The sequence below is a fragment of the Megalobrama amblycephala genome, linkage group LG6 (genome assembly GCF_018812025.1).
Source record: "Megalobrama amblycephala isolate DHTTF-2021 linkage group LG6, ASM1881202v1, whole genome shotgun sequence".
NCBI classification, from domain to species: Eukaryota; Metazoa; Chordata; class Actinopteri; order Cypriniformes; family Xenocyprididae; genus Megalobrama; species Megalobrama amblycephala.
Window position 1 is genome coordinate 30841422 of NC_063049.1, and position 60948 is coordinate 30902369.

At 37.9% G+C, this 60948-nt stretch overlaps 1 protein-coding gene across 4 annotated transcripts; it reads right to left on the bottom strand.

The window, feature by feature from the left end:
- Nucleotides 1-17279: 17279 nt before the first annotated feature.
- On the bottom strand, nucleotides 17280-60647 carry satb2 (SATB homeobox 2). 4 transcript variants are annotated; one of them, XM_048193892.1, is made up of 14 exons: nucleotides 60457-60647; nucleotides 58840-59027; nucleotides 49855-50070; nucleotides 46101-46283; nucleotides 37926-38052; nucleotides 36831-36954; nucleotides 36037-36139; nucleotides 34307-34348; nucleotides 33690-34195; nucleotides 32236-32448; nucleotides 31459-31545; nucleotides 30509-30661; nucleotides 26871-27065; nucleotides 17280-20573 (listed from the first exon to the last, which is right to left on the bottom strand). In XM_048193892.1, the coding sequence occupies exons 3-14, from the start codon at nucleotides 50024-50026 to the stop codon at nucleotides 19953-19955; spliced, it is 2526 nt and encodes an 841-aa protein (XP_048049849.1). In that variant the 5' UTR covers nucleotides 50027-50070; nucleotides 58840-59027; nucleotides 60457-60647; the 3' UTR covers nucleotides 17280-19952. The 4 variants fall into 4 exon arrangements, with proteins under 4 accessions (XP_048049849.1, XP_048049847.1, XP_048049848.1 ...); XM_048193890.1 differs by having other exon boundaries at nucleotides 33618-34195; nucleotides 60457-60645; XM_048193891.1 differs by lacking the exon at nucleotides 58840-59027 and having other exon boundaries at nucleotides 33618-34195; nucleotides 60457-60646.
- Nucleotides 60648-60948: the final 301 nt, after the last annotated feature.

The following is a 60948-nucleotide window of genomic DNA, read 5'->3' on the forward strand; positions in this document are numbered from 1 at the left end:
AGTTACATAGTGTCATGTTTCCAAAATGAAATGATTAACTTTTATTTGTCATTGTACTAAATCCAAAATAAATGATTGAAATATGTGTAAATTATTTACTTTGTGTCAAGTTAACACTATCCTTTTTTTCTTCCCAATATTAGAATATAAGATAAACATTTTCAATTCAGCTTGTTTGAACTTTTCACAATAAGAGTCATTTCAAAGCAGGTTTAGTGAAAACTACACCATTCAACTAGTGAATAAGTGATAGAAAAAACTGAAAATATGCAACACAAATACAAAAAAAATTGAATTAAACTTACAGTACGCATATGGAAGAACATATGCGTACTGTAAGTTTAATTCAATTCCTTAAAAATATGTTACTGTTAATTTTTTTTCAACTAGTAGGCAGTCCCTTGAGTTACCAGGGGGGTTAAAGGTGCTAAAGAGGATGTTTTGTTTTCAGCACATTTTTGCAATATTACTTGAAACTGTCTTTACTAACTGATAAACGACTTTATTAGGTGCACTGAAAGTAATAATATTAATATACATCATCTGTGCACGAGGTAGGGCCTTAAAAACATCAGCCAACGATTGGCCCTCTGGCTTGTCCAATCACTGCCATTACGTTCCTTGTGAGAGACATGCGCGGATTGGCCCTCTGGCTTGTCAATCACTGCCGTGACGTTCCTTGTGCGAGACGTGCGCAGCTGCGCGCTCCAGTAACTTTCCACACTCCACAGGCGCCGCATGCAATGTTTTTGTCAGGAGACAGGAGTAACAGCTGCAGATTATGAGTTACCTGCGGTGAGTCCGACATAATGAATCCACTAACACGACACAGCGAATGCCGGTGGTAAACGCTTGTGTTCCAATACTCATGCACGAGTTTTGGGAGGCGTTCCCTCGAAATGAGCTGTGAAGGAGCATGTGTAACAGTGGCCAGATAGTGAGACTTTTGCTGTTAAAACACTGCATACTGACGACCGCTAGAGAAGGAGATGTTTGGCGTCATTGTCAGTGCACTCGCCTCGCATGCCAGCAGCGATCGGGCTGGGGTTCGGATTGGAGTGTGAGTTTTGGAGGCGGAGCAATGAAGAGAGGGGTGGGTTTGTTTGGGTTGATTTCAAATATCAACAATATCCAACAGCATTGTTCAAAATCTACTTACTGCACCTTTAAGTGTCTTCCTCAAGTGCATGATGGTAATGGCTCATCGCTTACTTTTTGCAGTGCTCAAAGTAGTAACATTCCAGTTCCCAGCCTTGAGTTTTGTCCACTACATCACACCACCTAATATTTAAAGATGCCAAGTATAAGATATCAACCAGATGATGCAAAACCAGAAGTCAGTTGTGAGAGACAGTGGCGACCTTTGGCTGAATTTGTCACCTCTTCCCTGGTGAAAGTGTCCTTAATGAATAAACCAATGATTCATTCACAGATAATGATGTGTGTTGGGTGAGTGATGACTGTTTGAGTGGTCATCTATTAGGGAGAAGGTCGCAGCCCTTAAAACCCATACAGTGCCACTCAAGTGTGGAGACCGATTCATTATTAACATACACACTTGAGCTGCAAGTGAGAAGAATCATTACCCTTATGAACTGTTGACAATTCAAATTTTCTTTTTTCTTTTTGCCTTTTCACTACCAACAGAACTGAAAGAGCAGAAAATGGATTTAAACAAGTGTCACCCAAATGAGCACCATTGGTCAATGTATCTGAACACTAATTCTGACTACTATAGGGTTCAGTGCCACCAAACCTATTCATATTTAAAGACGCAATGAAACAGAAGTAGCTATATGTTTTCTTCCATTTTGTAATGTACATATAAATGTAACGGATTACTGAAAAAGAATGTATGACGAGGACTTGGTTCTATGCATTAGTTGTTGATTGGATTTTGAGATGATATGGGCATTGCAGTCAAAAGTAGAGGCAGATTAACGTGAGCTTACAGAGGCGGGTATAAGCAAACCTCTCTGATTGGTGGATCTCACATCGGGTCCCCGCGGATCATAATCACTGATCAATGGCTGTGATGCACGTGTAACCCCTCACCCAGGTCCTACTCGCCCTGCTCTGTGCGGGCCTCGAACCTGGGTCTCCGGCGTGGGATTCGGATGCTCTAACAAGGAGGCTAAAGGCTGCAACCTCTAGCGTCAGTCGCTAGAGCATCTCTTGAGATCAGAGGAGTGAGGTTTACTCGCACAGCCACTACTAGCTGGCCTCCGTTACACACGCAGTTCTACCATTATATTTAACATTAAAACATAGGCCTAACAACCTGACACAATAGCTTGTGCTTTCTGTTTTTTGCCTGATGATAAATTGCATGTTAAGTAATGTTTGATTGCTAATGTATTTGCAGTCCATGTGTTTCACTTACCGGCAGAAACATAAATCGCTCTAATTCAGTATCAAATTATGGTCCGAGTCCATAATATGTCTCAAATTGCAATCTTATAAAATTCCCAAGAACCAAAAAGCAACATACAAAACAATTTAAGTTTCACAGTGGATGAATTATACCCTTCAAAACTTTGGACAAGGCACAAACCATAAGTACTGGAAGCAAATCATGATCCTGGGATTTATAGGATTTATAGTGGATTACAAGAGGACTCTTCCCTGTCACTCTTGTTGATTAGCAAACGTTAGCTCCAGCTAGCACTGTTTTCATTGTGACCAATGTTTGCCTTTCCTCTATTGTGACTATTTATTGCAACCCTAACCTGTGTGACCTCTGCTTTGGACAGGTCATAGTAAGGCAGTGGGTGGCCGGTAACAGTTCGTGCCCTTACTTGCTTGTGCTTGGCATCGGGCCAGGAGATGTGCAGCAGATGAAAGTGTCCCGGTGCAGCTGTGAATGCTATCATACCAGCCATCTGCAGACAGAGCGCTGCATGCTGGAGCTGGAGAGGAGACAGCAGCTCAATGCTATCACCGGGGCCATCAGCCAATGGCAGCAAACAAGAGAGGCAGCCCTGCACGCGCTCAGTGGCGGCTAATTGAGTGTGACCGTGGGGACATGAGGCATTGTGCCGCACAGGTGAGCTAATACAGCCGCCCACACAGGGTAATGCAAAGACAATGACCACACGCACGATCGCACACACTCACACAGCATGTTAGCAAGACTCAAAATAGCGTACAGTTCAAAATATCTCACATCAAATCTTAGCATGAATATGAATAAATGAATGGACTGTGAGTAAGGTCTGTATCTTTTGGCCCTCTGTTCTAGTTATCATACTCTTTTTTTTTTTTTTTTTTCCACACTGGAAGATATCCATGATTCCTCTGGCCATCTTTATGTAACCTAGTCTGAAAGTGGAAAGTTAATACCAACTGCACTGACTGTCTTAATGACTGACATTTAGCCATTCACTACTGCAGGGTCAGAAATCAGCAAAGTTTCTCATACATACTGGCCTGGGAACTCATTAATCACTACTAAAGGGAGGAGAAAGAGATGAGGGCAGAGAGTGGTGTGAGAAAATGTTACATATTAATTCACATATGTTTTTTTGTACACAAAAAAAATGGTAATTAATAGAACTACTCACTTTTAAACTGAAAACAATTAATTATATGGTTGAAGCTTGCTTATATTTCACAAGTTTTGACAGTCAAGGGTAATCATGGAGAAACTTTTGAGATGTGCAAAAAGACTATTTCATATATATGCACATATAGTAACTAAATTCATACAAATGGTTTCTTTCCTCAAATAGAAACTTAATATGTTAAAGGTGCCCTAGAATTGAAAATTGAATTTTCCTCAGCATAGTTAAATAATTAGAGTTCTGTACATGGAAATGACATACAGTGAGTCTCAAACACCATTGTTTCCTCCTGCTTATGTAAATTAGATTTTTGCAAAAGACCTCTGAAGAACTGGCAAATCTCAACATAAGACTGACTGTGACGCAACAGTCGGGATCATTAATATGCACGCCCCCAACTTTTGCATATGCCAGCTCATGATCAAGGCATTAGACAAGCCAGTATTAATGTCTGGAGCTGCACAGCTGAATCAACAGACTTTATGCAGGTAAGCAAGCAAGGACAATAGCGAAAAATGGCAGATGGAGCAATAATAACTGACCTGATCCATGATAACATGATATTTTTAGTGATATTTTTAAATTGTCTTTCTAAATGTTTCATTAGCATGTTGCTAATGTACTGTTAAATGTGGTTAAAGTTGCCATTGTTTATTACTGTATTCACGGAGACCAGAACCATGTCGTTATTTTCATTATTAAACACTTGCAGTCTGTATAATTCATAAACACAACTTCATTCTTTATAAATCTCTCCAACAGTGTGTAATGTTAGCCCGTTAGCCACGGAGCACCATCAAACTCATTCAGAATCAAATGTAAACATCCAAATAAATACATGCCATACTTACATGATCTGATATGCTGCATGATGAACACTTTGTAAAGATCCGTTTTGAGGGTTATATTAGCTGTGTGAACTTTGTTTTTGCAATGTATTATAGAGTTGCGAGCTTGGGGGTGGGAGCGCGGGGATTTAAAGGGGACACGCACAGAATCGGCGCATTTCTAATTATGCCCCAAAATAGGCAGTTAAAAAATTTAATAATAAAAAATCTATGGGGTATTTTGAGCTGAAACTTCACAGACACATTCAGGGGACACCTTAGACTTATATTACATCTTGTGAAAAAGGGTTCTAGGGCACCTTTAAGGCTGGAGTTTTCAGTCTTTTCCAGACCAAAATGCCTTTGGAGGATAGACAGATAGAGCAGGACCACCTTTACATATTTTATTAAACTGAGCATTAAATTTTAAGCCTTGCCTATAATACATTGTGTATAATGTCATGTACTCTATTACATGCTTCATAATGTTTGCATAGTAAATCTATTGTTAATTTATCTATTTTCTAATCAAAGAATATTGTGGTTTGCTATAGAGTATTGTAGTTTTCTAAAAGTATTTGGTTTACTTACTATTCCTAAATGCTGAAAACGTTCAGGCACATTTCTGGAGAATACATGTCAATACAGCTTTTCTGTTATAATAATAATAATATACAGATTTTTTTGGTTCAGTTCCATTCACCCTCTTCCCAGCATGCAGTGGGACATGGGCCATTTATGTGGTTAGATTGTTTGACAATTTGCCAGTTTTATTTACAGAGTTATTTTTGATTTTGTAGTCACGCTTCAAGTAATGTTCTTCTACTGAAAATGGTAAGTTGGTAATGGTAAAGTTTACTTACCTTTGTTGTGTTTCTTGATTTCTGTAAGTGTTAATGTGATTGTGTCAGCATTTTAAGAAAACGGGCACATTGTTCTTTGTTACATGCACATTACTCATAGAAAACATTAGATAAAGTTCTTTATATTGATTACTTGAAAAGTATATACTTGAAGGCAGCAATTTGCATATATCCATTGTAAGCTGATACAATTTAATGCTTCAGTTGGCTATTATTACAATAATGGCAGATTTTATGTAATGGCAACTTGACATTTTAAGCCACTTACTTATAATTAAGTAAATGAATTCAACTCAGTAAAATCCATGAATTTTTCTATGAACATCATTTGAGTGCTTTGTATCAGGGAGGGCCGCTGTTCTCTCAGCTTACTGGACTCAGGCTATTCTGAGCCCTGTTTACGAGCTCTGTGTCTTTTGCTCGGCATTCAATGCTGACCTTTAATACCATGAAGAGGCACAATGAACACCAAGCCCATCATTATTTCCTATTTTTTACACAGACGTTCCTGACCAACAATCACTGAAGCCCACAGATTGTAAACGGCACCATCCGCCACAAGTGTCCACAGAATGTGGCCTCACGGGCGATGTTTGAGACGGCTATACATAGAGCCCCTCTAAAAAAACCTCCATTCCACAGTGGCTGGGTTAGCTGGAGGGGGAGATTAGAGACATGGCAGCTCTTGGGGTTGGTCTGCTCTGTCAGATGTTAACCAGCGTAGTGGTGATTGAGTTGGCGGAAGAAGTGTATTATGTGACAGCTTGCTGATGAATATTGAATAATGTGTGTAGCTACATTAGCGTGGGATTGTGTGGTAATGTGACAAGTGTATATGTGTGCACATATACAAAAGAGGGTTCAAATATTTTTTTTGTGTGTGGATGTAAGGCAAGTTTACCACATGGCCTGATGCTTAGGACGCTAATCTCAGACTATTCAATTTTATGCAATATACATTAGTAGTGGGGATTTTTCACCAAATCTTTCTGCAGGTTACATCTTCAAACCAATAGGTAGCAACAAGTGACTCAATTTATGAGTGAGTCATTGAATCATTGACTCAACCATTTTGTTCAAAACACTTATGCATTCAGGAATGAAACTAGTGACTGTAGTTATGAGTGGACGTTTGAATCATTCATTGAGCCGATTCGTCGAAAAACACTAATTCATTTATGAACTTACGGAGCCCCGGACATGACATGCAGGAAAAAAATAGTAGGCTCAATCGTGCGCACGATTTAATTTTTTTTCTTGCATGTCATGTGCGGGGCTCCGTATGAACTAAACAAGTGACTCGCTTTATGAGTGAATCATTCAAACAATTTACTCAACTGATCAATCCTGATTCATTCAGGATTGAAACAAGTGGCTGCATCCGAAATCGCATACTTCCCTAATATATAACAGTATGTGACGAAAGTAGTATGTCCGAATTCACAGTACTCATAAAATAGTAGGCAAAAAGTTCCCTGATGACCTTCTGGTGAGATTTTAAGGTGTGTATAAGAACACTTTACTGAAAGTGAACACTGAACACTTTACTATCCCATGAGGCCACGGGTGAGGATTTGTGAATGGCAGTGAAACAGCGTAATGCTGGTAGGTCAAATGATAATGACAACATGGCGAATGTAGTGCGTCCACATTACGTTCACACTACACACGTTCACACTATATGGAACATACTTTTTTAGTGTTCGCAAAGTAAGTACTCATTCAAAATAAGTACCTACTCAAGAGAGTATGCGATTCCGGATGTATGCATTGACTACATGAGTGAAGCATTCACTTGACCGATTTGTTCAAAAACACTTATTCATTCAGAAACGAAACAGGTGACTTTCTTTATGGGTGAAACATTCGCCAGCTGATTTGTTTTGAAATGATTCATTCAGGAACTCCACCATTACTGTTGCTCTGTTTGAACATTTTGCGTTAACAAAGTAACTGGCAATATTATGTATAAAATGTAAGTTAAGTAATATTAACTTGACAGTTGTATAAAAGCAATTTGCAATTTGCACGCTCATTATATTTTACTTATATTTGGTGCTTGGTGAGTTCAATTTTGTCCTTGATCATATTCCTTTACCACAAATGTATTCCCAATAAGGTTTTAATAGTAACCATTAACAGATTTCAAGCAACCCAAACGCTGCCCTAATTCGCACAGGGCGTCACACTTTAGTTCTTGGTATAAAGTTATTTTTGCATAGTAAATCTTTACAAGTATCTGCTTACTTGGTTAAAGGAACATATTAGGTTTAATATCAGGCTGATTGATAAAAGAATGACAGCCATCAGTCTGGCTTTAATAAGATAAACAATAAAGGGACAATCAGTGACGGGGAGATGGGCTGCTCAGTCACGTCTGGTACTGTGGTTAATGTCTGAAGCGAGTTCAGCACTTGCCAATGTCACGTCTGAATGGGTCAATCATTCATGGATGATGTGTCACTGCATAAGGAGGATATTAGAGGCAGTGTATGGAAATGCATTGAGAGAATAACATGTTAATGGACAGCCCATTGTTTTGATACTATGTCCATAGTGTAGCTTTGCTCATTAGGAACTAAGCCAAGCTGGGAGTACTGATATGTTGATCTTTCATGTTTTCTTGCACTGAACTGTGTTGGAGTTTATACTATTTGTACTGAGATACTAATTTGTTTTTCTTTCTATTAACATTTTCATTTTAGTAATTTTGTTGTGCATCTTTATTTCAGTACTTATTTGTCATTAACATAGATGTCTCAAGAAATGCCTATAAAGTACTATGTTTTGAACGGTGTTAAATTTTGCAGCTCTGTCCTCATAAGAGTGCCCGACTGTCAGAAAGCATCAGCTATAGAGAAGTGGAGACGCTTCACCCCGGGACCCCCTCGGGCAGGCCTGCTCCGCACACCTGTCATCATGCCCTGGCCGCCTATGGGCATGAGAGCGGAGGCTGTGATGGCATCTTAGAGCAATCCCATGAAATGCATTCCTTTATCAGAGCCATTCACATATAAAGGATTTTTTATCGATCTTTTTTCAATCTCATAAGCTAATACAGGAGATGTGCTTACATAAAAAGACAAAAATGTTTAACTAAAGAGTCATGTTTTCTGTGGGTCATGGGACTTTTCTCAAAGCTGAAGAATATAGGCCTAACTTGTGTGCATCAAACAGAATTGCAAAAATAAGTAGTGTTTTCCCAAACATTCATACCTTCTGCTGTCTAGACTATCTAGAATTTTAGTTAATATCTGAAGCCAGGCATACTCTCTTCTTTTTTCCCTGTACTCAGTTATAGTTTACTTACAGTAGCTACTGTATAAGGGTTATAGTTAGAATAGTAAAAAAAAAAAAAAACTCCAGAAGTTAGGTCAATTTAACAAAACCTTTTAGCTCAACCCCATTTACTTTTTGGACTGTAAACTAATCTAATTGAAATATTTGATATGTTTTGCAATGTTGTTTTGACAATATACTCCTTCTGAATTACAGGAAAACTGCAGATTCTGAAAAGTTGAAATATCCCATCATCTGTAATGTCGTAGATGAGGAATGGGCAGTGCTGGATAACTCTCAGATAGTGTAGGACCTTCTAATGTGTGAGCTGGTGTGTTTGTTCAGGTTTTTGATGGATGAAATCATTACATTTCCTCTCATGTTTTTTTCATGTTACAGAGGAGATTAGTTATTCTGGGATTTAGAGAAATGTGGCGCATTATACATTTTTAATTGCAGCAGCTGTTTGGCCTCTTATATTGAATATTGTGCTTGACGGGGATACTGATTGAATCAGACAAATCAAACTCACTGCAGCCCTTGTTGTTATTTTTTTTTATTTTTTATTTTTTTTTTTACCACAAATAGCTTTTATTCTTCTTTATTATTTTTTTTGCCACACTTATCTGACCCCTGCTAATGCATCTCCTGTGCGGACTCCATAAACCAACCAAATCTGAAAATCCCACTTAGTATACAAAGTATCCCACCAGGTCCTTGCTTTTGAGGCCAGATATCTAGCTTTGCGAAACACGGAATAAAAGTATTCCTGTGTTTGTCAGAAGCCATTTCTATTTTTGCTGTCAAGCTAATTAGGGGCACCAATCAAACGGAGACAGTTTTGATTTTCATGCTCGGTTGAGGTAATTGAATGTTTGTTCATGAGAGCTGATTGGGTTGTGCTCATGTGAATGTTGTTGTTTGGTGCATTAGTGTCGTCGTATGACACTCTGATACGGGCCAGTGACAGATGCCCTGCTTTAGCCCGTTCTCCCTTGGGACATCATCATGACAGCTCACATTTCCTCCCATCCTTAATCTCTCACTCAAATGATGAGCAGGAACTCCACTGAGCTTCTCTGGCACTTATTCTAGCATCAGAGATCTTTTTGTCCATCTTCATATTCGTGCTTAAAGGGATGGTTCACCCAAAAATGAAAATTCTGTCATTATTTCTTTCCAAACCTGGATGACATTTTTTGGGTAACACTTCATTTTAAGGTGACGTAGTTACACGCTACTAAATGTACTTTGCTATACTAATAACAGTAAATTATAGTAACTAACTCTAAACTCTAACCTTAACCATCTTTATAGCAAGTACATGTAGTTAATTAATATTACTCGGTACTTATTTGAGTAAGTACAATGTAACTACGTCACCTTAAAATAAAGTGTAGCCCCTTTTTTTTTTTTTATTCTGTGGAACACCAAAGAAGATATTTTGAAAAATGTATTTCTTATTTGACCCCCATTCACTTTTATCAAATATCTTCTTTTGTGCTCCACAGAACAAAGTGCTCCAAAAGTCATTTTGGTTTGGAACAACATGGGAGTGAGTAAATCACTGATATATTTTATTTATAGTTAAATTAGCTGTAATTTTAATTTTTAGGTTTAGTAATTTTAATATTTAAACTGAAATTTTAATTCAGTTAGCTGCAAGACAACATTTTTCATCTAATATTTATATTTTATGTTATTTCTGCATTATTTTAGTCAACAATTTTGAGTGTAGTTTTTTAGTTTTAGAGAACAATAACAAGACTGGGCAGAATTAAAATTTTGGGGTGAACCATTGATTTAAACATGGAAGTGAGCAAATTTGATATAGCTTATATTTGAAAAAACAATGCAGAATTATGTTTTGTGTATATTTAAAAATGTGAGCAAAAAAAAAAAAAATCAGTTTTAGAGACATAAAGTACACGGAGTAGAGAAGAGCCAAACAGTCTGAGAGGAAGCTCACTCTGGGTATTAGTGTGTTTATCAGTGTGTGTATTAATGTGCGGGAGTGAGATTAGGGGGGTGGGTAGCGAGCGTGCCAACGGGAGACCACAGGTGTGTGTTTGCGCTTCACCCCGCTGAATTCTGGGTAATAACAGGCATCGGTGCACCTGCGTCCTGTGCCGCCCCCTCTCTCTCACCTCTAATGGCCCCTAATCACGCTGCCATCAGGCCCTAATACCCCAGCAGCAGTGCCCTGGCAGCTGCCCCCTCTCCCCTGGCAGAGAGCTGTCAATCTCAGTTCATCTGTTCTCTGTCCATCACCCTCCATTCTGTGTCTAACCGCTCAGTTCTCATCTAAAAGACACACAACATCAAAACTCCATTAATCTCCTAGACTAGATGTGTATTTGATGTCATGCAATCCCGTAGTGTTGCAAACCATTGTTTTCCAGGATGTTTTTGTCACTTAATCAGGAAATACGAGTCCCTGGCACAATTTAAAAAGCATTAAAGAGGGCTGATACAACAAACAGAATCAAAGTATTTGTCAAAAAGGCCACACACAGACCTGCTCAGAGACACATTGATGTAAACACAAAGCAACACAGTGAAACCGCATACAGCCACGACCTCACAGCTCTCTGTCACATGGAGTGCGACATCTAAACCTTTCCCACAGAAACAATGATGGCTTTTATTGTGTCCGCTTAAATCCCTCGGCCACATGGGCCCCTTGAGTTTCCTCACACGCACTTTTCTGTGGTTTGATAATTACAAACAGACAGCACAGTTTTAGCAAGTTTGGATGGTGCTTTGGTGGGCCAGTATTTATTCAGGGATGTGTGCTTCGCTCATGCCCAAGTGATGCCCAGTTACCCAGAGGCCCTGACCTAATTATCATATTCACATGACAAACTGAAGAAGTTCCTATGATCGCTCCAAACAGTGTCCATATGAGCATACAGTAAGTTTTGTATGTATTTATTTCAGTGTTTTTCATTTGGTAAAGCCATTTCATTACTCATCAAAGTGTCGGATGTCGCAGACCTTCTGGCATTAAAGGTCCCGTTTTTCGTGGTTTTTTGAAGCTTTGATTGTGTTTATAGTGTGCAATATAACATGTGTTCATGTTTCGCGTGTAAAATAACACAGTATTTTTCACATAATTTATCTGTATACCGCTGTTTCCACTGTCATAAAAACGGGCTGATGACTTCCTTGTTCTATGAAGTCCCTCCTTCAGAAATACGTTACGAGTTCTGATTGTGCCAGCGGTTCCTGTGTTGTGATTCGACAGCAGCTTAGCGAACCTTGCCCGGAAAGGTCACGCCTCTTACCATAACGTGGAGATGCACGCGCTCAGTGTTATTGTAAACATGTCTTTAATTTTACCCTATCAATTTGAGCCGGAATCAGACCCGGTGATTGGACTGCGGGATGAAAATAGCAGCGTTTCGACGACATGGCGACAAACACACTCTACAAACGCAACTCTTGTGTATTCCTGTGGGCGGAGGTTAGTCAAAAAACTGTTTTAGTGACGTCATTAAAGAAGGAAGTAGAGGGATGTAGTCCAAACTGGCCGTTCGATGTAGGCGACTTCTGTTAAATAAAATATCTCGCTTGGCATTGAACTTTGAGCTTTAAAATTTTACAGATTTTATTCATACTCTAACAACAACATTACACACTAACTAAAGTTTGAAACATGGGATCACGAAGAACGGGACCTTTAACCATCATCACTAGTCCTGCAGCTTATTCTTTCCAAGAACCATCTACTTAGACAGGAGTATATGTCAGACCGACATGTAATACGACCAACCGCAGTTTTTTTTCTTCTTATTTTTATTTGTGTTGATTGTTTTTTAAATAAAAAACAAGACTAAATGCATAACTAAAACATGCATATGTACAAACATATGCATGTTTATAACATATAACATATAATAAGATTTCATTCTAGATAAAAGGCTGATATTGTCAAGCTGGGTTGTAGGAAGAACAGGAGGAAGAAGATCAGGATCAAAAGCTTTAATAATCCACACGAGCAAACAATACAAAAGGCGGGCGAGCAAACACAATACTTGCATTAACGTGACTGGACAAATGAGAGCAGAAAACAGAGCAACGTAAATACAAAGGCAAGCGAGGATAATAATGACAAACGCCTGTGATAATTAAATTAATCTCCATGACAACAATTAAGTGGCAGGAAATTAAACAAAGGAAACAGGAACTAATGACTACAAACTAAAAGTCCATGAAAACGAAAATAACAGAACATAACCGTGACAGATATATCTACATAACTAGAATTTTTACATACCAATCACAGCAAAAATTACAATCAGTATGATTAATGTATGATTTAATTTATTATATAACAGTAAACTGTGCCCATGTTTTATTTCATTTTTCAAAAATCTCTTTATTATTATTACTATTATTAATTTTATGGAATTGCGTGTACATATATGATATATTGTTTAAGTGGTTTGAGGGCTTTTTTTCAGGGCTTGATTCTCAGACTTGTCTTCCTTTTCCCTAGACTTTGGGTGGATAGAATTCTTGCCACTGCGTGATGTAGTGGTCACAATTTTTATTAGGTGTCCTTAGCTATGCACTTACATTAAAAAATAAGTGCTAAGTACTTCATATTGTATTGCAAAACACTTTTGCTGCTATTGAGGTAGGATGTGTGCAAGGTTAGGAATAAGTTTGGTGGTATGTGTAGGATTAAGTGTGTAAGGATAGTTAACCCAAAAATAAAAATTCTGTCATTAATTACTCACCACCCTCATGTCGTTCCAAACCTGTAAGACCTTCGTTCATCTTCGGAACACAAATTAAGATATTTTTTGATGAAATCTGAGAGCTCTCTGACTCCTCCATAGACAGCAATTTAATTTCTACATTCAAGGTCCAGAAAAGTAATAAAAACATAGTTAAAATAGTCCATGTGACTACAGTGATTGAACAAATTCATCTCTTCCCTGTCATTCTCCTACGCTGCATTCTGACGTAAAACCTGTAAGCGCTGAACATAAACAGAGTAGGAGAATGACAGGGAAGAGACAAATTTGTTGAATAAAGTCATTATTTCTGTTTTGCTTTTGTGCACAAAAAGTATTCTCGTCATTTCATAAAATTAAGGTTGACTCACTGTAGTCACATGGATTATTTTAATGATGTCTTTTCTACCTTTCTGGACCTTGAAAATGGTGGTTAAATTGCTGTCTATGGAGGAGTCACGGATTTTATCAAAAATATCTTAATTTGTGTTCCAAAGATGAACAAAGTACTTACAGGTGTGGAATGAGGGTGAGTAATTAATGGCAGAATTTTCATTTTTGGTGTGAACTAACCCTTTAAGGGGTAAGGGAAGTCTTAACAGTGTAATTATAAATGTAATTACAGAAATTAATTACAGATGTAATTACATGCAGGTATTTTTTAAAATATAAAAATAATATGTTATAACATGTATGTACACAATAAGTGCATTGTATCAAATGATTAATTTAAAGGGGCCATGAATTGAAAAATGTAAATGGTCATTGTACTATAAAAAAACATCCTGTAAGTTTCAGATCTCAAAACTTCCTTTTATTGAATCCAAGCTCAGAAAACACATTATGACGTATCAGTGTGAAAAAGCCTTTGGGAGATAAAAATAACATTACTTTCCAAAGGATCCTAATGCTAGGAAAGTGGTTATTTATTTTCAACCACGTGAATGTCTCAGTAGAGCATTATTTGTTTGTTCAGTACATTTCACTGTGGATTCACTGTGAATGCAGGCTTTGACAACAAATTTCTAAATTATGACCATTTTTGATGTAAAAATCATTCTACCATTATAAGTGCACATCAGGAAACGCATGAAAAAAAATGTAGTTCATAACCCCTTTAAATGTTAGTACATAGTAGTTAAAGACACTGATATTAAGCTGAAACTGTTTTGTTGTGTATTTTCTGAAGACTTAAATGACACTATCTAGGCTGCCCTTATATTCTTATCATTTGCCACTGGATAATATCCATAGAGTTATGGAATAACCCTGTCCTACTGATATGTGATAAAGAGCACCACACAGATGGCCATTAAAATGTTTACGTCAGAGAGGAAGAAACAGAGAATGAACGAGCAGAGAGAGAGTGAGAGAGAGAGAGAGATCCAGGTCGCAAAAGCTATCAGCTGGGACAAAAACTCATCAGCCAGAAAACAAACTGGGCCACACATCCCTCTCTGGGTGGTCTGGCTCCACTGCACTCATAGAATGAGTGCTGACTCTCTTCCAGCGGATGCAACAGCAAATCCTGCCAGGGACCACGGGTTTATAGCTACACCCCTCCAGCTCCTGACGCTCTCGCTGCGACCGAAAAATCTTCTGGCTAATGACATACAGGCCTGAACCTGGAGGGGGAGAAAGGGTTAAAGCAAGCCAATTGAGCGAATAATAAGTTCAATTTAGGAGATTGGAGGGCTGGTGTGGAATGAAAACCAGAGGACACCACTGCAAGCTGTTCTGGAGAGAAGGGAACCATGGTAAGGAGGGAAGCCTGGCAGGTGGCCAGAGACAGGATGCTGAGTTTGGGGGTGGCTTTAGTACTGCAGGGCTGCATGAGGTCAAGGGACTGATGGGGCTTCACATAATTAAACCAATTCTTATTATTGCACAAAATAATAAATAACAAATAATGTCATATATGCTGAGGCAATTCAGTGGAGTTAACGCCAGTGGAAGTTTATCACTTGTATGCAAATGTGCATTTCATAAGCCACAATAAGCCCAAGAGAGCACACAATGGAATGAATGCAAAGAAGCCTCCAGCAATCATGTTGTAAAATGCAATAAGGCGTGGAATTATTGATGCAGGAAACTTTTCCTCAGTGTAGTTCTTGTTTATTGTGTTGAAATGAAAGTCAGGTTTGTTTTCAGTTGGGACAAAATGGATATTTTGAATAATGTCCGATTCGAAGGAATTTACTTATGCAAGTGTGATTTATAGAGACACTTCAGATAGACATCGAAGCAATATGCTAGAATATTTTTCATTACTCACTAGATTGCAGTATCAAGTGATTTATTTATTCAAATTCTCCTAAATGGATAAGCACGAAACACTACATTGTCATTTCCAGTAACATTTTTCCTATTATGGTTTGTTTGATTGCTTTAATGTACAAGTGAAACTGTATTTTGTTTCTTTCCATTCATTTGTCTCCACTTCTAATCCCTCTGCTAAATACAGCATAGCATTGTGCATTAGTCACTGCTTTCTTTTGAATTATGTGACTGTAATGTGGACTAAGGATAAAGCAATTTGAGCCAACGACTTGTAGACCACCCAGTTCAGTCAAGAGTTTGCAGGTAGAACAAACCCACACTCAATAGTTCCTTGAATGCACTTTATTTAAACAACAGCATTTGAAAAACAAAATCAAAAAACAAAACATTGTCATACAAACAAAGAAGCCAAATGATGCACATAAGTTAATTATCACTTAGTGATAATGACAATGCATTCGATTGACAAGGAAAGTACCAATTCAGGAGTGGCAATCCTGATTCACATTGTAGGCGTTTATGAGTACAAAAACGATGAAAACAATGATGAACATTATGAGATCATCTAATTTTGTCATCTCCGAAGCAAAGTACTGGAGCATTGTGCTTAGTTCAGAGGCACTGTAAGATAAACGAAAGCATTAGCAAGATGACCGAGAGCATCCTTTCTCAAAAATCCATGGGGTGTTGAAAATGACTGATGCATTTCCTTCCTCTTTTGTATGTGACATTCTTGTGTACCTGTACATTTAATATCTAAGTGATACATTTTAAACACAAGGGAAGTCAAAGTTAGAAACTGCCCAGATCTAATTGTCTACATAATGTGTAAATATTAAAAAGTGGCCTTGGAGGCCTTCAGCTTTTCCACCCAAATCTTTGAAAGTCAACCTAATGTTATAGTGGCTTTGTGGATGAACATATGCCAAACAAGTGACTAAAGCCTTTGTCTTAACCGCAACCCTTCTCAGACATGCCACTCCAGGAGTCTGCTGCCTCTCAAGGAACTACCCTCTCCACAAGACATGATCACCTCCACTTAACCTCGACACCACAGCATGGGAGACAACGATTACTTTCCCGCCTGGTGAACGAGAAAATGAGGGAACAGAGAGATGGCACAGAGAACTGAAAAGACAGAATGAAAATGAAAGACATGGATAATTGGGCAGTGACCTTGACCTAGTGCTCATCAGGGACTCTTGGAATCTTCTTTGTTTTCTCTTCAGCGTCACTCTCAGCACTAACTCTGACAAAGATGGAGAGGAGGAGGTGATGGAGTAGAAGAAGTGCGTAGTTGTTCGCTCCCGCTGAGTGGTAAGCCACCCCCATGGTAGGTTAAACACCAGTCTAGGACACACAGACACATGCGTGCACACACTCTCATCATTTATGAGGGTAATTTGGGAGGTGTATATGGACGGACTCATCAGAAGTGCTTGTCTCCAGCTGATCTAATCTCAGCAGGGTGGCGGGATTTGGAGAAGATGCTTGGAGTGTAACGAAAGAGGCGGTGCTGGCCTCCAAAAGTGACTGATGATTGACAGGCTTAAGTAAGGTGTAGATCAAGCAGGCAATCACTACCGTGTTATTAAAGACCTTTTGCGAAACCTGCAGGTATCCAAGATCTCCCAGATTGTGTATCTTGTCATTCAATGCGACATCCAGCATTTGTTCCATTTAAAATACAGAAGACGACAAAGCATTTTTTGACCACTTAAATGTAACAAACTTTAAAAGTTTTTAATGACTGGAAATAGGGTGAAATAACCTAAGAGACTGCAGATTGTTTTCAGTGAACAAGAAGAAAAATCACATAATCAGATTTTTAAGGATGTTGATTTAAGAATTTATGATTTTAGGGGGATTGCGATCACTTACGATTGACCAGAAAGATCAGATTTGGGCAAATGCAGACCAGGGAAACTCAAGCAAACAGCAAGAGTGAAAAAGGTGACAATGTAGATGGGTGAATTGGGCAGAAAATGACTAGAAGAATTCGATCTCTCTGGAGAGGTGAGTAGTAGAGAACCACAACACACTCTTGGGCTGTCAAGGTGTCAACAGTTGCTAGGTAAGCACACCAGGCTCTTGTTCCACCAACACTTTCATATGAATTATTGTCACTCCCTGATCTTATTAGCTAGCTCTAGTCTTTGAGGCCTTACTCTGGTCTTCATTTGAATATAAGTGAAAAAATGTTGCATGTGAAATCATAACAAGGTACAAATGATCTACGCCCTGGAGAACGATTTCTCAGGGTTATATACTTAAAATACAACCCATACTTTCTGATAAAAATATGTTTATACCCATTTTTAATTAATGTTCTGCTGGAATGCATTACTCGTAGGCATGTGCAGGTGTGGACACTGCCTATGTGAAAGAGTCAGGATGCTCAAAGTAATTGCAAGAATCACATCAGCATTTTGCACATTAAAGATTCTAAATAAAACATTTCCATTTGCAATAGACAAAACATGGACATAGACCACAATTATCACTTGTTTAAAACAAAAATAGTTTAAGGGTTAGCATAAGGTTAACAACAATATTTTGTCTATTTTCTGTGAAAGAGCAAGTAGCAGCTGATTTTTTTAAAAACAAATCAGAACCCTGGATCCAAGTGTTGCCACGGTGTCACGGACGATTTGCAACAGGTGGCCATGTTGCCTCAAGTTACGCTGATCAAAGTTTCAATCAGAATGCAGAGTTCATGCTTGCTGAGTTCTGATTGGCTCAAGAGAAGGATTGTCATCATATGCACAAAAAGATAATAGAAATTCCAATGATTCCTCTTAATTCTATTGTTTTAATATTCAACACCTCATCTGCCAAGTGCTGTTCTCTTTGGAAAAGTACATAATGCTGATAGAATTGACAGTATATATCACATGATTCACTCAGTAACTGCTTCTAATTCTTTCCTCTCTGTTTTGGCAGTGTTTCTTTCTTTCACAATGTCTCTCATTACCAAAACAACTGCTGCAAGCCAAAAGCTGATATTAGACCATGAAAATAGAACTAAAAATAACAACAAGAACAACCATAATAACAATAATAACAATAACAACAATAATAATTGAGGGTGAAGATAGCAATAAATAGTGCTGTGGAGATGGGTGTGGCTAAGTGTGGTCAAATCAGGACATTGTGGGCAACAGTCAGTAAAAGAGAGAGCTGTGGGAGGTGACGGAAGAGAGAAGGACTACCGCACTTCCTCACAAGCGCAGTTGCTGAAAATGGTTCACTTTTCTCCACTAGGTCAGAAGCAGATGCAGTTAGACTACACCCTCAACATTGTCCTTCTGTCCATAGCAGTCAGTCATCCTGCCAATTATGTTTAACTCAACACGCTCTGCCTTTTAAGTGCTGAGAGAGCAAACCTGGAATGAAACCTACGGTCTAAACATATCTGTATAAAGCAAACCTTCAACCACTGGACAGAAGTGACGGATAGTGATGTTGTGCACAGTCTGTGTTGGGTGTGCATGGGTGGTGGGGGTAAAGGAGTGATTTCTTGAACCGTGTGGGACTGCTTGGAATGATCGTTGTGGCTGGTTGTGGGAGGGATGGCGCGGTCTTCAAAAGCGCCATTGGGCTAACTGTAGACCTTTCAGCACACCACATGTTTATAGTAGGGTTCCTGGGCTGGGCTGATGTGTACACCCAAGAGCTCATCTGTACCTCTAACCCAACCAACTGCTTTAGCAGTCAAGCACGGCCCTCCGTTGGCGACCGCCAGAATGCCCCATCATGGAGGGGAAGATGAGGACAGCCACAGCCGCCCACTAGACTCCCTGATTGGGCAGGAGTGAAGTTGTTAGTGTCCTATAGGAGATCCATGGCTCATCTAAAGCTCTGTCCCTGCCATTTTAACCCTGTAGAGGTGAAGAGGGGGCATTGATAGTGGTATCTTATAAGAGACCCTACGCTCTTTGAATAGAAATGAAATACTTGGTGAAAGACTGGCCGTCTTGACATTCTTAGCATGCAAGCTTGAATGCTTGTGACAACTTGGGGTTAAGGCAGCCATCTTGAAACCTGCCTTAATTTGATGATTTACATCTAGGAAATGAAAGCTTTCCAGCCAGCTAAATACTTTCCTTGCAGTACACTGTAGGGACTGCTTCTGTACCATCACATTCCTGTAAGTAACTAGTAAGGTATGAGGCCAGGAGTAGCTCACAACTCATTTTTCTACACCAACACTTTACATGCCTCAACCAAAATGCAGATCTGTTTTGATTTGACTTTTACAGGTCCTCAGAGGACACTGTGTCTTTGTCAGTAAATTTCTAAGCTGTCCTCAACACTCTCCTCTACTACAGAATAGTTGTATGTGCTCACTCCTTGCCTCTCCCCACCTACAGTATAGTCTTTGCGGAGGCTGTTTTATCTCTGATATTCTGCTTGATCTCGGGGACTTGAGGATGAACTGCATGGGGGCAGGGAGCTGGGTCTGGCTGACCCCAGAGGCAGGCCTTTGTCTTTATTCTCTTCTTGGCCAGAAGAAACAGCTGGAGTTGAGACAGAGTTGGCTCCTCCGGCCGGCACACTCTCATGCCCGCTGTAGATCTCCTCGTGTCCATCTTCACTGGACTCTGCATCCTCTGAACTGGAGAGCAGCTCCTCGTCACGGTATTCGGACACGTCTACACCGCCGCCCTCAGATCCGAGCTCCTTCAGTCGGCCATGATGCTTCACATGATAGCGCTGGTTCTGGAAAAACTTAACGATGGTGTGTTTGGGCAGATCCAGTTGGGCTGAAAGGGTGTGAATCGCTTCCTGGTCAGGGTAGAGGCCCACGTCTTGGATAAAGCTCTGCAAGATGCCTAGAGCCTCCAGAGAGATCTTGGTGCGGGAACGAGGTTTCTTGGTGACGTTGCTAACCCCACCGTTGTTGCCTGAACCTGCGTTACCCTGAGGGTTTTCTTCGACTCCAGAACTGGGAACAGGTTCTTCTCGGATCGGAGAGTGGTCCTTTAGCGGCTGCATGGGCTGTCTGTGAAGTGCCTAGTGAGAAAGATGAAAAGTTTTATTAGTAAACTTATAAACAAGAGTCAGCAGTATGGAATAATTGAAAACTGCTTAAAAGTTCAAAGTGTCCTTTCAATGAATGTCTCTTGGAGTTAATGTCCTCTCTGCACTTGAGTATGTGATCAACTCTGGTAAAAATCCAACCAGACTGCCCCAGGCTATGATTGTTTAACTATGTATATTGTACACATAATTCCACAAGATTGAATATTTTGTCATTGCATCATGTTTTGAGGGCATCAAGGCAACTAACAGCATCTGAGCTGACACATCAACCGCATGAAATTCAACAGAGGAAGAAGCTAAACAAATACTCACCAAAACCAAAATAAATTACATCAAAAGAATCTGTTATGAGGAAATGTGTTTAAAGCAACATTACATTTGATGTATAGTGACAAGTTGGTTTTCATCTCTCATTTTGACAGGGATACATCCCATCCCTGTTAGCATAGACAAGTTGACTGCTAAATTTAACAGAAAAAGTAATGCAAGCGCCAAAACACAGCCAGCCAGAAATGACACTTTTGACTTTGACATAAGATGTGAAATTGTTAGCATATGCTATTGTCTTGTACACAAACAGTGTAACTATTAACATTTTCCAACAAGTTAGCAGGCTAATAGAGCTACACTATTGTTTTAACAGAGGTTCTGAGACCCTCAATATGTTTCATATGTCAATAAATCTGCCATTTTCTTCTAGTGTGGGCGCTAAAATACGTAGGAATAGGGAGAGGCACAGAAGGGGGACTGGGGGAATAGAGTGCAAAACAGTGGTAAAACAGGATAAAGAGTAAATAGCATACTGTATATTTAGTACAGTGAAGAAAGAGGTAGGCTATCTGGTGAGCTCTGATACAAGGGAAGGTGCAGTGTGTCACAGCTGAGCTATCGAAGTCTGTGGCGCTGTCCTGCTGAGTTTATGACCAGGGTGGGGTGCCCAGTGCCTCCACACTGGAATGCTAAGCTATAAATCTGCGGTGCATTAAAATTAAAGGACCTACATAAAGATAATAGTCATGCGCCTCTCTCTCTGTCTCTCTCCTGCTCTCTCTCTATTCCCTAAATAATAACAGGGTATTTTTTAAATAATATTGAGGGCAGGCCAGACCATGAAATTGCTCCGATTTCACTTGTGGGGGCTGTTTTGGGCTGGCGCTTTACAGGAAGTGTGTAGGTTTGTTCTTTTTTTCTTCTCTATTTCTCCATAATGTATTACTTTCCATGTCTCAGAGAAACAAACAGAGGCCACAAGAAAGGAAGAGAAAAAGAAATTTGAAGAAGTTTGAAGATGGTGAATAATTAGATTGACCACAAGGCATAACAGCACAAAATACCCGTTAGCTTAGCTAAAGAGACCACACACACACACGCACATTGACAAACCTATTCATCCTGTATGTGTTTGCTTGTTGTGTGTATTATTTTATGGAATTCTGGGAACAAGTTAGTTAAGTTCCAAAGACAAATATACAGTACAATCCAAAATGCACAACACACACCTTACATACCATTGCTTTGGCATCCTCGGGTATATTTTCAAATTCAGAGATGGAGAGTGAATCCTCTAAAATCCCATTCATAGTAAACCGTCTAAGAGGTTCCTGTTTCTTTGCTCTAATGGTGGACATTAATGAAGAGTTTTTCTGCCAAGCCAGAGGAGTGACTCCATTTCAAAATCCTGCTTTAGCTATAGAGCCAACCTCCGATTTCCTCCACCATCCAATTTATTCACCTACTCAGTTCTTAAACAAAGTCTTCTCAACCACAGGAGTCACATTTGGACAAAGGGCCATTTTTCCCTGAACTCTTTTTTTCTTTCTTTCAATATTCATCTCCATCGCTTCCTTCTTTTCTAATTCCAAGCTGGGATGGGTTTGTGAGTTAACTGCATTAAGAAAAAGTATCTTTTTTTCTTTAAACAGAAATCAAGGCAAATTATGGTGAAGTATGAAAGAATTATAGAACATAAAAAATTCAGTTGATTCTTAATGAGGACTGGCCCTCATGGGGACGGAGGCAGGATTAAGTGGGGCTGTGTTGCCACTGGAGATGCCATTAACAGGCAGATAAATATGTAATGATGAGAAAGACACTTTCCTGTTGGTTTTCTTGTGCATGACTTCACCTTCTCCAATTATCATGTGCATCATAATTTTTCTTTGCCACATTGCAATACCTCAGGAATGGGTGAGTCATGTTTGTGTGTGTGTCTTGATATTTTTTAAGAATAACTCTACTTTTTAAGAAGTAGAGTTTAGGCAATCCACAGAAATAAAAGAAAAAGGCAACAAGTAACTAAGAACAACCCAATGACTTCATCAACACAGTACACATTAATCAATCATCCTAGTATGAAAGCATGTTACTCCAAAACAACTACAACAAGAACAAAAAAACTACCATTTGATCTCAAAATTGCTATTATTTTCTTAGTAAATGTGACTTTATTTCTTATTTTAAACTTTATCTCAATTTACTGTTTTACTTTTTCACACTAAGGAGGAAACCGGCTTTCATACCCTAGCTACCATATTAAATTAAATCAATACTATATTATATTATATAAATAAAATAACTGATTAATCAAAGGCTGCAGGAATAAACTTGTTCATTGAGCTCTGAGTAAGGCCTTGATATCTATATTAAAGGGTCAGTGATGTCTATGAAAATGTTTGCCATGCTAAGTGTGTGTGAACATGCAAGTATGTGCATTGCTTGCTCGCCTCCAACCCCAGCACTCAATCGGGGTCCCAATCCACATGGCAGGGTCTATTGGGCACTCCAGTGCACATCGCAGCATCCAAATTAGCAAAAACAAAGGAGAAATTATTCATAAGAAATGTCCTGCCAAATGAGCAAAGGGAGGCACTTAAGACCATGCACACGCACTGCAGAAACAGCGTGAAGATGATGTGGGACCGGGTCAGCCTTCTAGATTGTGTTAGTGTGACTGAGTGTGTCCCTAAGGTGAGGTAAGCTGCACCCAGGGGCTCACGCGGACCAGTCCTGGAGTGGTTGAAACCTTTAAGCTACATGAAAAAAACACTGGAGGTGGCATGATTCGTGATTCATTTTTTAAAAATTGCACGCGGATTCCCTGGGGGGGCCACAATGGGTGCTATAGGGAGCAGTGTTGGGCACATTACTTTAAAAAAGTAATTAGTTATAGTTACTAGTTACTTCTCACAAATAGTAACTGAGTTACATCATTATAAAAGTAACTAATTACCAATAAATAGGCTACTCTGATTATGTAATCCGAATGAAATGTGTATTTTCTCTCTAGGCGCGTCCACATGCGGAGATGATGAGAGTCAGCAATGTCAACTTAATCTTTGCAGCTGACACTGATTCAGAAAACATTACTTTATTAATAAGCAATTCAAATGTCTCCTTGCTGTTTTTGTCACATTCATAATCATTACTTTTGCCGGTTCTTTATGGCAAGCTTAATGCGTGTGCTTGAGGGCTATATAGCCTATATAGCATATGTATTATGTAAACGCTCATTATTATGGTTTATTCTCTCCAGTATTTAAGAAATTAAATTAATATAAATGTGATTAGTCAACTAATGGCTTAAATGAATAACTAGAAAAAAACTTTTTTCACATATTTTCTATCCAGCATGTCACAAAGGGTATTCTGGTTTGAGCTCGCGCTCCGCTCGCATGCTGACAGACACACACACAGAGCATCGTACTTTATTATCAGTTTAAAATTATATTTGTGTATAACTAACCCCAACACACACCAGAGAAAAAAACTTTGCAGATCCTCTGGCTGAGAGAGAGCCTACTCAGATGAAAACCGCTTCAGTAATTCGTTTGATTAGTCGTTACTGAAAAAAGTAACGCTGTTAGTAACTCCGTGTATTTATAACGCCGTTATTCCCATCACTGATAGGGAGTCTGCAAAAAGTTCACACACACCAAAAAAATTGATTTGACCAAAATCAAAGAAAAAAATGAATGGCAACTTTCTGCTTTGGAACAATATTTATGCTTATTTATGCTCTATAACTATAAATAACATTTTCTCTTTAGGTCTAAATTTAATCTAAAAGGTTAGAGAAACAATGCTCTGTTATTTTTATACAAAGCACTTTTTTTTTTAGACAATATTGTAATAATTACCTTTTGCTTAAGTACAACGGCAAAAAAAATAAAATAATCAGCAATGCTGGTCTTTTCAACAGGATATCCATGTACACATCCCTCATTATGAGATAGAGCACACAAATCACACGCTTTATTTGGTTTGACACGTGAATGTTACAGGATTTCATGGTTTAAACCAGACAAGGATCTTTGAGTTATGTTATAACTAGTTATATCTTATAAGGTTAAAGTAAATACATCAGTGTAGTCTGTTGGTCACACTGAGGTGGTATGTGCTAAATAAACTGTATACATGTATTTTCTGCATGTGTGTTCATTCATTAACATGCTCATGTCTGCATAAGCAGCTGGTACGCATGTGCTGACTGTGGTGGCAGGCAGGCTGGAGCCGAAGGGGCTGCTGGGGATCTGAAGAGGGTCCCTCATTACAACATCAAAAAAAAAAAAAAATGTGTTGACACAACACAATATTGTCAAACCTGTCTAATCTTTAATTTCCTTTAGAAATGAAATAGTCCATACATAAAAGTGGTTGATCCTGATCAACAATGGCTCAGTGAAGTGTATTTTAGGAATTTTAATTAAATGATCAATACATTAATATTACATCACATAAAAATGAATTTTAAAAAGTATATATAGTAATATATATATATATGAATACTATGAATATGAACATAAATAATATTTAATAAATGCACTGACTTTCCTTATGCATTTTTATGATAAATATTGTGCAAGAGTTCATGGCCAAAGTCATTGTGGAGTTACTAAAGAAACTGACTGTAGTAAAGTCCCTTGAGTCATTACGCACGTGTGTATGTGCATATATGTGCGTTTCTGTGTGAGTGTTCCTTCTCTTCCCGTAATTATTAATATCAGGGCTGTGGTGGCACTGTCTGTCAGGGTGTGTCCTAATGGGGCATTTCCTTCTGCGCCCAAAACACATAAATGAGTATATTTACACACATACACATGCTGCCAACAGACTGTTTATTCCACTAACATAAAAGAGAAAGCATGCGAGAGAGAAAGAAGCGTAATGGGCAAGCAGAGAAACTGAGAGTCACTCTGTCTCCATTTGTTAGTACTTAATCTTAATACGGCTGCTTAACTCAAGTTAATAAATGTTAATAAACAGCAATCATTGTGAGTGAATTAAACTGCAATGCTTTACAGGCAGGGTGAGAAAGAAGAGTAGGTTAAAAGAAGGTGGAAAGCATTGATCCAAGTGTTTGTAGATTTATGTGTATGCGGTTTGTGTGTGAATGTATTTACATATAAGTATTAGTGTGTAGATGTGTGTGCATACAGTGAATGAATGTGTGTCTATGTTAATACTGGAAAAGTGTGTGTCCACAGTAATGACCCTGGCTGGCATAGGGGAAAGTCCATTTAATCAGTAGCGTGTTATTTGGAATTGTGTGTGTGTGTGTGTGATTAAAGAGGTTGGGGTGTGCTGGGTTATTAGGTGTTGGCAGAAATGCTGCATGAATAATGCTGATATTAAAACTAAAGCCTCAAAGATGTGTGCATTCACACAATGAAACACACATTTATATGATCTTAAGAGAATTATGCTTAAAACATTTATGTAGAATTTGCTTTTCCTCCACTTTTAGGCACTTTGGGCAAAAAAGAACAGGCAATAGAGATAACTTAAATTAAATTAAATTAAATATTTTTATTAGACATTTTACGGACATTTTTCAACCTTAGTTACAGCACTCGCACATAAGTTGTGGGTTTTCTGTTAAGCTCGGTATAGTTTCTATGACACCATTCTTTAATAAAAAACTAGAAAAATCCTGCTTGACAGTGTTAGAATAACAAAACATGCTGAAAACTTAGGGTCAGATTGTTAAAAATTAATTTTCTGAAAACTGAATATCTGGTTTTGACATAAATGTGGGCGGTTGAGTTAATTTATTAATCTTCCTGACATCGGAAAGTTGTAGAAGATCAAAATGAACATTTATTATGGTTAAAATGATAGACCATTTATAAATCGTCTATCTGTACTGGGAGGAATCAAGGAACAATTAATTTCTCATAATATGACCACCCTGCAGTGCAAACGCCACATTAACTGCTTTCTTTTGCCATACATATTTGAAGTATGCAACTCAAAGTTTCAAAAACTCACCTGAGGGTCAGTGGGCAAGTGTAGTACAGTGTGCAGCCGTTCACTGTGGTGATGGCGGGACTCTTCCTCGTATACCAGATCCCTGTCCGTCTGCGGAAGGCTCAGAAACCTCCGGATAGTACACAGGTTCTCCCAGAGAGTCCTGTTCTCTGGGCTGGGACTCTCTTTCCAGCGAAGCAGCTCGCACAGCCATCCCTAAAGAAAGGAAAAGCATTCATTACACATTTTGTTTAGCTGAAGGTACTTTTTCAACAATATCACTAAATAGTATCAATATTTGCCTTGTCTGCTTAGTTGGATACCCACTAAAGCTCCGCCATAGAGACTTTGTCACTTTAATATATAGGGATGATGGGCAGAATGTGATGTGAAACAACTCACCACGCGTTTGTGTTTATTTTATGACTGTCAAGTTTACTTTACAGTAAACAAGTACCACCACAAAGCATCACAAGTGCACTGAGAAAGCAGAGAGAGTGTGAAAGAGAGAGTGAAATGGTGGGAGATGAGGAAGATTTGATTATCTCTGCTAGACTGGGCCAGTCTTTGACACCAGCTGTTATGTGCAGCCAACCTCTTCCAGCACACATTGTTAATGACCTGAGCATCTCTCTCTCTCTCTCCTTCTCCCTCAGCTCCTCCTGGCCAGCTGCAGCAGATGGGCGCGTTCAGCCGTGACCCCCCCACCCGACCCCAGACCTATGAGACCTAACCGCATCTGTCACACACACATTCATATATACACACACCACCAGAGCAGCACTTTGCTGACACATCTCATACACGCAAACATGCGAAGACGACCCTAAAACACATGCCTCTAGATGAGGTGGTCACACCTGCAAAGCCATACCGCAATAACACTGAGATCCTCAGTAAAGAGCAGCAGAGACCAAAGCTCTCTCAGGCTATTACATGGTAAGAATTAGGCGCAGCTGGGAGTGGGATCATATTTGACTAAATCAATTATCTCTTTGATCTAAATTAGAGAGAGACAAACAAATGGTCCAATAGCTTTTGAAAAAAATTCTTTATCAACACTCTGAAATGAATGCCATGCTTTTCCAGCTCATGTTAAAGGAAATGATCATTGTTGTCCTTTGCACTCAGACAATGTGGCCGTTAAAGGGTTAGTTCACCCAAAAATGAAAATTCTGTCATTTATTACTCACCCTCATGCCGTTCCACACCCGTAAGACCTTCGTTAATCTTCGGAACACAAATTAAGATATTTTTGTTGAAATCCAATGGCTCAGTGAGGCCTCCATAGGGAGCAATGACATTTCCTCTCTCAAGGAATCCAGACAGATCCATAAAGGTACTAAAAACATATTTAAATCGGTTCATGTGAGTACAGTGGATCAATATTAATATTATAAAGCAACGAGAATATTTTTGGAGCGCCAAAAAAACAAAATAACGACTTATTTAGTGATGGCCGATTTCAAAACACTGCTTCAGGAAGCATCGGATCATAAATGAATCAGTGTATCGAATCTTCTGTTCGGAGCGCCAAAGTCACGTGATTTCAGCCGTTGGCAGTTTGACGCGATCTGAATCATGATTCGATACACTGATTCATTTGTGCTCCGATGCTTCCTGAAGCAGTGTTTTGAAATCGGCCATCACTAAATAAGTCGTCATTTTGTTTTTTTTTGGCGCACCAAAAATATTCTTGCCACATTATAATATTAATATTGAACCACTGTACTCACATGAACTGATTTAAATATGTTTTTAGTAACGTTACCTTTATGGATCTTGAGAGAGGAAGTGTCATTGCTGGCTATGAAGGCCTCACAGAGCCATTGGATTTCAACAAAAATACCTTAATTTGTGTTCCGAAGATTAGTGAAGGTCTTACGGGTGTGGGACGGCATGAGGGTGAGTAATAAATGACAGAATTTTCATTTTTGGGTGAACTAACCCTTTAATTTTTTTCCATACCTGTCAATGGCAAGTGAACTGAGAAAATTTACCACCCACATGCACATATATGTTTTAGTGGAAATTATATATATATATATATATATATATATATATATATATATATATATATATATAGAGAGAGAGAGAGAGAGAGAGAGAGAGAGAGAGAGAGAGATACATACATACTAGTGTTCAAAAGAAATCTAACCAAGGCTGCATTTATTTGATAAAAAATTCAGAAAATCAGTAACATTGTAAAATATTATTACAATAAAAAATTGTTTTCTACTTTATTATATTTTAATATATATATATATATATATATATATATATATATATATATATATATACATATATATATATATATAATTTATTCCTGTGATGGCAAAGCTGAATTTTCAGCATCATTACTCCAGTCTTCAGTGTCACATGATCCTTCAGAAATCACTCTAATGTGATGATTTGCTGCTCAAGAAACATTTCCTATTATTGTCAATGTTGAAAATAGCTGTGCCGCTTAACATTTTTGCAGAAACCGTGAATTTATTTGTATTTATGTATGACAAAGGAAAATATACATTTATACAATTGCTCTTTTTATTTGCTCGCCAAAGCCTTTTTTTACTTAGTAGTGGAGTTAGCCAAGTGTTAATTTTGGACTCTAATTTTATGAATAAGCTTAAAGCTTAAAAAACAATTTAAAAAAAAGCAAAAGTAGATTCCCATGATGTGCTTTTCATAACTGCTGCAATTACATTTTACAGCTAGTAAATATTTGAGTTTTTTAAAGCCTCAAAAATATTTAAGCCTCAAAGCCAGTATTGCACTTCCATGGTATACACATACTTCTAGTCACAATATTCTGCATTCTTTATATACCTATCTGGGAACAAGTGTCAATGTAAAACGTAAGAGAACATTAATCAGATCAGTCTATGGAACACTGGATGCACGTCTGTATCACAGCATAAGTCACGATGACTCATGGGATGGGAGAGAAAAGCACTGAAAGAAGGAATGAGATTCTTTGGCAGGATCTGGAATGGTAAGTCAGAGATGAACAAATGGAAGGCATTTATCAGGCTATCTGTTGATGTTGATGTTTTTGTTTATCAACTACAGAGACGCGCCAGAATCAGATATAAATTCCTGCACAGACGGACACCGTTACTTCCCCTACAGCGACTGAGGAAAGAACATGTAGGCTAAGTGTAAACTTTAGTCTTTTTTAGAATAAAACAAATCAGTTTGAAGTAACTGTCTCAAATATCCTATCCCTCAACATTTCAAGCACATAAAATAGATTTTTAAAATGATTAATATGTATTAATTTTTTTATTATTTTCATAATAAAAGCCATTTAAGTTCATAATCCATTTAAGCTGAAGTACCTGAAAAGCACCTCATGTACCCAACCTCACTTTCACAGTGTACACTTAGTTGACTCAAATACATTACTAACAATAATCATATAAAGATGCCAAGTTGATTAAGTTCTCCAGTAGAATAAAATAAAATGTAAACTTATATATAAGATGTACTTGAAAACCAGAAGACAAAAGTATTTTGTTTCCCCTGTGTATTTGCTCATTTTTAAGTTCAGTTGAAGGTTTAGTTTTGGCATATGTTATATGAAAGGATGGAAACGTGTCAGGTTTATAAACAATAACGAGAAAATCTGGCTAAATAATTACTGAATCAGTTCTTACTTGGCTCTTATTGGCTGCCACCTTGGCAAAAAGTGCCTGAGACACTTTTGCCCGTTTCATCTCCTGCTGGATTTCGTCATAGATGGCCGAGGTGATGTTAACCAGCGGTTCCAGTTTCAGGGGAAGGTCAGGATTAGGACCAGAAGTCTTGGACTGTGAGGGTCCAGCGGTCAAAGTTAAAAGTAACAAAGAAGACAGATTGGTTAGATAAACATTCATAATTGCTACAGAGAGTACAATATGACAACATTCATGGATCCTTGTTTGTACCTGCAATGTACTAAGATTTTAGCAGATAAATCATTAAAGCATCCATAAGTAAACTCTTTGTAGTACGTGTTTGAAGTATGGTGTATTGATTTTAGAGTGGTGTGTTTTCTCATTCAATGTTTGAAGTTGCTCTGCAGGCACAGGCAAGTAATCTCACATTCCCCAGTAAAAACGATTGTGAGATAAACATATACAGACATAATAGTAATGATAATACACAACCACATTCCCTAAGACCAAAGAATGAGAACTTTGTTCTCATATCAGAAGGATTTTTATTATCTGCATGGGTTCATTCACAGTGGTCCTGAGGTTGAAAGCAGGCGCATTCATATGCTTCATACAAGCATTCTAGAAAGTCCACGCACCAGGTTCCAGGTCATTTAATATAAACATGCCATGACAGGAGAAAAGCCATGCTTTCCTGCATTTGTCATTTTAGAGAATCAAGAGCTTGTGAACCTGAAGTTTTAATGGGTGTGAACCCTGTAATCGCCAACAAACATTAATATAAACAGTATAAATTTGCACCTTCTGTAGTAGCTTGACTTATTGAGCATTTATTTTCAAAATGGGAAAAGTGTCATGCCTACAACTGATCACTACTCATACAGATCATGGAGGTCTCGGATGAGGTACACTCTATGAGGAAATGAAGTGAGTGTTGATGTAATCCTCACCGAGTTTGTGATTTTGGTCTTATTCTTCCAAATAGATGCCCACGCGTCAGGAGTTAACTGTTCATCGATGCTGCGCTCCCACACTTTCTGCATTGGGAGGTATGGCGTGACGTTAGCAATAAGGAGGTAGCAATCAGATTTTAGCTAGTTTGACCCTTAGAGGGCACTGTCTTGAAACTCAGTGTGGTTGTTTTAGTGAATTATCCATATTGTTATTCTCAGTACGTCAGTATGTGTTAATATATTTAAAGACAAAATATAATTTACATCATACTAGAATACGCTTTACCTAAAAATGTCAATGGAACTAAACATTTCACCTTTGTTTTTTGACTGGAATAGGCTGGAATACACTACAAAACTTTTGCCGAGATTTTTGCAGAGGATTCTATGCTAGTTGACAAAAGTCAGAGCCACTCTGTGTGTGGTGTCTAGTATTTTAAAATCTCTTCAGATTTTAAAAATCATGTAGTGTATTCCATCCTTTAATAAACTCAGTTCTTGCATTTTCTTTTTAAAACTTAACACTATAACAGCCTGATATGGATTGCAAAGAAAACAACAAAGTGTAAGCCAAACAAAACAAGTAAACAGATCACATGAATCCAGACAGAAACAAAAGCAATCTCATAGGCGTACAGATAAACAATTCAGAATCAGACACAACAAAAGCTTTCAGGTATTTCTACACCCAGTTAATCATACAAACACAGACGCAACAGGGGAAGAGGGATGTGTAGAGGGCTGAACCTAATCAAGGGTGGAAAAGTGGGGTACCTGAGAGAGGCGGGCGCCCCCAGGGCTGGGGTTTGTGCTTGGGGGCAGACTCACAGGAGGGTTCATGCTGCGTTCTCGCTCTTCCTGGTAAATGCGGTCCCTCTCGCTCTCAGGTAAGTTCAGGAAGTTCTGCATCGCTTTGAGGTTCACCAGCAAGGACTGAGAGGCTGAGCGTGGGTCTTCCTCTTTTCGCAAGATCTCCGACAGCAGGCCCTGGTGTACACACATAAGCACATACGTAAGCACAGGGGAAGCATTGTGAAGAAGGCTAATTCTTTCACAACGCATTTATGCAGCAACTTCACCTGCACCATGCAAGTCTCCACCCACACTTTGACTGACTGTGCACTATGTTGGATGTAATTGAACATAATTTAGACCTGCAGTGACTCTATGAATTCACCAGGTGTGAGAGGGTGTATGAGATCACCCTCTCACACCATGACCAGAGCAATCACACTGACATGCTCAAAGCGACTCACAGATTTGAAACCTTCAACAGAACAACTCTGACACTTTGATGATCATCTTGTATTTAGTTAAACTTGTTTAGTCCTGATTTGTATATGATTTAGTCTGTGTATGGGATAGTGACTAGGGCTGGCAATAAACCTTATAAATATTATGTTGTGATATTCTTTTTTTGTGATAGATATTTGCTGATATTCAATAAATTTCTCAATATTTATGTATTATGCATTGATCTTTACAATAAAAGAAAATCTCAGCTTGTTTTTAACAACGCTTTTCAGTTGTGCGACAAATTGTCAGTTAACTGAATTGAGTAATCTTTAAAGTGAGCATGAAATGGAAATTGTCCCTATCTATTTTCTAAATGGATGTTTTTGATTTTATTGTGAACGATTCATCCATGTATGTTTAATTTTTATTTATTAGTTTTTCTGACCTTGTAATTTTTAAGTAAATCTTGTTTTAAAACGACAAACTTCTCTCTTTTGACATATGCCAGACTTCTCCAATTGTCTGCTTAAACTCTGCCCCCTTTTTTTTTTTTTTTTTTTTTTTTTTTTTACAATTGACTGCAAACTCGCATTCAGATCTGTCTCCATCCAATCAACAAAAAGAGGAAGTGCTGAAACAAGTCAAGTTTATTTTTCGATAATACTTTTTTTTGAGTGTAACTTACAGAAACGTCATAGCCAAATAAAAAGCACATTAAAATCATTGCAATATTCACGTTACACAAGCAAAATAATTATGAAAACATCATGAATATTCAATACATTGCCCCACCCTAGAGACTAGTATGTTCTGAAGAGGTTCTTTGCTATTATACTTTGTGTACCTTGTTTCTCTTTGAACTGTCTCCATCCTGCGAACAATATGAGTACTATTTCAGCACCATGCTGTCTGTACTATACCTGTGTACGGTTGAAGGCAACTCGAGCGAACACTGCTTGCGAGACACTGGCCCTTTTCAGCTCATCTCGCACCTGTTGGTAGATATCAGATGAGACTTCCGCAGCCGAGGGGTTGGACCCGGGCTCTCCGGGGCCACCGGACTTGCTAGGCCGTGGGATGGGTGGGTGATTGAGAAACTGCTGGTTAAGAGCCTGCGGGTGCTGATGCAGGAGACGGCTGACGGCCAGCTGCTGGTTGATAAGATGGGCCATGGCTAACTGCTGTCTCACCAGCTGTGGACTGAGCTGGGGTGAGAGAAGTCCTCCGGGTGCCAAAAGAGGTTGCAAGGCGGCAGGCGGAGGTGGAGGAGGCACCTGGGCCCGTAGAGGAGGACTGTGATGGAGCTGCCCATGAGATGATGAAACTTGAGGCTGCCCTTGGGATGGAGGCTGAGACTGGGCTGAATTCTGAGGTTCTCCAGAGCCACCTTTCACAAGAGAGCTGGCACTGTTCAACGGACCAAGCTGTGCCAGGCCAGCCAGGTGAGGGGGCGGACGCTGGGCTAATACACAGAAGTCAGCAAGACTGTCCCTTTCAACTGCAGAGGGATGGAGATGCATATGAGGCACTAGAATAAACTCTCTAGTGTTTCAGTTGACAAATCAATACAGTCCTTTACCCAAAGAAACATCTGAGTGTAGATGCTTACCCTTGATTTCGGAGCTCTCTCGCCCTTGCCACAAATAATCCCCTAAAACAGACACAAGGAACTCATGGTAAGTGACAAAAGCATTCACTCACTCAATCACGCTCACAGTGAAACAACAACATTCTTTCATGAATAGAAACTTTTACAACTTTGGCTTAGAATCATATGACTGACACATGAGTCATCCAATAGAGTCTCTTCGCACTGGCACACACATCTGGCAATGCGGGCTGAGTGTTTAGCTCTGGGAGGCAAGGAGCAGAACTAATGGAGGGGGCTCGGTGTAACTCAACACCACTTACTCTGTCAGCGTGCCGAGGATTGCTTTATTCTTTGTTGGCACTAGCTCTCTCGCTGCACTTGGGGTTTAGCCCCCACTTTGATCTGTCCTGCTGTGTAATTATTTCACTTTTTGAAGAGGCAACGAGAGGAGGAAAATTGTCTCAGGCATTTGGATGCTAAGAGGCTTAAACAGCGGAGCTGTGGGACGACTCCCTGTAGGACCTGCCGCTGGGAGACCCCCTGCAGCATTTTGGGGGAAGGAACAGTGGTTTCTATTAGGCAGTGAGGAGGCTTAGGTTACCCCATCCCATGTAAGAGGAGTCATTAAGAGATAACGTATAAAACGCAGTACAAAGCTCAAGACTTGCTCATGACCCTGAACACCTTACCACACGCTAGAAATGGGACATCTCATAAAAAAAAAACCCACACACATTCCCTGTGTCTGAATATGCATACTTCCCTACTATATAGTACTCAATAAAAATGTTGGGTTAAAAATAACCCAACAAGTAACCCAACTATGGGTTAACATAGCACCTTCCCAACTGTGGGTTATTTTAAAAAAAATAACCAAACAGTTGGGTTACTTGTTGGGTTATTTACTAACTATAACTATTTACTTTTATTCATGACATTATTTTAATATATAAAATATACTTTGTTTTCTAGATTGTTTATTTGTATAAAATAATGTTTTAACAAATATATTTTAAATTACAAATGAAATATTGTGGAGCCATTTAATGTAAATATACATGTGTACATATTAAATTTAAAACACACAAAAGTACATCAATTCAAAACCTATGCAAATTTGTACAAACAGTACACATTCAAAACCTACACAAACATGTACAGAGTAAACTCAAAACATAAATAAAATATGTATACAGAACACACACAAAAAAAAAAATATGGCAAAAAAAATATGTAAAAAATGTATGTCCAAATTCATAGTATTCATAAAACAAGAGGCGAAAAGTACATAGATGACCTACTACTTGACAAAGTACCTGGAGAAATTCTGAAGTGCACATCTAAGGGACACTTTACAATCCCATTAGGTCACAGGAGAGGAGTTGGCAGTGGCAGTGAAACGACAGAACTGATGCAGTAAGTCACTTGACAGCGACAACATGACAACATGACGGATACAGTACATCCGGATTTCATTTGTGATATACACATTTATACTATATAGTACATACCTTTTCAACGGTTACAAAGTAAGTTCTTCATCAAATATAGTACCTACTCAGACTGCGATATTGGACACAGCTATGCTTTCCTGACCAGTCTACTGTGCTGATTTCAGGTTAGCATCTTAACCTTTTTTCCCCACTTGATTTAAGATGGCACCATATAACAGAGGAAGGATTTGAGGCTGGATTTTGGTTGGACAGAGTAAAAATATAACCAAAAAAAGTCATTAGCAAAAGTCTTACCTTTAATTTTTTTGTACTTCTTGTACCAGCGACCAAACTCTTGGCATTTGGCAGTTGAGACGTTAGCATAGTAGGAACTATTCACTATTGAGGAAATCATACTCTGGAAAAAAGTCCAAGAAATGAGTGAGGTCAGTAAAAAGGAAGAAATCAGAGTAAAGACAGAGGATAACGGAAATAAACACACATGATCAAGATCTTAAAATTGCAATGATAAATGGCCTATAAAACACATTACTGCGGAAAGCCACCCAGGCAAGGCGGATAGCGAACGCCGCGACAAGCTTCAAGCCGCAGTGACACAAGTGGAGATGAAGAGCCACACACATATGCAAACAATTGATATGAGGATCAACACCCACACAGAGTTCCACTTAAACACAGCATGCACAGATACATAAATCTCAAAGATTGCTCGCTTACTTGGAAATGAGCACAGCAAGGATCGCGGATGCACACCCACATAGACACACACATGCATACTCTCTCTCATGGTGAAGTAATTTCTGGGTTTTAGAAATGGCCCATGAATGCAGGGAATTTGAGTAAATTTTGAATTGATGAACGAAACATTCTAAGCATGTACTGACAATATTGATTGGAACAACTGCAAGCATAGTGCAATATTGAGCCCAACATTTTCATTTATGTTATACTGCTAAGTATTATGTTGTATTTTTGGCATAGTTAGCATATGTTTTACATATGATCTAAAATGCCATGCTTTACATATCATTTTAAAGCCAAATCTATGTCTGTTGGATTTGAAAAATTTGAGTGGGTAGCAACTCTACCTGTGAGAGTGGACATTCTTTGGCCAGGGTGCTCTGGTTCATCTCTTTGAGCAGTTCTTTGAGGGCGTTGCGTACTGTAGCGTGGTTCCACTGCTCTGATGGGAGGTCCTCCAGTTTAGCAAAGCTGTATCCATAAAACATTTTTACTCATCCCTCCATTAAAGTAATAATCTTCAATTCCTAATCAATAAACCCTGCAGCAGGCCAGGTCAGCAATACTATCACCATGAAGATACAGGGAAACAAACCTGGATTGTACACGACTACACAATGCCTACAATCCTCTCTTTTGGAGTCTATGTTTATTTCCTCAGCTTTCAGAAGTAAACTGCAATCAGTGGGCATGAAAGGGCTCATTGAGGAGTGCAGATAAAAGTTTACCCTGGCCTATCTCCTGTTCTTATATATGCACAGAGCTTTAGAGTATTGCTCAACAGTCTATTATTGCCAAAGAAAAATAATTCCCTACTTATCTGGACATTTGAAGTGTTATAATACATGGAAAAGGGAAACTTTTGTACATGTTCCATCAATGCACATATTAAAAAAAACAAATATTAATAATAATAAAATATATAGCATAACATCAATTAATATCAATAAATTATTAATTATTGATTTTTTTAATAATATAATAAATTATTATATATAACAAACCAATATATTATTTTCCCATAGTTTGTATACAGATGATACAATATTTATCAATTACATTATATAAACATTACGATTTCAATTAATCATCTAAAAAATCAAACAAATTAAAGGTTTTACAGCCTGATACCACAAGATAAAAATTCCACAAATAACTTTTTTTTGTTGGTTTGTGCTGGTAATTTAAAACTAAAATTGGACCTATACTTGTTTATTTTATATTACTATTATTATTATTATTATTAATAATTAATAATATGAAAGTTAATAATAATTAATATAATAATTAATATTAAATATAATATAATAATTCCTCCCCTCCAAAAAAATTATATATATATATATATATATATATATATATATAAAACCATTAAGGTTCTCTGCTGAACTAAGGGACTATTGAAAAACCTTTATGTTTAAGAGTGCTTGGTCGTCTCGTACCTCTGTAGCTGGATGCGTAGCGTGACCATGTGGTAAACGTCCAGTAACATATCAGCAACCGTTGCCTCTGGAGCATCTGTCAGGTAATGGATGGGCAGGGGGTTCCAGCGGCCCACCTTAATGATGCCTGTGAAAAGGAAGCAGAGAGAGGGGAGAGTCGATTAACCCCACTTGATCTCATTGTGTGGCAAATTTGTGTAGCATATTTCCATGACATCATCAGAGATGGCCTCATGTCAATGATGGCTGTAATGAAATCTCAATAAGAGAATAAGTTAGGAGGGGCTCCACTCCAATGAGTACTAGGCAGCTCCACCAAACCAGAACCAAAGCTGGCACATTACATCATCACACAAGCACCCACTTCCAGCAAAAATCAACATTAGAGGGCACACAAAACATGATGATTGAAAGACAGGGAGACAAGAACATGGAGTGATTGGAAAGAGGGGGTTAAGGTAGGTGGCAAACCAACATGATTTACTGCATATGGCGAAATATATGATTATACATAAGGTATTTAAGTGACAAGGAAGCGTAGTGGGAAATGAGTCATATATTTATCATTTGCTAAATAATTTACACTACCTGTGGGTTATTGCATCAAACATTTTGAAAATCATACATTTCGGAGGACTTTGTTTCCTTACTTCTCGTATTCTGCGGCGCTTCATCTTGTGCTATAAAAGCAGACAGCAAGGAACAATAGCACCAATGATAAGGCTTTATCTATTAAATACTTATCAGGTCAGGAAGAAGCACCTATCGTGCATACTGAAAGCCACACCAATAACCGCAGGCCCAAGGGGCGCCTGTGGATCTTTTATAACCAAGGAGTATATATAGGAAGCAGGCGCTCGTCTAGCGCATCGCAGACTCTTATGTCCACCCCCGATCCAACCCCCCACCCTCACCCTCCATTAATGGGCCGTCATAAACACAGGTCAATGATTGTATGATTAACCCAAATTGACTGTTATAAATGCCTCTCGTTGTGCAAAGGAAGAGACGGGCATTTATGGCTGAGGAGTAATCTGTAATCGGGGTGTCACTGTGAGACAAAGCCATATTTCTGAACGATGCCATCTGATTGTTTTGTAAATACTCCAGGTAACTAAGGCCGTCCCACAATGACCTGTGTGAAGAGACGTAAATTGCTTCCCATTTTAAAGAGATAGTTCATGCAAATATGAACATTCTGTCATCATTTACTCATGTCATTGGCAACCCATCTGACTTTTTTTTTCTTCTGAAAAACACAAAAGCAGATATTTGAAGTCCACAATTTTAAACTACAGCACATGCATTGAAACAACTTCACTGACTCTGATTGTGTGGACAAAAAAGAAAGAAAAAAATACCAAGATATTTTTCAAATTATCTTCTTTTGTTTTCCAATGAAGAAAGAAAGCCATTCATGTTTGGAACAACATGAGGGTAAATGAGTAGATGATGACAGAATTTTTGGGTTAACTATCCCTTTAATGGTTAATGAGAAATGTTTTGATGGGTTTAACTATTACTAAATACATTAAAAATGTCAAGCAATCAAGCAGTGATCATCTTTTTAGACTTTATAACTTTTTAAATGCATTCACCTTCAAACTGTGAATTATCCCTCTAAATTATACTGAAGCTGAATAGGTTTACAGATCAGGGTCAGGATAAAACATAACCAGCAGTGGCATCTACTGAGGGTGCCATAATTTTTTTTCCAAGAACCACACTGTGCTATTAAAAATGAATTAGCTGAATCTATTATGCCCTCCGCTCTATTTATTTCCAGATGTCGCAATCATTGTCAAGATGCGCTGTACATGTAAACTGGACCCTGCGCTCATTGCATTATTAACCGTTTTCCAAACACTGCACACGTCCGTAAACACTTTTCAACACGCACCGCTCGCATGCATGTGCAGTCAATTCCACATCTCTTGTGCAAATGTATATATCCAACACATCCGACAACAGGACGTGAACCTGACCAAAAAACCAAGGGTGTGCCATGAATAGATACAAAACACATCCACACACACAAACTCTCACACAAAAGTATTTCCTATGGTCTTAAGAGGGACTGACTGAAGCTGTGAAAACTAAACAATGCTAATCACATTACTATCCACTAAATGAGACCCAGACGCTGCCCAGCTTCCCTCTCTCGCTCTCTTTCTTTCTCTTTTGTATTTTTTTTTTTTTGCTTTGCTTTAGGCTGTTTGTGTCATCTGAAGAGCTCCAGCTGCTCAATCACACACAGACATGCCGATGGATCACTTACCTCCATCTAGACACTGTACTGCCATGCCACTGCTGCCACTAAAGCCTGATTGAATGAGTTAGTTTTGGACAGAAACTGTTTTCGCAAATTTGCAATGCTTCTGAATGCTTCTGATGTGGGAGCTTATCAGTGTCAGAATCTAAACAGGGCCAGTGGGTTTGCAAGACCCCTAGATTATGAAAATGGGCCTCACTGGTGTAAAACATTCATTTGAATTTGGTCTTAATGTAAATATAAAAAAATAAATTTAGTCTTAATATAAAATCCATAGAGCAACTGCAACATTGTTCCTCTTAAGTAACTCATACTGTATAGTACGATGTACTTTAGTGTAACAGATTTTATGTAAACAGACAACAATTAAAGTAGAACTATGTACAAAAGTGAATAGGCCTATATAAATTAATTATATAATTTTTGGCAAATAAAGAAAAGTGCAAAATCAAAAATAATGTAAAAATATAGCTAATTGAGGTAGAACTACGTAAAAAGTAAACAGGCCTATAAATAGATGCCTTAAATAGATTTGGGTTTTTTTTTTGTTTTTGTTTTGCAAATAAAGTAAAAATTGTATAGTCAGTAAAAAATGAGGAAATTTGGTACAAAATAAAAATTTAAATAATGCATAATTAAAATTAAATAAATTAAATAAATACTGAAAAAATATTAATTCAATAACTATGCAAACATTAAAAAACAGATTTATCTTATCTTCTCATCAGCAGTGCTTGAATTCCTTCCCCATATTATTCTTGAGAAAGTGTCACAAGCCTTATGCTTTATTTCTGCCATTCAAAAGTGTTTTAAACCTTAAATGGTAAGCACACCAAAGACACAATAGCTTCAGTATAGAATTTTTCTTTTTCTGTCAAATGTAAGAAAATGCTCAGGTGTGGAATCTGTGAATACGTCTGGGTGTGCAGTACTTGGCATGAATAAATCATGTAAATTACTGTAAACTGTTGACTGGTTACTGTTTGCTACCTTCATTTAATGCTATTGGAGACATTCAATGATTATTGCTTCCAGTTATGATTGGGGGCAAAGCTCCTTGTGTCAGAACTTATAATGTATTTGTTTATTATAGATTATTTTGTGCGCTTCCAAGTATGTCGGGGCCCTAGACAACCACTATATGACGGTCCAACCCTGCTGGTGACCCTTGTAACAACAGTGAACTTCTATCCTCTGAGACACAAGTCTTTGTTCTAAAGGTATTTGTGGAGATGTATTCCCCAGACAGTGAATTAAAGAAGAGAGGCAAGTCAGACAGATGAAGACAATTTGTATGATTGTGCCACGCCCACCTTTAGATCTGTCCTCCTTCTTCAAGTCTGTGTTTATATTACTGGTTTTGCTATGATTTTTGAGGAACGCTGCTGTTTTGTCTCATTGTGCAATGCTGAACGTATGCCCACCGCAGACGTCTTGAGTATTCAAGACATATAAGACAGATGTGCAGTAGCATCAATTAAGACTGAACTGAGATGCTCTTTATGTACTTTAAGTTAAGCAGTGATTCATTTCAATTGCTGTCGAACGTTTCAAAAGCGTCGAACGTCAGTGAGTTTATCCCGTTCACATGTTCAACGTTGAACAGACAGCTCACTGCAACCAATCTGAAAAAATCTCTGTTCCAATAAAAAGCGGTTAAATTTATTCCTATTTACAGTATGAGCTAGCATCATACAGAGACTGTGGTAATGTCATTAATGAATCATTTTTAACTTGGAAAGACTCTGTTCCTTGTCATTTTCCTCCCCCAGTACAAACCATTGTTCCCATTGCCACATTAAAATTCCTCCTCCCAGTGCTAGGCTTTCATGTGGTCGACTGGTGGCTTGGCTAAAACTTATGTGTATCCATCCATACACACTCACACACACACACAAACGCTACCTCACACACAGTCTGAAAATTTTCCTTAGCATACATACTCTGTTTGGCAGAGCTAGTTTGGAAAGATGCACTGAACTCCAAATGTTTGCTGCTCTGAATGACTTGGCCCGGTGAAGGGATGCCCCACTATATGAGTCGTGAAATCCATCTCTATACTGTTATTATCAGTCATCAGTAATATACACAGGAGAAATCAAACAGGAACGGCAGGCCTGAGAAATACTTACAGAATGTATTATGGTTTTGGTTTTTTAGCATAATATCATAATATAAACATCTTATATCTGTTATGAAATCAGTATTTTGGTCTGTTGAAAAGGCTGTGAAAGTGAAAATTTGTCTGGCTAGACAGGTGAAGACCCCTGGCAACAACAATGACAGAACTGACTTGTTTCTGATTGGCTGCCAGGGGTGTCAGATGGCAGATGGAAGGCTTACTCACTTTGGTCATAAATCTAAGTAAATCAAAGGATTCGTTGAAGACTGAGATAGATCTTCATCCAAATATTTTTCCGAAATTCTCCTGTAATTTTCCATGGAAAAAAAGGCATACAGGTTTCAAACAAAACGGCGTAAATGAGGTCAGAATCTTCATTTTTGGGTGACCTACTATTCCCTATAAGTAAGGCATCCCTGCAAATGTAAAAGTGGGAATTAGTTAATTGTCATTACTCAAAGAATGTGAAGTGACGGTTCGGCCTCTATCAGGCAACAGCGTGTATTTTCATCAAACTGCCCCAGTTCGACCTGTTGTGGCTGCATGTCAAACGTGGCAGCACAACAATGCGCTCGTGCTGTAATCCGTCACCACTGTTAATTGTCTGAAGCCTTAAAGTACAGGTCTGTCCATACAATTCTATAAAAGTACTCAGACCCTTATAATTGAAATAAACAATATCTCCCAGTTAATTACTGGTCAGGCTAATTAAAGAAAGGCAGCGGTGCTGGGAGAGGAGCTTAAATATACCACTAGGAGAGAGCTATGCAGGACACAATTCAAACAGGGAGAAAATAGATGGGACTCTGTGTAATTTTGGTTGTGAACCACAGAGGAAAAAATGTATAATTTAAGCCAGAAATTATTCATTTAACATAAACGCTTGCTTTAAAAACAAAAAGTATTCATTTGAGAGGAGAGCTCTCCCTCTCTCCTTCTATCGCTCATTCTCTGCTCCTTTTAGGAATAGACTGAAGTCAGTACATCTTGTTAGTGCGTGAGCGAGTGTGGGAGCCGTATCCCTCACCTCTTCTTTTATCTGGCCTCATCTGAACTGATCACTGTGAGAGGGTGTGTGGATTATATTGAGTCTAAATGGTTTGTTTTCCACTGCTATCCTGTCCTCCTCCATGTCCTTTTGATATTGTTTTGCGACCGCGCAGAGGTGACCTCTCGTATTTCTGCGTTCAGGGGAGTAGCGTCTGGGACTTCCTCACAGATGTGGCGCCATTGTGTGGGCCAGACAGGACTATTCTGCCTTTCCAATCATAATGCCGCTTCTATCAATTTGCATACTTGTTTCATTTTATAGCACATTACGGTATTTTTGGAGGTTCCACAAATGGCTTAAGGAGTCGCTGTGTGGGAAACATATTGATCCTGTTTTTGGCTCTTCAAAGGAATTTCTAAAGGGAGTGCTTTGAGTGAATTTATGCGAGTGACTAATGTTTTTTTTTTTTTTTTCTGTTTTCGTTACTGTGTATATTTAGTTGTCAAAAAAATAGAAAGGATGCTTATTTAACATTATTTTTGATGAATAACAAGCTCCAGTCACACACAAACAAACCACGCAGCATTTAATTTTAAAAACTACAATCACTACAAAAACGTAGCAGACATTTCATCAGTCTGACTTAAATGATCATTTAATTAAAGGTTGAAACGTGGCCTTCAATTTTCGCTCTTTGTTTTCTGACAATACTTTTAAAAACACTTTCAATAAAATGCAGCGCCATCAAATCGCACAACAAACTTCCTTCTAGTCAGATGTTCAGGACGTGAACTGTGAACACAAACACGACATAAAAATAAGTTCACATCAATGCCAAATGCTCAACTTATGAAGTAAATCATGATGTCTTTTGTTACCGTGGATCAACATGAAGTAATGACTGTTTTAAATTTTCTTCATACTTTACAGAATCCAAGTAAACTCTCAATCTTCTGGGAGATGACAATCATGTGTGCAACAATAAAATAAAGCATTATATTGCTTCTTTGGCCCACATACTCATAAACATTCTCCATATACACACACAAACAGGCACAGAAAATGGACACATACTATGTGAGTACAAAGACCTCGAGCAGACACAAACATGCATTCCCACAAAGTTACCACATACACACAAATACAGTTCACACGCATCTTTTTGTTACGTGAAAGTACAGCATTCTTTGCCTTGCCATTTCCTTTGTTCTTGTTTAATGAGATTTTCAGACTGTCTGTGATTCAGTTATGTTGAACAAATGCCCTTCCTCCTCAGTGTTCTCAGACACATAAGCCCAAAACAGTATATCCTCCTGTCATCATCTCAACAGCCAGACCTCCTCCCAGCACTCCCTGCCACTCTAATAGCTCTGAACTGTAATGGAATGGAGTACTAGCGTTTTGCTCACTGCATACTGTGCAGTGCATACTGTTCCTGTGTAGTGTTCCGTACCGTATACTGCCTAAAATAGAATGTGAAAGAGCATGTACTATGGAAAGATTACAAACTGCATGTTTAATTCAGGCATGTAGTTATATCAGAAATAAATATGATTATTTTGCATTTTGGAATCACTTTACAATAAGTTCCATTTCATTAACATTAGTTAATGCATTATGTATTAAATAATATTACATATTAATAACATTAGGTATTACAGCATTTACTAATCTAGGTTCATTTCAATTTCTAGATAAACATAACATTATCATTTTATAGTGAACTAAATTAGCATTAATTACTGTAATGTATTATGAATGAATGCCAGTTAACAACAAACACTAGTGTATTTATAAATTAATATTAAACTACTAACTTCTAACTTTTTTAAGATATAGATATATTAAATATAAAAATATAATTAAGATTTTTTTTCTCATTATATTTCATGCATATCTCATACATGATCTAGTTTTGATGAACTGAATCTTATTTACTCAAATTTGTAATTCACCCTTTGTGAAAAAGATGTACACTTTAGAACACTTTTAAAAAGAGCACTTATTACTGAAATAATATAATTTAAAAGTATCTAATTGAGTACAAACTCAATGCAATGCTTTCGGATGTACTATATTTTAAATTAATTAAACTCAAATATATCTTTATATGCAATTGCCTTATGCACTGACAAGCATTTGAAGTAAACTAAAGTATACTTTAATGTCATTTCTATTGAATGTAATTTAGTATATTTAAAATATATTCATTTTAAACGTAATATCAAATAACACACTACAGTTAAAATTATAATCAAGTACTTTACATATGATTATTATGTTAATAAACACATCAAAATAACTGTATTTCGTTAAAAAAAATGACAAAACATTATTAAAACATAATGATTTAAAATGTACTTTAAAGGAAAACTTTTCATTTGAAATTATTACAAAGTGTACTGCTTTAAAAGTGTACTTAAGTGTGTTAAGAAACAGTCATGAAAGTTTACTATCTTTAAGAACATACACTTAAGTGGGCTTTAATTTAATTAATATTATATTAACTGCAATACAGTTGTTTACAACTATATAGATTTGAAGTAAACTACAAGGGAGTTTTGTGTAAAAATGTTTTAACTTTTGGCAGCCCGATTAAACAGTAAATCAAGATAAAATGTTAATATCTGATATTGCTTCCGGTTTCCGTGGCTTCTGTGGTTCCATTTCACGCTGGAAGTTCAAGTTCTTTAAGTTCAAGGTTTTTTTTTCTTTTTTAATGAAATTGTAAAGGTAAATTCATCAACTGCTTTATATACGCACTCTGAGTCTGGGCATTTTTGAACTCACCATGTGCCTGGGCTGCAGAACTATGGGAGTAGCCAAGGGCGAGAAGTGCAGTTTCAACAAGTTGAGTGAAAAGGATGTCCTTCCTGACCAGTACAAACTCGGCATGTTCCTCCCGGCTCTCTCCATCTGATATCATCCCTCCATCCATCTGCTCCACCACACAGAAGACTGGAATCATCAGACCTGCAATACAGGAGAGCAGCACGGCATGGAAATCATTCAAGAAACAATGGTCAACAGAGAAGAGCTGAATTACTGTCCGTTAAAAAGAGAGTCCAGTGACTGAGCTGATATTCTACAAATGGTAATCTGACTCATTTCCATACATTTTTTTAAATATTCCTACAGTACATAAATTCCATCCACTGCTCTATTTCTCAATCAAGCGTAAGTAGCATCATTTTGAACAGTTGCCACGTACTATTCAGGAGAAAAGTCTTCATTAAAAAATCAGTAATGATTAATAGGTTCTTCATTGCATTTGAATAAGGTGGACGGGGTCAATCGGTTGTCCCCCAGCCCATGCAAATACTCAACATGGACAAACCGTCCAGATTGTGTATCAAACCAACCATCAAACCAGCTCCATTATACTACATTAAAGCTATCATTTTTTATGATGCCTCCCTCCACTTTGTCAGTGCAGCTGAGCTGATATCTCCACAAGTCAACGAACTGCGTGTTAACGGCATTGGTCACTTAATAAAATTAGTTGCATGAGTCTCCAACGGATATGCAAACGTTTCTGCCTTCAGTGTTTGAGGTTACGGCTCATTGCACTGTAACTTAACACATTATTTTAGTAGTGTTGACTTTGTTAACATTTAAGTTAAAAACGTTTATGATTAACCTGTAAAATATGTTGGCAAGTGATTTGGTGGGTACAGAGTCCCGTCTTTTAATGGGATGTTGGGATGCATAGTCATTCACGGCTTGTTGAGAAATAGTACGCGCAACCTAATGATGCCTGAAAAACACACATCCCACCCAAGTTTCCTGGTTAATCTAGGCCTAACCAATCTCCACTGGCTTGTTCAATTTCCCTGAAGTGCTCAAAAGCCTTCAGACTATTAATTAATACCCTTCAGAAATTATAGGCTGAAAGCATTAGGCAAAATCCCAGTTGTACTAATAAGAGCAGAGCAGTACAAAACTCTCTCTCCTAATTTATACACACACACACACACACATACAAATACATATACATTTACGCATGGCTCCCAGAGCCCCTTGGTTTAATCAGTCAATTCCTATATTTCTATTTCCTTTCCATTAATCACCCTGGCTTCCAGTTCAGAATGCTCTTGTGGAGTGAATTACAGGCCAGGGGCCGGTGCCAATTCAAGTAAGTGAATTTCCCCCAACAGGGAAATATAACTGTCAACACACAACAGCTCCCAGCAGTCTCTCACTCACTTTCTCTCTCTTTTCCCGTTAGCTCCCATGGGCTCATCCCTGTACCCTGTATGAGCACGGTTTCATCATAAGATAACAGCATGTGTGCGAAGCCTGTGTCTGACTCATTTTTGTGTGTGTGGGTATTCTCTGTGTCTGTTGTAATGTGCATTAATGCCTGCACATATTTTTTTAGACTTGTGTAGGAATGTTAAAGTGTGTCATTTGTAAGCATATCTGTGGAATTATTCTGTTATTGCATATTTGCTTTTAAACTGTTATAAAAGTGTGACACTGCCACGACTAAAGTAACAACATTAAATATGTTGAAATATAGCAGCAAAGTACATTCTGCAAATAAACATTTTTAAATCAGCATTTTTGTCTTGTTTCCCAGAAAGAATAGATAAACAGCCTCAAAGTAAGATAAATTTACCTGAGACGCAAAATTGCATTAGATAATAATAATCATAATCATAAAATATGTACTGAATTAACATTCATTTTAAGTTTATTCTATTGGCAAATTGTTTTAAAATAATTTGCTGAAGAGGTAAAACACAAACTTAACTAATATATTTTCTGAAAAATAGACTTAATATCTTATTTGAGATGCTTTAGATGGACAACAAGACAAAAAAAAACAGATTAGGAAAAAGATTTTTAGCAATGCAGGCATGTGTCTGAGTAATTCTGATTCCATGTCTGACTTGTGTGTGGCCACTCTTTATTGTTCCATTGCGGTTTGGAGAATACTGCTTCAGGACAACCTCTTATTAAAACTAACCATTCGGCCCATCTGCCAGGGCACAGGAAGAGAGAGCCCCACTACTTTCCTCCTCCACCTATTCCAAAAAATTCTTAAGAATATAATTTGTTGACATAGATATTGTGTCAAATCAAATCTGCATCAGAGGTGTACAGCAAATGATACTCACACACACACACACACAGTCATGAACAAACACACGATATGTGTTGCTAAGGTCTTGGCCCCAAAGAAGTATCTAATCTTTATCTGATATGTGGCTTTATGATTGGCTAAACACATTGCTCACTGTCAAGGTGAATTACAGCTTGATCTTGATGACATTTTTGGGCCAATGCATAACATCAGGGATTACACAGTGTGAGTGATGATAGAATATAACACTTGTGCTGTGGCTGTGTGTTGTTTGTTGTTGGACACAGACTGTATGTTTCCTTAGAGGAAAATGTGTAACTATTTTATTGTCAGAACCACTTTACCTTCATGTGTAACTGCATGAAGGTTTGCAGACATGATAATGAAGCAGTAACAGCGGTATCATCCTATATGGTACGCTATACAACTATATTATATATATACACATGCATTTCTTATAAGAAATAAAAGTAGAAACAAAGGATATAACTGTTAAGAATTTGGCCCAGATAATTTTGCCTTTTCTCTGAGAATCATGATGCTTGATGATGCAAGTCTCTACTTGCACTCCCAATAAATAAATCTGTCTAGAAGAAAAATTTGCGATATCTGACTTGTCTTTTTTTTTTTTTGAGAAAACGTAGATAAAAACCTCAACGAAAACAGTTCATGTCCATGTTATGTGTCAACTACCCGTGTGTAAAAACATATTTAAAGCCATTCATTAATCACAGCTGTGACCACACCACTGTATATGGCAATTCGTTAGGGTCACTGTAATCAATATGACCCCCCTTCTGATAAACACGCTACTGTTGCAATCAATAACTGGCCATGGTGAATAAATCAGCTCTATATAGCGCTACTTAATTCACTGAGCTTATAGTGGCCACAACACTCCTGTGAGCTCAACTATTCAATTCAATTCACATTTATTTGTATAGCGCTTTTCACGATACATATCGTTTCAAAGCAGCTTTACGGAGAATGCATGTCAACATTACAATTTAAAGAATGCAGTTAGCAAATAATGTAATAATTTAGGCAATTAATTTACAATCACTGTTAGCAGTGTTGTTTGGGATTAAATTGATCTGCATCATGCACTATGGAAGGCTCTTTTAATCAAGTCCGATAAAATTGAAAACCAAGCTGAATGGGTAGCTAGATGTGCTGTTTGATTATTATTTTTTTTAAATTCTATAACAATTATATCACTAACTAAATATATATATATATATACACATATTTGTTGAAATAGTGGTGAATCTGTGCTCCACGCACAATGTGCCATGGTGCTAGTCTGGGTGATTCTGATTTCAATTTGGCCTGCAACATGTCCTGATTTCATCTCTCTCAACAGTATTTTCTCTCTTTCTCCACTTTACTACTAATAAAAGAGGGAAAACTAAAAAAATAGAAATGGAGGGATAGAAAAGGTTGTGAATGTCTTACCACTGAGAGGTCTCTGTGGGGCCCCATTGTGGCGACTGCGGGGACCTGTAGGACTGCCGTTGAGTTCCAGACGGCCCATCTTTGGTGGGGGGCAGCCGATATCAGGACTGCTGCTCCCACGTCGTTCGGGGCTCTCCCGCAAACGAGGGCTCTCTCCTCCGCCACGCTCCATCCCCCTCCACACTACAGAGGGAACACCAGCCAGAGGATAAGGACCTGAGACAGAGAGGGAAAGAGTGAGAGACCTAATGAAAACACAGCCAATATCAATGCATATGCTTTTTTCTAAATAATCATAAATTGTATATCCAATAACAAAAAAATAGCTGGAATAAGCATAAGAGTGAATGCATGGAAGACATAATAATATGACATAATAATATAATAACAGTTTGTTCTGTTTTTTTATTTCAAATATCATAGAAAAATAAAAAAAAATATCACAGTATATAAATACAAATAAGAGTGTGTATTCTCTCAAATCTGGACTGTCTAAATTGTAAAATGTACATATAAATTGTACTGTAAGAAATTATGATTCCCCCCAAAATCATTTTTTTGGTCCTCACCGTGACTATGATTATCTATCTATGATTAATGATTATATGATTAAATCATTAATTGGGTTTAACCCTGAAAGGAATCAAATAAGAACATGCTAAATAAATAAATGAAAAAAATTTAGATGATCCAAACAAGTTATCATAGTGCTTAAAGATCTTATTTGATTCTTAAAGGACTGCATACAAATTATGACTGAAATCAATAAGCATTTTTCTTTAACGAGGAAACTCACACATCAAAGGATTCCCTGTCGCTGACCTTTACGCACAAACTGAACAGCTGCGGCTAACAGACAACAGCACAAGGACATCCAACTCTGTGTCCTAAAATACAGGGAATCGTTTAAGAGGACGCTGGCATCTTATCAAGACTATCAGCAAACAGAGAAGCTGAGGCCCAGTGTCTCGTTCTGCTTCAGCGTCTATGGGGAATGTAAACTGATGTGTATGTGTATTTATACGTGTAGCCGAAATGTCAGACCTCTAGGTTAATATACTATATGAAAGCAAAGATGCTCAAAATTTTAAGTTACTGTAAGATGTTCAGATGATATCTGTATGTGTGTGTGTGCAAATATAGTATTTTTGAATGCACGTGGATGTCTGTACATATTCGTCTGAGCCAGGGAGCTCTGTGGGGACAATTTCCAGGTCTTTGTTTTCCAGCCAAACCTTTAATATTGGTAATGTCCATTAGAGTCAGTGCCAGGCTGTATTGAGTCCATGCCAAAAGTTAAAGACTAGAAACATACTCTCCACTTGAGCGCTTTCATTTGCATATCACTTCATAAATACAGAGTGATGATTATGATAGATAGATAGATAGATAGATAGATAGATAGATAGATAGATAGATAGATAGATAGATAGATAGATAGATAGATAGATAGATAGATAGATAGATAGATAGATAGATAGATAGATAGATAGATAGATAGATAGATAGATAGATAGATAGATTTCAATGTCCACCCACTCTGCTATTCTCCTCACAGTGGTTATGCAGAAAACATCACTCTCTTTTCTGGCCTTGACGAGAAAAACATCATCATGGAACATAAAAAAGTCCAAAGAGAATTACAAGCTGGAGCTAAATTTTCAAAATGAATAATAAATTAAAAACATTAGCCTCTGCGTGATTAAAAACCTAATGCGGGTCCAGAAATCAAGTGTCTGAATTCTTTAGAGTTTAATAAGCGGGTGGGAGGAAAAACATTTTAAGAGCATTTGAATGGAAAGAAATGTGTTAGTGTGCTGCTGAGGGACAAGAACTGATGGTCCACACTGTACTCACACTTACACGCAGGCACAAGAAAGAGATTTACAGAGCCTTTGAGACAGTTTAATAAAGCTCAAGTGTGAACAATACTATACAACAATGAACATGCATGCTTATGAAAACACTCGCATATATATACAAAATTAATAGCATCTATTAAACACAGCTTTCCAATTAAAACTGACATTCCCCCAGTGTACATGCAGCCATTAGCTCTCATTTCTGTTGTGCTCATCATGCCAAAGTTTGAACTGCACTGCACCACACTAACAATAGAGGATAAAGTCCTAAAATATAACAGATACAACACGCTGGTATGTGTAAGATCACTGTGATACACTTCAACTCTATGAGGCGAACAGATCTGCTTTTAATTAACAGCTCGTCTGTGGGCTTGCCCATTAGACTTGCAGTCCCAGGGGTAAAATAAAATCTCTTGACAAAAAGTGTCTCTAGATGTTTCAGAAACTTGCACAGAACCGAGCAAGAAAAGGATGAAACCGCAAACGGACACAATAATGTCCATTGTGCTTGATGCATTCACTGCCTTTAGTAACAGCTTTTTGCCTACAAGCTGCACTGTACTTTCAAAATGTAAAGTCTTTTATCAGTCTTAGTTCATCTGGCACTGATGGGCTGTCTTTGTTCCTTCCTTCACTGGGCTTCACAGGTCCAAACCTGTCTGATTTTAATGAGTCTTCCGATCCCAATCAAGAGGATGTCTGAATCTCTTTTTACATCTCTATGCCAATCTCTCTCTCTCTCTCTCTCTCTCTCTCTCTCTCTGATCCTCCTCCACCCCAGCACCAAATATTTGATGGGTAGATAAAACCAGCTCCAGGGTGTCTGCCCGACACTCACGTATGGAGATGACAATGGCTATGCAAAGATGGTGCAGTAAAAGTTTATTCTGGTCAATACACACCTGCTGTGACAGATCAATACAAGCTTACTGAAGAGGGACACTAGCTATAATATCCCATTTTAGACACTTTTGCAAAAAAAAAAAAAAAAAAACTACTGTGATTCAAAGTTTTGGAATTCATTACTTCAAACACAGTTTTTGATGAACTAAGAGTGAAATGGCTTCATCATTGCTTTATCATTACTTGTTTGTATCTGAATTAAAACATAAACCATTAGAAGACTATAAAGCATACACGGGAGAGTGGATAATAAATGAAATCTGCCACTGTAATTTCAGTTTCGTATTCAGAGAATTTACATTCTTAAGTTCTTAAAGTGTTAGTTCACCTAATAAAAAGAAATTTCTGTCACCACATGTCAATATTGAAGATATATTTTTTTCTGTTCCACAGAAGAAAGAAAGTCATATAGGTTTGAAACAACATCAAGTTGAGAAAATGATTACTTTTTCAATTTTAGGTGAACTATTCCTTAAGTTTACAGTCGTCATAAAAGTGTGATTGGTCTTGTTTAAGTGCTGTCCTTCCAACTGGTTGACATCAGGTAAAAAGAGTGATAAATGTCTAATCAGTATATGGTATCAGGAATAATCAACAAAGATTATGAACATTAAAAAAAAAAAAATGAAAGCAAGATCTTGATTCAAGATTAAGAAATTGCTTACAGCAGGAGGAGCTGTAAAATATAGAAGTTACAGTATTTAAAATAGCACAGCAATTACAAATATGCCATTTTAGTGTGCTAATAAAATACATACTAACCAGCCCTCTTGACAAATGACACACAACATGCAACACAACAGCACCTTACATTTCAGTGTTGTACCAATAGGTATTCACAACCAGATACACGGTTCCTTTTTTATTTGTAATGCTTGCAGCCACACATTACAAACATAACTAATGACTGTTATGTTTAGGGGTAGATGAGAGAAGCCAGACGAGGGAGTGGAACAGAACTCTGATCCCATGAGACTCAAATTTCCAAACTACGACGACCACACTGCAGAGACTCTCTCTTAAGAATGCAATATACATTTTCTGCTCTTTCCCTCGCTAACCTTCCCCTGCCTTCCACATTGCACGTTTTTCTTTGGCAGTAAGAGTGGCCTCTGCCAGTTGTACCACACGCAGGAAGCTGAGGGCAGTAAACGACACACTACTGATCTGACTATGCTCACACTGTCAGTCAGCATACACAGATGAAAAAGAGTGATATCCAGAAAAGCTAAGAAAAAAGGCAGATGGTTGGGAAATGAGAGAGAGAAATATTGCCTACCAAGATGACAAAAAAAAAAAAAGAGGTATGGGAAAGGCTGTTTGGCATGACAAGAGTGTCCAGTTTCTATAGATTTTTTCTAACTCAGAGTAATAAAAGCCCTTTACCCGACAGCAGTTAATAACAACTAATAGAGACACGCATGCAAATGAGCAATGAGATAAAGCCGTGTGTTGTTACAGAACCTGGTGGTATCGTGGTATCTCTGTGTTGACGACATGCTAAGGCGTTAACCTTATTGACCAGGGAATAGGGCTGTGATACTCATTTATTGCAGGGTTATTAAAGCATCGCCTCAGTCAGGGTACAGATAAAGCAGGTGAAGATGGTTGAGGGATTCGTATTGAAGGCCCCTCGGTGTCTCACAGGTGTGTGCGTTGGGAAGGGAAGAATAGATAGATAGCAGCTTATCACCCATGAATTTGATGGCAGATCAAACTGTAACCAAGACAGATGATTGCACTGGAAATATACATAGTAAGACAAGCTTGATACTGGGACTTCCTTGGATATATATATATATATATTGCATATTCTATTTAGCAGTAAGACCATGTCATGTTAGATAGAAGGGAATAAGTGTTAATGAGATAATAATGAATTGATTAGTGTGAGAGTAAAGAAACAAATACAGTTGCCATAACGTGGATGAGTGTGCAAATATACTGGTCATGTGCAGAAAATATGTCGATTTAGATACAAAGAAAAGGTGCAACAGACCTTCCGGGGAGCACGTTGAGTTCGCTAATAAACATCTTATACAGTAAAAGATAAAGAGTGAGCAGCAGTTTATTATGTTCTCCCTAAATCTCTTGCTCTGACTCGCACATAGACAAAAAGCGGACAAACACAAGTGTACACAAACACTCAACACACACAAACCACAGAGCAGGCTCACTGCTCTGACACTTCCAGGGACCACACATTGACTCACAAAAATCACACATGGTAGACTACAATGAGCAGGGCTATAAAACACACATGAACACACACACATTGAGTTGGTGACTGCGGTCTAGATTTAGGTGTGTAATGTTAAATGGTTTGATGATATATAAACATATATATAGTAGCTGTAAGTTTTTAGTTAAAACTCCACTTAAAAAATGTATTATTTCTCTATAAGTGGTTTTGCAAGGTTTCAAACACCTAGTTCAAAACCCTCCTAAATTAGAATATTTTGTGAATTCTGTCCTCCAGGCTAAAATTTCAAAAAGCTTTAATAAACACAATAATGCCATAGGCCTATATGTATATTCAAGCAAGAGCCAGCTACATAATGAAGACAGATTTTAATTTTAAAACTTTCACAAGGCTATTTATAATACATTTCAAGTTGTCACATTAAAATAAATAAAGAAATAAAGAAATAAAGAAAGTCCTTTATTGGGTAATATTTTCTGGCCAAAATAAAACATTTTTTCGTAATGTAGCCTACATTTGACAAATTTGCTGTTTCAAGAGTTGTTTAGTGTTTGTATTATTGTTTTATTGTTTAAATTTTTCGAAAAAAAAGGAGCCAAGTAGACTGATTATAGGGTACTATAGGGTAATAGCAATTTCAATTGTGACAATTTGCCCACATATAGTGTGAAATGAACGTATTCCTTGGGCAATAACGATCGAAATAATAGCTATATTGTATAGCCAAGACTTACAGGCAATTCAGAAACTGTCTTTCAAAAATAAATCTACTCTGAGAATAATTTGGCCTTCTTTAAAAAAAATTTTTTAATTTATTTTATTTATTTATTTGTTTAAAAAAAAAATAGTTAAAAACAATAAAATGACCAATTTCGATTGTCGCCAAAGTGCCATGTCGTTGCAGAAAGGCGAATGAATGGCATACAAATGGCAGTTAGTAGGCCTTGACGAGCTATTTGCGGCGAATGAATATATTCTACTAAACTAATAGTTGTGGTCCTGGGCGTTGGTCTGCTAATACAGTGTTCCAATCCTGCTATACACAATATAAAAACAGCTCTGACAAAACACCAAGCTAACGTAGGCTACATCTGTATATCACTGCGTAGCACCCAGGCCAGTTTAACCTGTCAGGGACTAGATCTTCTAGCGGAAGGATGGAGTTTTATGAATTTGCATATTAAATAGATTTGTTGAAATTTCATGAAATACAAGTAGCCTATTATGAAGTAACTTTTCTTTTATAAAAGCAATAAGGCAATGCTGTATTGTAATGGCTACGCAGTTGGTTACTGCGTGCCATTTTTTTCCAAACTCTTTTATTATTCTGACATTGCGAGGCACTAAAACTCTTAGCTCCTTTCATACTCATCTAGCGACAAGTGTCTTATGTATTAAACAAAAGAATTAACAGGTATTGTAAATACAAGCAAGTAAAAAGGTTATGGCGCTAAACTTTCCCTGAAGTCCCTTAAGGTGGAGAAAACATGCCGTGAATAAATGCTGGATTTGATCCATTCTGATGGGCTCCCCAAAGCGCGAGATTAAAGTATCCTCAGAGGCTTCCATCTACTGCAAAATTACTGAGACGTATAGAGCCTCTCTGTTACAGAGACTAATTAACTTTTTTTTTCCTTTTGGTCTTGGTTAAGAAAACGTCTCCGCTGGCTATGGGAGCCAAGTTTGTGCAAATGAATAATGGATACATCAATGTAACTTTAAAAAGAAACAGAATGATCTCTAGCGCTGATGGCAGCTAGCTATATAGCAACCATACCTCCCTCTTGCACAGACATGATTTTGTGAGTGACTCTTCAAATACACTGCTCTAAAGTTTTAAAGTGATGTATACATAACTCGGAGTTTGAACTGACAGGGGGAAAATATCGAATGTAACATAATAACAAATCATGTGCACTCGGCATGTGTTTTTTCTTTATTTGTTTCTTCTGATTTAGCTATTTACTTCAGAGTTCAGAGTCTAATAAGAGTACAGTTGTAAACTGTGGTTCCATTTCCATGTAATGTGTATTGTTTTCGACAACAGATAGCGATTTCATTTGAGATGCTTTTTTGTTGTCTTCAAGCAAAGACGGTTCGGTTCACTTCCATCACCCCTGTTAAAGACAAATCCACGGGTTCTGTGAGGAAAAATCTAAATCACTTTCAAAGACTTGTGTCCTTTAAAAAAGAAACACTGTTGAAAAACAAAAAAACAGTAACGAGATCTTTGACTCGAGTTGTTCTGCGCCCATATAGCCTACTTTAGCTACCTTGAGTAGACAGGTATTCGGTTTATTTCGTCGCATTATTACAATTAGGTCTGACTGATTTAAATCTCTCAAAACTATCAGAGGATAATACAAATAGTACATTGTCTGAATTTCTTGATTTATTCTGTGCTATTTGTCTAGATGAGTTAGATTTCACTATTTGCTGAAATTCTAGACTGGTTTCTGGATATTTTAAATAAATGCTAAATTTAATTTAATCAATTTGAAAACAATTTGATTTTTTTTTTTTTTTTTTTTTTTTTTTTTTACCGAAACAAAAAAGTGCAATTATCTTTGAATAAAGCAATCATAGACCTGTATTATGCTCGCTCGATTGTTTCAGGTTCTCCTTACAACGGCTCTTTTTCCTCATTAAAAATAAAAACTCAGTTAGCAGTTGTTTAACAACGTGAGGTAGCCTTCCTAAACAAAATATTCTACAAAACATGAACCATCAGCAAAATATTGTCTCCCTACCTTTAATGTACCTATGCTATCATCTTTGATAACCTTCACAATAGGAAAAACAGCAATAATAATGTTGTTAAACGAAAGAAAGTTTGCGGTTAAACAAATCATAAGCGTCAATTTCTCAAGGCTGAAACTGAACACAATTAATAGCTGTATCTTTGTTTCGGTCTTCTTCAGTAATTTTACAAAATAATATAAGAAGCCTGACAACATTTTGTATATAAAGTCACAGATTCCTTCTCTTAGAAAATTAGGCTATCAAATAAAAAAGTCTGAAAAAAGTCCATTAATATATAGGCCACACACACACACACACACACACACACACGACCTGAGGGCGATGAGACCACAGAAAAAATTCAAACACGTGTAAAGCTAAACTTGAGGCCTAAGCTTGTTGGGCTTTAATAAATACAGGATTTCCCCTCAAAAAAAAATCTTTCAGTATGTCTCAAAATGTTGCACTGTTTCGCTAGCTCTTTAAAATATTAAATAACAAAAACATAAACTCTTTTTAAACCAGCTCAACCTCAAGGCCTTAAACTCTGCTATCAAGATACACACTCGTCGAGAGTAATAAATTATTACAGAATATCAACAATCTGCTTTATTAAATAAATGGTTTAACTTAAACCGAATATAAAGTATGCTATATTCTTCAAAGAAAACATCATTATTAAAATTTCCACACGATCGACAGTGCACAAGGTGCATGACTTTGGTCCTCTTGTCCTAAACATTCCTGACTTTTTAATTGAGTTTTAAACTTAATTGAACGATGCCATAATTCATGTAGCCTATTACAATTATTTTTAATGAAATGTAAAGAAAAACATCTTATTATTAGGCTGATTAATAAATGCAATTTTGGCAAAAGTCTCCCTCTCGTCTATTGCATTCTGCAATTTACTCTTTCAACGTCAATCATTATCTAAGCTAAGTTCTATAACTTTCAGCAAAATTAGTTGTTAAATAAAGAAAATAACATGACAAAGGTGCTGCACGTGTCTTAAGGACAAGTAGGCTGTTAGTGGGAATATGTAAAACATCCATGGCCCTCTAAACTGCTTAATGAGCTTATATTTATTTTCATCAAAGGCCTCAAAGAATTCAGTTTCATATTCAAGCACTATATTCAGAATTGTTATAGTTCGATTTGAGATGTTGCTTAGTTGCAATAGGGTATGGACCAGTTGTTACTCTAGCAGTTAACATGAATGCGCTAAGCATCGGATGAAAGAAGACGAAAGTTATTTTCTGGTGCACTTACTGCTTATGGCGTGTCGGTACCTCGGTTGGCCGTTGAGAGGGCTCTGTCCATTGATTAAAAGTATTGAATCCAGGGCTGGGCTTCTCGCTGCCTCGCGGAGGACTGAATACGGCCGGGTTCGGTGTTGGACACTTAAGCTCCGTGCACTGTGCGCTGTGACTGAGCCACTGGAACTGAGAGACTCCAAGCTGAGGGGTACAGGTAGCAGGAGATAGACAGCATGAAGAGAGAGAGAGAGAGAGTGCACGAGAGAAGAGAGAGAGAGAGAGACAGAGAGAGAGGACAGTGCACGAGATTGAACACAGCACAGAGATCCGAGAAGTTCCGAGAAGCGACCGACGAAAATCTCTCCTGTAGTACGGAATCTTGTTCACCGTTTAACGCGTGTTTGAGTCACGAGTGTCCGTGGCAGAACTGAAAACCTCAGCAGCGGGCGCAAAGAGAGCATCAAAGTCTGAAAACGTCCATTTGTGTAGCTGCATGCACAGAGAGAGAGAAACAAAGCTCAAACAGACGTCAAGTATCTGCTTTGTGCGATTCGGACATTACCTATTACAACGGCGTAAAATCTCAAGAGCAACAATGTGAGTGTGTCACTTTCAATCTCTCCCTTGAGCGGCGCGCGGACTGACGGAGAGCCGAGAGAGGAGTGGGAGTGGGAGGGGAGGAGGACTGGAGAGCAAACGTGGAAGTGTGACAGGGAGGGAGGGAGGGAGGGACGGGGCTGAACAAGGTAAGTAATTAATGCATTCCATGTATAAGGTATCAATAAAGCGACATAGTTGAACAATTCTTTATACCGCCTGTGTTAACGTTTCTTTCAGAAGCTTTAATTTTAGTTCAATCATTTGTTTTCATTGCATTTTACGAGATCTGAACGCATCGCTGTCCTGTCATGTTCACTTGTTGTTAAACTCAATGAAATGATACAGAAGTGATGACTGATCTGCTCGACAGACGTAGCCTAAATAATGATAAGGACATACAATAGAAAGTATGCAACGTGCAGTCCTGTGTGGGAAAATACACAGAAGGTTTTGTGGGTTAATGTTAAAACGGATAATGGAAAAATCTTGTTTGGAAATGATGGAAGAGGCACTTTCACATGAACACCGACTGCTAAAAATGCAGCTAATTTAGTTTCTGTGTCGATAGCGGAGCTGTTGTTGTTGTTGTTGTTTTATCGGATTCGTCTTCTAACTGCTGATTTTTCACAGCACAAATAACACCATCTCAACAAGCTGTAAACTATACACACTGAAAATCTTCTATGTCGGTTTATAATGTGTACAGCAGCGCTAGTGTCCAAGAGGAACGAGCAGAGCAGCGCTGGAAGTGGAACACGGGGAAAAAGAGCATGGTGCATGTCGAAGCTCAAGGTTTAGGGTATCACCACTTTCAAAACACCATGCAAGCTGTCAAAGTTCAACCTGAAAACCAGTAGCCAACTCAAAAATAGGGACAATATAGTTCCTAAACAGATCATTTACAACAGTTTGGCCACAGTCTTTATCTCAGATAGCTACATATACTGTATAAGCTGCATCACGTGAGGATTTAAATGCATGCATACATTCAGATATACGTTATGTATATGTTTGTACAAAAGTTTCTTACCTTTTTTTCCAAAGTGGTTTAATGGGAACTCATTAACAATGGCGCGTGCAGTTGGCTGGTCTGCTGCTTTGAGACACTCTGGAGTGTGTGAGCGAACGCTGCTGATTCTCCAACCTCATTCGTCACTATTATAATATAAGATAATGATCACGACGATGATGGTGATGCAGCGTTGCGTGACAGGTAAAATGTAAACGGGAAATGTGTTGATGTGTTGACTAAATAGGCTAATACAATCGATAAATATTAACTAATAACTGGTTAATACACAACTTGATTTTTATTACCTGCTGGTTTGTATGAAGCCACAGAAAATATTTTCAAATATTAGCTGGATGTCATTTATCAACTGTGTTCCTATGTGAATTAACGTAAACAAACTAGGGAATACAGCCTGACGCCTGTGTGTAATCCTGAATAAGGTGAGTGCAATTGTTCCCATTTTGATGTATTGTGGCATACAGGTTTGAGGTCACAAACAAAATGAAAACA

Excerpts from the sequence above, each read along its gene's own strand:
- satb2 (XM_048193891.1), bottom strand. The coding sequence starts at position 50,026 with ATGGAGCGTGGCGGAGGAGAGAGCCCTCGTTTGCGGGAGAGCCCCGAA. Across the intron at positions 34,196-34,306 it reads AGAGAGCTCCGAAATCAAGG|TTGAAAGGGACAGTCTTGCT; the intron begins GTAAGCATCTAC and ends ATCCCTCTGCAG. Across the intron at positions 31,546-32,235 it reads GGGGCGCCCGCCTCTCTCAG|AAAGTGTGGGAGCGCAGCAT; the intron begins GTACCCCACTTT and ends CTCCCAATGCAG.